Source organism: Hylobates moloch, unplaced genomic scaffold (genome assembly GCF_009828535.3).
Source record: "Hylobates moloch isolate HMO894 unplaced genomic scaffold, HMol_V3 SCAFFOLD_12, whole genome shotgun sequence".
Taxonomy (NCBI): Eukaryota; Metazoa; Chordata; class Mammalia; order Primates; family Hylobatidae; genus Hylobates; species Hylobates moloch.
Window position 1 is genome coordinate 37,456,123 of NW_026652287.1, and position 58,589 is coordinate 37,514,711.

The 58,589-nt window shown below is 45.2% G+C and overlaps 1 protein-coding gene and 1 pseudogene across 2 annotated transcripts; both read left to right on the forward strand.

Annotated features, from left to right (window-relative positions):
- The first annotated feature begins 16,423 nt into the window (after positions 1-16,423).
- Positions 16,424-32,323, forward strand: LOC131380726 (binder of sperm protein homolog 2-like). Of its 2 annotated transcripts, XM_058424814.1 has the most exons (4): positions 16,424-16,462; positions 23,013-23,045; positions 25,948-26,088; positions 32,230-32,320. In XM_058424814.1, the coding sequence occupies exons 1-4, from the start codon at positions 16,453-16,455 to the stop codon at positions 32,298-32,300; spliced, it is 255 nt and encodes an 84-aa protein (XP_058280797.1). In that variant the 5' UTR covers positions 16,424-16,452; the 3' UTR covers positions 32,301-32,320. The 2 variants fall into 2 exon arrangements, 1 of the variants encoding a protein (XP_058280797.1); XR_009208846.1 differs by lacking the exons at positions 16,424-16,462; positions 23,013-23,045; positions 25,948-26,088 and adding an exon at positions 28,652-28,716 and having other exon boundaries at positions 32,230-32,323.
- Positions 32,324-34,890: 2,567 nt separating this feature from the next.
- On the forward strand, positions 34,891-49,984 carry LOC116814521 (large ribosomal subunit protein uL23-like; annotated as a pseudogene).
- The last annotated feature ends 8,605 nt before the right edge of the window (positions 49,985-58,589 follow it).

A 58,589-nucleotide genomic window follows, 5' to 3' on the forward strand; every position in this document is an offset into this window, starting at 1 on the left:
TACCTTAAAGAACACAGTAAGAGGCCGGGCGCGGTGGCTCACGCCTGTAATCCTAGCACTTTGGGAGGCCAAGGCGGGCGGATCACGAGGTCAGGAGATCGAGACCATCCTGGCTAACACGGTGAAACCCCATCTCAACTAAAAATACAAAAAATTAGCCGGGCGAGGTGGCGGGCGCCTGTATTCCCAGCTACTCGGAAGGCTGAGGCAGGAGAATGGCTTGAACCCTGGGGGGCGGAGCCTGCAGTGAGCCGAAATCGCGCCACTGCACTCCAGCCTGGACGACAGCGAGACTCCGTCTCAATAAAAAAAAAAAAAAAAGAATACAGTAACGGTTCACGTAACTGTATCAAGGTTATAAGCAAACTAATGCAGGAACAGAATACCAAATACCGCATGCTCTCACTTACAAGTGGGAGCTGAGCATTGAGAACACATGGAGAAAAGAAAAGAACAGACACCAGGGCCCACTTGATGGTGGAGAGTGGGAGGAGGGAGATAATACAAAAATTACTCATAAAGCACTATGTTTATTATGCTGGTGATGAAATAATCTGTGCGCCAAAGCCCTGTGACACACAATTTACCTGTATAATAAACCTGCACATGTACCCTGAACCTAAAAGTTAAAAAAAAAAAAAAAAAGAATATCAAGGTTAGCATGGGACAACTGGAATCAAGTATTCAGTCTGTCAACCTAAATGAGATAAGACTTTTAACACCACTCCCTTGTTAAATTGTGAAATCTAGCAGATTTTAGATTCTACTCATCATTTATGCTTGTTGAACAAGATGGAAGTGCCAATTATCTTCTGATTTAATAGAGCAAACCCCAGGTATTTATCTTGTTTAGGAATGCAGAGACATCAATTACAACCAGTGAAGCAGATGAACAAGTATGAAAAACAGACAGAATGATAACTTTTTCTTCAGATATTAATGTTATTATAAATCTCCTTCTTGCACAATAAAACAAGACGTGTGTTCTTAGGAGTGCTCTCAACTAATAAGAAAGGAGCTATTTAGTATGAATGGATGCTATGCTAAAAATTAGGGTAATAAAATATTAAGTGACAAACAGTCTGTTTCAGATTGGTAGGCCAGCTATGTGAAGATCCAGTGAAAGGTTGTCTGCGGACAGTGAGAACATCAGTCAGAGTTCCTAATGCAGGAAAAGGTGTGGCATGTTGAGGACTAGAACAAGAGAAATATGGCTATACTAAAAAAAAGCGAGAGGGGCCGGGCGTGGTGGCTCACGCCTGTAATCCCAGCACTTTGGGAGGCCGAGGTGGGCGGATCACGAGGTCAGGAGATCTAGACCATCCTGGATAACACGGTGAAACCCCGTCTCTACTAAAAATACAAAAAAATAGCCAGGCGTGGTGGCAGGCGCCTGTAGTCCCAGCTACTTGGGAAGCTGAGGCAGGAGAATGGCGTGAACCCGGGAGGCGGAGCTTGCAGTGAGCCGAGATCGCGCCACTGCACTCCAGCCTGGGCGACAGAGCAAGACTCCGTCTCAAAAAAAAAAAAAAGTGAGAGGGATTCGGTCAAAGAAGACCTTTGATGAGTCAGTGCAGACAATAAAATCTCTTTATTTTAAAAGATAGAATACAGGCTGGGTGCGGTGCCTCACGCCTGTCATCCCAGCACTTTGGGAGGCCAAGGCGGGCAGATCACCTGAGGTCAGAAATTCGAGACCAGCCTGGCCAACATGGTGAAACCCCATCTCTACTAAAAGTATGAAAACTAGCTGGGCTTGGCCGGGCGCGGTGGCTCACGCCTGTAATCCCAGCACTTTGGGAGGCCGAGGCAGGCGGATCACGAGGTCAGGAGATCGAGACCATCCTGGCTAACACAGTGAAACCCCGTCTCTACTGAAAATACAAAAAATTAGCCGGGCGTGGTGGCGGGCGCCTGTAGTCCCAGCTACTCGGGAGGCTGAGGCAGGAGAATGGCGTGAACCCCGGGGGGCGGAGCCTGCAGTGAGCCGAGATCGCGCCACTGCACTCCAGCCTGGGCGACAGCGAGACTCTGTCTCAAAAAAAAAAAAAAAAGAAAACTAGCTGGGCTTGGCGGCATGTGCCTGTAATCCCAGCTACTCCGGAAGCTGAGGCAGGAGAATTGCTTGAACCCAAGAGGCGGAGGTTGCAGTGAGCCAAGATCATGCCACTGCACTCCAGCCTGGAAGACAGAGCAAGACCCCATCTCAAAAATTAATTAATTAATTAATTAAAAGATAAAATACAGAGAATTAGTGGCTCACAAAATCACTGGAAAGGTAGGAAGGGCCAAAGCAAGGACGCTCCCAGTGATAATGCTTTAGAGATCCCAACACTGTGGCTGTGGTTCAGAAGTCAGGAAGATGCCACTGCTGAATCCACTGGAGCCACCACCATATTTTTCTCCCTGTATCAGTTAGCTATTCACAATGCTGCTGCATAACAAACCACCCTCAAAATAATAAGCATTATTTTTGTAACCATACATTCATGGGTCAGCTAGGATTTGTCTGATTTAGCCTTAGTTTGGCTCCAAAATGCAGATTTTTTATCCTCCCGTAAGGAGCGACTACCTGAGCCATCCTCTTCTCATGACTAAAAGCAGAAGCACAAGGACTGAAGAAACACATTTAAAATGACTGCTTGTATCAATCCTGCTAACACCCCATTGACACATCACAGCACGTGAACAGGTCCTCTATTACTAGGACAGGGAAGTAAATTCTGCTCATGGTAGGAAGAGGAGAAGGGTATTTGGTAAACAATAACCAAAATGATCACAGCCCACCTGTTCATCACAATCATTCACGTTTCTTCCACATGCCAATCAATCTAGCCAACATCCCAAGAGTGCCCAAATCTCATCGGGTCGCAGCATTAGGATCTGGCGATCCGCATCAAGTCAACCTTTGTACTCTCCTTATTTGGAGGCTTGTGAACTAAAAATACACATTTTAGTCCTTTTCCCCAACATATAATGATACAATTTTGGGACAGAAATAGGATAACAACCAACCCACGTATCTGAAAAAGAGAAGAATAAGACATTGGTCTCATAAATTCTAAAGTTGACCAGGCGCAGTGGTTCATGCCTGTGATCCCAGCACTTTGGGAGGCCGAGGTAAGTGGATCACTTGAGGTCAGGAGTTCGAGACCAGCCTGGCCAACATGGTGAAACCCAGTCTCTACTAAAAATACAAAAATTACCTGGGCGTGTTAGTGCACACCTGTAATCTCAGCTACTCCAGACGCTGAGGTAGGAGAACTGCTTGAACCCCGGAGGCGGAGGTTGCAGTGAGCCAAGATCACGCCACTGCACTCCAGCCTAAGTGACAGAGTGAGACTCCATCTCAAAAATAAAACAAAAATAAAATAAAACAAAAATAAATTCTAAGGTCTCTCTCTCTCTCACACACAAACATAAATTCTAAAGTCTCTCTCTCTCTCACACAAACATAAATTCTAAAGTCTCAGAACACATCTAGAGGCTATTCTAAAACAGAGATTCTGGCTGGGCACGGTGGCTCACGCCTGTAATCCCAGCACTTTGGGATGCCAAGGCTGGCGGACCACCTGAGGTCAGGAGTTCGAGATCAGCCTGACCAACATGGCGAAACCCTGTGTCTGCTGAAAATACAAAGATTAGCCAGGCGTGGTGGCAGGCGCCTGTAATCCCAGCTACTCAGGAGGCTGAGGCAGGAGGATTTCTTGAATCCGGGAGGCTGAGGCTGCAGTGAGCCAAGATAGCAACACTGCACTCCAGCCTGGGCGAGAGAGCGAGACTCCATCAGAAAGAGAAAGGAAGGAAGGAAGGAAGGAAGGAAGGAAGGAAGGAGGAAAGAAAGAAAGAGAGAGAGGGAAGGAGGGAGGGAGGGAAAGAAAGACAAAGAGAAAGAGAAAGAAAGAAAGAGGAAGAAAGAAAGGAAGGAAGAAAGACACTTAGGCCAGCTCTTTTCGAATGGTGAGTCATATCTTCCATTTATCAAAGCACAACCAGCATTGTTTAAATTTAAAATACTACAAATGTGGATGGAAAAACACAGAGTGTTTCATGTGTATGGCATGAGTTATTTCTAAAAAGGTTTTAGAGATCGTATAGATAGATAGGGATGCCTAAATAGAAAGATATAGATGATAGATAGATGTCAGCTCATATTTTAAAGTCTATTCTTTCTATAGATTATGGTAAAAAAAAAAAAAAAAAAAAATGGAAACCTTGTCTTTGTGAACCCAGAAATCTCATCTTAATCTTTCACAAAGAATAGGAAATCTTTTGTAAAGAATAAGGCTGACTTGTTTTTCCAGTCTAGGAATGCTAGCAGAAAGCAACGCTTTTTGAAGAGGGCTTCAGGGTTCCAGTGGAGACAGGCAGAGCCTGATGTGATTGAGCCCAGGTGGTGGCAATTAATCCTTAAGAAGCAAAGTGATACCAGGCAACAGGGTATAATTACTAATCAGATCATAGGGAATGGCTGGTGCAAGAGCGACATCTGGTGGTGAAAAGTTAATCATAGGATTTTCAGAAATGAATTCAACTGGCAGCTCGCTTAAAGACATTCATTGTGGCCAGGTGCAGAGGTTCACGCCTGTAATCCCAGCACTTTGGGAGGCCGAGGCGGGCGGATCATGAGGTCAGGAGATGGAGACCATCCTGGCCAACATGGTGAAACCCCGTCTCTATCAAAATACAAAAAGTTAGCCGGGCGTGGTGGCACACACCAGTAGCCCCAGCAACTTGGGAGGCTGAGGCAGGGGAATTGCTTGAACCCGGGAGGGGGCGGTTTCAGTGAGCTGAGATTGCACCACTGCACTCCAGCCTGGCGACAGAGCAAGACTCTGTCTCAAAAAAAAAAAAAAAAAGACGTTCATTGCACAGAAGATCCACAGTATAACAGCCAGACTGGAACCATCACGCTAGAGTCATGGCTTCTCTCCCAGTTCCAGGCACAAGACAGTTCACCAACTCAGTGCCCCTTGAGTGAAGGCAAGGCTAGGTAACCAGGCACTGCTATAAGGCCATAGGTAGACACAGTAAGAAAATGCAAAGGGACCGGGTGTGGTGGCTCACGCCTGTAATCCCAGCACTTTGGGGGGCCAAGTGGGGGGGTTGATCACCTGAGGTCAGGAGTTCGAGACCAGCCTGGCCAACATGATGAAACCCCGTCTCTACTAAAAATACAAAAATTAGCTGAGCATGGTGGCGCGTTCCTGTAATCCCAGCTACTCGGGCGGCTGAGGCAGGAGAATCGTTTGAGCCTGGGAGGCAGAGGTTGCAGTGAGCTGAGATCGCACCATTGCACTCCAGCCTGAGAGACTAGAGCGAAACTCTAGTCTCTCAGAAAAAAAAGAAGAAAGAAAGAAAGAAAGAAAGAAAGAAAGAAAGAAAGAAAGAAAGAAGAAAGAAAGAAAGAAAGAAAGAAAGAAAGAAAGAAAGAAAGAAAGAAAGAAGAAAGAAAGAAGAAAGAAAGAAAGAAAGGAAGGAAGAAAGGGAAAGAGAGAGAAGGAAGAGAAAGAGAGAAAGAAAGAAAAGAGAAAGAAGAAAGAAAGAAAGAAAGAAAGAAAGAAAGAAAGAAAGAAAGAAAGAAAGAAAAAGAAAGAAATTACAAAGGTAAATACATAAACTTTCCAGAGCCTACTGAACACTGGTTTTGAGCAAAGACAAGTTTTCAAGGACTAGGAATACCACTGATATCCAGTGATTAGAGTGGAAGAGTATAGGAACATGAGATAGAGTCCTAAGTTAAGTTCACTTCTCTGTGTTAGCTCAGTGTGATACCAAATACTTTCTGCAATTATTTCCGCAGGCCCAGGAGTAATACAGTTTGAAAAAAATATTTTCAGAAAGGTGTATAGCTCACGTCGGTTCCCAGACCCTTGGGCCCAGCTATTAAGATAGGGGAAAGTCACATTGCACGTCATTGTAGTTAGCCTCCTACGAGAATGATGTGCATGAAGAAACATTATGTTCCTTGGGAATTTCAGAGCTTGGTGGCACCAACAAAGACATGAAAAATTATTGTCAAATTCTATTCATTTATCTAAAGGGACAGTACAAAAAAAAATGCTGAGGCTTAAACAATTACCATGATTTATTTTTATGTCAATCAAGTCAACCGACACCTGCTGTAGCTGCTCTTCTACTTTGATCTTATTCCTGGAGACTCTGGTCCTGGGTAAGCACCTACTTAGAGTGTGTAGTTACGTGGCCCCGTCTAAATGCAGGAGAAACTGAGAAATACAGTCTAGCCAGGCAGCCGTGTCATCAGCTTCCATTGTGTTACAATGATGATGAAGGGAAGAATGGACTTCTGTAAACTCTCCTTCATGGCTCCTAGAACATAATCCACTTCCTGGCACTGGAATAGCGTCTTGCAGTGGGGTCATTCTACAGAACTGACTTCCTCCATGAGACTTTTTTTTTTTTTTTTGACTCGGAGTCTTGCTCTGTCACTGCTGGAGTGCAGTGGTGCGATCTCGGCTCACTGCAACTTCTGCCTCCCAGATTCAAGTGATTCCCCTGTCTCAGACTCCCAAGTAGCTGGGATTACAGGCCCCCGCCACCACGTCCAGCTAATTTTTTTTTTTTTTTTTTTTTTTTGAGACAGAGTCTCGCTCTGTCGCCCAGGCTGGAGTGCAGTGGCGCAATCTTGGCTCACTGCAAGCTCCGCCTCCCGGGTTCACGCCATTCTCCTGCCTCAGCCTCTCCGAGTAGCTGCGACTACAGGCGCCCGCCACCACGCCCGGCTAAATTTTTTTTTGTATTTTTAGTAGAGACGAGGTTTCACCTGACCTCAAGTGATCCACCTGCCTTGACCTCCCATAGTACTGGGATTATAGGCATGAGTCACTGCGCCCGGCTGCGTGAGACATTTAATACTTACCCATCTTTAACACAGTCATGCAAAATTTGTGCAGGATATTGCTACATGCTCAAAAGCTCTCAATGATTCAAAGAACACAAACTTGCTTACGAATGTTAAACCACATAAAAGTTGGAAATTGAAAAAAATTGTCCTTTAGAAAATTTCAATGTATTCTGTTCCGTTGGTCTATGTGGCTGTCTTTATGCTGGCACTGCACTCTTTTAATTACTGTGGTTTTGTAGTAAGTTTTGAAATTAGGAAATGTGAGGCCTCCAACTTTGTTCTTATTTTTTAAGATTCTTTTGCCTATTCGTTTGTTGTTGTTGTTGTTTGTTTGTTTGTTTTTGATAAAGTCTTGCTCTGTCACCCAGGTTGGAGTGCAGTGGCACCATCTCCGCTCACTGCAACCTCCGCCTCCTGGATTCAAGCAATTATCCTGTCTCAGCCTCCCAAGTAGCTGGGACTACAGGCATGTGCCACCATGCCTGGCTAATTTTTGTATTTTGGTAGAGACAGGGTTTCACCGTGTTGGCTAGACTGATTTCGAACTCCTAATCTCAGGTGATCTGCCCGCCCCAGCCTCCCAAAGTGCTGGGATTACAGGTGTGAGCCACCATGCCCGGCCTGTTTTGGCTATTCTGAGTCTCTTGAGATACCATATGAAATTTAGGATGGATTTTTCTATTTCTGCTAAAACAAAACAAAGCAAAGAACCTTTATAACTTTTGTAGGAATTGCATTGAATTGGTAGATTGCTTTGGGTCCATACTGACATCTTAATAGTATTAAATCTTCCAGTCCATGAACACGGAATGTCTTTTCATTTATTTATATCTTATTTAACTTCAAGTCTTTTACCTCCTTAGTTAAATTTATTCCTAAGCTTTGGGAGATTTTGGTGTTATTATAAATGGAATTGTTTCTTTTTTGGATTCTTCGTTGTTAGTATATAAATGCAACTGATTTTTACGTGTTGATTTCATATCCTGCAACTTTGCTGAATTCATGTATTAGTTCTAACACATTTTTTGTGTGTAGAATCTTTAGAGTTTCCTATACACAAGATCATGTTTTCTGTGAACAGAGATAATTTACTTCTTCCTTTCCAGTTTGGTTGCCTCTTACTATTTTTTCTTGCCTAATTGCTCTGGCAAGGGCTTCCACTATTCTGTTAAACAGTAGTGGTTGGGAGGCCGAGGCAGGTGGATCACGAGGTCAGGAGATCGAGACCATGGTGAAACCCCGTCTCTACTAAAAATACAAAAAAATTAGCCAGGTGTGGTGGCGGGCGTCTGTAGTCCCAGCTACTCGGAGAGGCTGAGGCAGGAGAATGGCGTGAACCCGGGAGGCGGAGCTTGCAGTGAGCCAAGATTGCGCCACTGCACTCCAGCCTGGGCGACAGAGCGAGACTCCGTCTCAAAAAACAAACAAACAAAAACAAACAAACAAAAAAAAACAGTAGTGGCAAAAGTGGACATGCTTGTCTTCTTTCTGATCTTAGAGGAAAAGGTTTCACAATTAAGTGTGATGTTAGCTGTGCTGTTCTGGGACTACCTTTAAGTTAAATATTTTTCTGTTTAAACTTTAGGTTAAACTTTGATTGTTCAGAATGAATAATGATTCTGAAATTCTAGAACCAATATTCAACTGAGGAATCAAATTCTCTTCACAAGTTCTTCACACATGTAAGACACAAACCCAGTCTATATTACTACATTAATTATTGCTGTTTTTGTTATATATTTGTGAAAAGAAATTTTATTCTGACATTTTGTGATTTTTATATTCTATTTCTGTTTATTTAGAACAATTAGCAGAAACTAAAGCAATTCAACACTTGTTTAAATAATTTAAATAATTAACTTATTTAATTAAAATTAATTAATTATTAATTTAATTAATAAATTTTAATTAATTAAATAAGTTAATTATTTAAATAAGTGCTTAATTTAGTTAAATAAAGAAGACACTAGAGTTTGTTCTGTATCTTTTCCTTTCAAATTCTGTGCCATTTGAATTTTTTTCCTATTCCTTTTATATATTTTTAATTGACAAATTGTACATATTGTTTTGAAATATGTATATACCGTAGAATGGCTAAACCGAGATCATTAACATATGTATTACTTTACATATTTTTCTTTTTTCATTCTGTCTCTGCCAGGTTTTGGTATCAGAATGACTCTGGCCTCATAGAATGAGTTAGAGACTGTGAATCCGTCTAGTCTAAGGCTTTTTGTTTTGGTTGGTAGGTTTTGTATGATTAATTCAATTTTGGAACTCATCATTGATTCATTCAGGGTTTCCATCCCTTCCTGGTTCAATCTTGAGAGGTTGTACGTTTCCAGGAATTTATCTGTTTCTTCTAGTTTTCTAGTTTGTGTGCATAGAGGCATGTGGAATAGTCTCAGGGTTTCTTGTATGTCTGTGGGTCAGTGGTAATGTCACCTTTGTCATTTCTGATTGTGTTTATTTGGATCTTGTCTTTTTTCTTTATTAATCTAGCTAGTGGTCTTTCATTGTTATTTATTCTTTCAAAAATATCAACTTTTTATGAATTAACAGCATTTGCAGTGACCTGGATGAGATTGGAGACTATTATTCTAAGTGAAGTAACTCAGGAATGGGAAACAAAACATCATATGGTCTCACTGATATGTGGGAGCTAAGCTATGAGGACGCAAAGGCATAAGAATGATACAATGGGCTTTGGGGATTTAGGGGGACGAGTTGTGGGGGTGAAGGATAAAAGACAACAAATAGAGTATAGTGTATACTGCTCGGGTGATGGGTGCACCAAAATCTCACAAATCACCACTAAAGAACTTATGTAACCAAATACCACCTGTACTCCAGTAATTTATGGAATAAATAAATAAATAAATTTTTTTAAAAATCAACTTTGGGTTTCATTGATCTTTTGTATGGTTTTTTACATCTCAATTTCATTCAGCTCAGCTCTGATTTTGTTTTTTGTTTTTTTTCTTCTGCTAGCTTTGGGGTTGGTTTGCTGTTGTTTTTCTAGTTCCTCTAGGTGTGATGTTAGGCTGTTAATTTGAGCTCTTTCTAACTTCTTAATGTAGCCATTTAGCACTATAAACTTCCTTTGAGCACTGTTCTAGCTGTGTCCCAGAGATTCTGGGATGTTGTATCTTTGTTTTCATTAGTTTCAAATAGTTTTTTGATTTCTGCCTTAATTTCAGTCTTTACTCAAAAGTCATTCAGAAGCAGGTTGTTTAATTTCCATGGAATTGTGTGGCTTTGACAGATCTTCTTGTATTAGTTTCTATTTTTATTGCACTATGGTCCAAAAATGTGGTTGGTATGATTTCAGTTTTTTTGTTTGTTTGTTTGTTTTTGTTGTTGTTTGTTCTCTATTTGTTAAGATTTGCTTTATGGCTGAGCGGGTGACCAATCTTAGATTATATATCCCGTGCAGATGAGAAGAATGTATGTTCTGTTGTTGTCCGGTGGAGTATTCTGTAGATGTCTGTTGGTCTATTTGGTCAAGTGTCAAGTTTATGTCCTGACTATCTCTATTAGTTTTCTACCTCGATGATCTGTCTCACACTGTTAGTCAGGTGTTGAAATCTGTCTCCTATTATTGTGTGGTTATCTAAGTCTCTTCATCGGTCTCTAAGGACTTCTTTTATGAATCTGGATGCTCCTGTGTTTGTGCTTATATATTTAGAATAGTTAAATCTTCTTATTGAATTGAACCCTTTATCATTACATAATGCTCTTCTTCGTCCTTTTTATTTTTGCTTTGCAGTCTATTTTGTCTGAAATAATAATCACAACATCTGCTCTTTTTTGCTTTCCATTTGCTTGATAAAGCTTTCTCCATTCCTTTACTTTGAGACTATGGATGTCATTGCATGTGAGATATGTCTCTTGAAGACAGGAGACTGATGAGTCTTGCTTCTTTACGCAACTTGCCACTCTGTGCCTTTTAAGTGGGGTGTTGAGCCTATTTACAGTCAAGGTTAATGTTGCTACGTGAGGCTGTGGCAGTGGCTCATGCCTGTAATCCCAGCACTTTGGGAGGCCAAGGTGGGTGGATCACCTGAGGTCAGGAGTTCAAGATCAGCCTGGCCAACATGATGAAACCCCATCTCTACTTAAAAAAAAAAAAAAAAAAAATACAAAAGGCTGGGCACGGTGGCTCACGCCTGTAATCCCAGCACTTTGGGAGGCCGAGGCGGGCGGATCACGAGGTCAGGAGATCAAGACCATCCTGGCTAACACGGTGAAACCCCGTCTCTACTAAAAATATAAAATATTAGCCAGGCATGGTGGCGGGCGCCTGTAGTCTCAGCTACTCCGTAGGCTGAGGCAGGAGAATGGCATGAACCCGGAAGGCAGAGGTTGCAGTGAGCCGAGATCGCGCCACTGCACTCCAGCCTGGGCGACAGAGTGAGACTCTGTCTCAAAAAAAATAAAAATACAAATACAAAAATTAGCTGGGCATGGTGGCAGGCACCTATAATCTCAGCTAGTCCGAAAAGGTTTTTATTTCTCCTTCACTTATGAAGCTTAGTTTGGCTGAGAATGACACGCTCAGTTGCACTTTTTTTTCTTTAAGGATGCTGTATATGGGCCCCCAATCTCTTCTGGCAGGTGAAGTTTCTGCAGAAAGGTCTGCTGTTGGACTGATGGAGTCTTCTTTGTATAGGACCTGCCCTTTCTCTCTAGCTGCCTTTAAGATTTTTTCTTTTGTTTTGACCTTGGGGAATCTGATGACTGTGTGGCTTGGGGATGGTTATCTTGCACAGTGACTCCCTGGCCTTCTCTGAATTTCCTGAATTTGCATGTTGACCTCTCTGGCAAGGCTGGGGAAAGTTTTGTGGACAATATCCTCAAATATGTTTTCTAAATTACTTGTTCTCTCTCCGTCTCTTTCAGGAATGACAATGAGTCACGGGTTCAGTCTCTTTCCATAATTTCATATTTCTGAGAGGTTTTGCTCATTTTTAAAAATTATTTTCTCTTTATTTTTATTGGCCTGTGTTGATTCACAGGAGTGGTCCTTGAGCTCTGAGATTCCTTCCTCGGCCTGCTCTATCCTGCTGCTAATACTTCCAATTGTGCTACAAAATTCCTGTAGTGAGTTGTTCACTTCCAAAAGTTCACTTTGGTTCTTTCTTAAAACGGTCATGTCATCTTTCAACAACTTTCAACTCTTGGATCATTTTACTGCTTTCCGGATTGGGTTTCAACCTTCTCCTGTATCTCATTGAGCTTCTTTGCCATCCGGGTTCTGAATTCTATGTCTGTCATTTCAGCCATTTGGATCTGGTTAAGAACCATTGCTGGGGAGCTAGTGTAGTCATTAAAGGGAAGAAGACACACTGTCCCTTAGAGTTGCCAGAATTCATGCACTGATTCTCTCTTGTCTAATGGGCTGGCGTTTCTTTAATCTTTGAAGTTGCTGTCCTTTGGATGGGGCTTTTCGCTTTTATATCTTTGACGCCCTTCAGGGTTTGACTGTGATATGAGTTGGATATAGTCTATTGGCTTGACTTCTCGATGCTTTAAGGGGGTCAAGGTTTAGCTCCGTGCTCCTGGGCTGTGTGCTTTAACCCTGGGGGTCTGGGACCAGGCCCACAGCTTTGTCCTCTGGCACTCAAGGTCAAGCACCTGCCGCACTGGAGGGACTGAAGTGTTCCGAATCCATGGGCAAACAACACCCCAGTGGGGGCTGTGGGCAAAAACATTATGGAAGGACAGTGGAAGGGCCAGGGAGAGTGTGCTGTGCTGGGAGGGGCTGCAGGGAAGTGAACACCAACAGGGTAACGGGAATTCCCACATGCACACATGCTGACAAGGTGGCAGTGGGTCCCCATGCACACACACACTGTATTATTTCCTTTCTTTTGCTTTCTTTTTTTTTTTTATTTACCTTGTTATTCTCTCCCTGGCATTATGAAGGCATTTAATTCAGTGATTTTCATCCTTTCATCTTTATTGATAGAAACGTTTAAAACTCTATATTTTGACCACAGCTTTGCATTTACCCACATATTCTGATTTCTACTGCAAAATTTAGAAATTCTGTAATTTCAGTTTGTAATTCCCCTTTCAGCCAAGACTTGTCTAATAGAATATCTTTAAATTTCTGGGTGAAGACCCTTTTAATTTTTTTATTACTTTCTAGCTTCATTGAATTGTGATTAGAGTTACTTGCAATTTTTCAATAATTCTATTTTATAGATTTTTACTGAGGCTTTTTTTTAAACAAATAGATGATGTGTGTACATGTATGTATGTAAATGTCCCACATGCTCTTGAAAAGACAGTAACTACTCTGTTGATCAGAATATAGTGATTAATGTATATCCATAAATCTGTTTTCCCTTTTTTTTTTTTTTTTTTGAGACTGAGTCTCGATGTGTTGCACAGGCTGGAGTGCAATGGTGCCATCTCGACTCACTGCAACTTCCACTTCCTGGATTCAAGCGATTCTCTTGCCTCAGCCTCCCGAGTAGCTGGAATTACAGGTGCTCACCATCATGTCTGGCTAATTTTTGTATTTTTAGTAGAGACAGAGTTTCACCATGTTGGCCAGGCTGGTCTTGAACTTCTGGCCTCAGGTGATCCGCCCATCTCGGCCTCCCAAAGTGCTGGGATTACAGGTGTGAGCCACCGCGCCTGGCCTAGACCCATAAATCCTATCTTACACCCATTAGGTATCCTAATTCTTACCTATTTGGGGTCCAATTTGATATGTCTTGTACTGAGAGTGTTGCGTTAAAATCTCCTATTGTCGGAATGTTTCTGTGTCTCCTTACATCCTCTGTAGTTTTTGCTTTACAAAAATGATCACTCTGGGCTGGGCATGGTGGATCTCGCCTGTAATCCCAGCATTTTGGGAGGCCGAGGCGGGCGGATCACCTGAGGTCGGGTGTTCAAGACCAGCCTGATCAATATGGAGAAACCCTGTCTCTACTAAAAGTCCAAAATGAGCCGGGTGTGTTGGTGCATGCCTGTAATCCCAGCTACTCAGGAGGCCGAGGCAGGAGAATCGCTTGAATCCAGGAGGTGGAGGTTGCAGTGAGCCAAGATCATGCCATTGCACTCCAGCCTGGGCAACAAGAGCAGAACTCCATTTCAAAAAACAAAAATCACTCTGTAATTTGATAATTTGATGCAGAGATGCATATAGCTCATACCTTCATTGTGAACAGCAACTCCTGACATTGGAGAGTGACCATCTTTGTCGTGCTTAATGCTTTTTGGCTTGAATTCAACTTTGATGCCAAAATTGCAAGCCCTGCTTTCTTCGTTTTTATGTATCTCTATACTTTCTCCTAGCCTTTATTTTTTAATTGGCAACTTAAAATTGTATGTGTTTATGGAGTACAACCTGATTTCTGATGCACGTATACATTGCATAACGGCTCGATCAATATTTGTTTACAGTTTAGTTTCTTCAAACGGCTACATTATTGTTGCTTGCTTTTGAGGAGTTTGAGGCCAGCCTGATTTTCTTCTTCCTTTAAAGTATGCTTTATTTTTGTTTTGAGGCCCTGAAGACTTTTTTCTTTACTTTTGAAGTCTAATAATTACATTAGTTCTATGTCTAGAAGTTGTAATTACCAGGTAAAATTTTCAAAGCAATTGGTGGGTCCTTTTAAGATATAGATTCAGTCTTCTTTTATTTTTGGAAAGTTTTCTTTGATTACAATTTCAAATATTATGTTTCTTCCTTTGTTTGATCTTCTTTCTCAGGAACACGCATTACGTATGCAGTCTTCTACTGCGACCACAGTGTCTGTGACTCTGGTCTTTTTCTTATTGCCTTATCTTTGTTGTTTTGGTGCCTTTCTTAAATGCCCTTTCTTGGCCAGATGCAGTGGCTCACGCCTGTAATCCCAGCACTTTGAGAGGCCGAGGCAAGCGGATCACCCAAGGTCAGGAGTTTGAGACCAGCCTGGTCAACACGGTGAAAACCCGTCTCTACTAAAAATACAAAAATTAGCTGGGCGTGGTGGCACATGCCTGTAATCCCAGCCACTTGGGAGGCTGAGAAGGAAGGAAGGAAGGAAGGAAGGAAGGAAGGAAGGAAGGAAGGAAGGAAGGAAGGAAGGAAGGAAAGAAAGAAAGAAAGAAAAAGAAAGAAAGAAAGAAAGAGAGAGAAAGAGAGAAAGAAAGAGAGAAAGGAAAGAAAGGAAGGAAAGAAAGAAAGAAAGAGAGAGAGAGAAAAGAAAAGAAAAGAAGAGTAGCTGCCAATGCTCTGGGAGGGGAGGGAGGGAGGGAGGAAGGAAGGAAGGAAGGAAGGAAGGAAAAGGTTAAGTGAGATCACAAAGGCGAGGCCTTAATCCCGTAGGGATGGTGTCCTTATAAGAAGAGACAGAGATATTAGATCTGTCTCTCTCGCCCCTGTAATTACTCCTGTAATCCCAGCACTTTGGGAGGCCGAGGCAAGAGGATTGTTTGAGCCCAGTAGTTCGAGACCAGCCTGAGCAACATAGTCAGACCTTGTCTCTATTAAAAAATATATATATAAATTTAAAACTAATTTTTTTGAGATGGAGTCTCGCTCTGTTTCCCAGGCTGGAATGCAGTGGCACAATCTCGGCTCACTGCAGCCTCCATCTCCTGGGTTCAGTCGGTTCTCCTGTCTCAGCCTCCCGAGTGTCTGGGATTACAGATACTCTTTTTCTCTTGCCCCCCTCTCTCCATGCACACAGAGAAAATGTCTCATAAGAACACAGTGGAAAGGCAGCAGCCAGGGAGAGAGTCCTCACCCAAAACGGAGTTTGCCAGCACCTTGACCATGGACTTCCAGCCTTCAGAACTATGAGAAAACACCCGCAGCCTGTGGCATTTTACGGCAGCCCTTGCAGATGCACAGGGTTCAGGAAGATCTGTGTGTCTTTACTACAATTATTCAACTGTTTTCTTTTTTTCCTCAAGACAGAGTCTCGCTTTGTTGCCCAGGCTGGAGTGCAATGGCACAATCTTGGCTCACTGCAACCTCCACCTCCCGGTTCAAGCGATTCTTCCCCCTCACCCTCCCAAGTAGCTGGAATTACAGGCTCCCGCCACCACACCTAGCTAATTTTTGTATTTTTGTAGAGACGGGGTTTCACCTTGTTGGCCAGGCTGGTCTCGAACTCCTGACCTCAGGTGATCCGCCCACCTCGGCCTCCCAAAGTGCTGGGATTACAGGCGTGAGCCACCCGGCCTTATTCAACTCTTAAAAGCAACAAATACTCGTGAAGCTTGAATGCCTGCCACTGGTCTTGTGCCATGCGTCTGTGAAACACGACATTCAACAACCCCTGTCGCAGATAGAGGTCAAGACATTTAGTTAACATCCTCAACTAATAAGTGGAAAATCCGGGATTTGAACGTGAGTCCATCTGATGTGAATGCTCCTCTATTTTCCACTGGTCCTAAAGCCAGCATTGCAGGTAGACGTTCTGAATCCAAACCCAATGCCATCCCTCTTCATGTTTGAGGAAGATAACAATGGAGTCCCTGAATGATGTCCTGTCTCTTAGAATCCTCGGGAATTTCTGTGTGCCTGTGATGAGCCGCAATCCTAGGGAAGCTCTAGAATCCAGGTACCATCCTGACACTTCATGACCTCGGGTAAGATTTTTCTTCCGTCCCCGCACCTACCCACCCTATACCGTTGGCTAGATACCAACTTTGGTTCTGAAAAAATATTTTATCACAGTTGGTCCAATGCCTTGGGGTATAGTGACTCTTCCCTTGAGCAGGAAAAGAATAATGAGTTCTCTCTGGTGTTGACGTCAGCCCTTCCAGAGGGTAAGGTGTTCTGGCTCCGGCTCAGTGTCCTGAACATGCCTTTAATTTGTGGTGGGGGGTGAATCTCCAGAATGTTCCTCACCAGCTCTGTATGGATTTATCATAGCCTCTATAACCTCACGAATATTCAGGAATATCACTGCCCATTGTCTTTGAGAGAAATTACTACTAGAATTAAGAAAAAAAAAAAAAAAAAAGGGGGGAGAGGAGGAGGAGGGAGGAGGGAGGGAAGAGGAGGGAGGAAGGGGAGGGAGGGAAGGGAGGGGAGGGGAGGGAAGGGAAGGGAAGGGAAGGGAAGGGAAGGGAAGGGAAGGGAAGGGAAGAAGGAAATCAAAGTCAAAGATGCATTGTCAGCCAGATGCAGTGGCTCATGCCTGTAATCCCAGCATTTTGGGAGGGTGAGACGGGAGGATTGCTTAAGGCCAGGAGTTCAAGACCAGCCTGAGCAACATAGTGAGATCTTGTCTCTACTAAAAAAAAAAAAAATTAAATCAGCCAAAGTCTGGGCATGGTGGCTCAAGCCTGTAATCCCACCACTTTGGGAGGCCGAGTGGGCAGATCACTTGAGGTTAGGAGTTTGAGACCAGCCTGGCTAGCATGGCGAAACCCTCTCTCTACTAAAAATACAAAAATTAGCCAGGCATGGTGGTGGGTGCCTGTAGTCCCAGCTACTCAGGAGGCTGGGGCAGAAGAATCACTTGAACCCTGGAGATGGAGGTTGCAGTGAGCCAAGATCACGCCATGGCACTCAGCCTGGGTGACAGGGTGAGACTTTGGTCTCAAAAAAAACGACATTCCAAGGTGGATGCTCCTAGTTTTTCTGAGCACCTTGAGATTGAGAGCAGGGGAGAAATGCTGTCAAGTACATCGGTGAGAGCAGCTGGAGTAGGAGGGGCAGAAATGGGAGAGTATAAAATCAGGTGACGCTGGCTAAGGTGCATGACACCTGCAGCAGTTGGAGGTGATGCAGAACCTGGTGGGATGGGTGTTGCTGGCTGGCTGCATGTGTGGGCTGAACACAGGTGAGGCAGCAAGGTGGGTGAGCGATGGGAGGAGCAGGGGCCAGAGCAGGGGTTGAGACAGGCAGGAAACAGATTCTGTTCATTGTCCACGATCTGTTTTGAACACAGCACAGTGTTCTGTGCAGAAAAGAGGACTTGGGGATTTCCAGGTTCCACCCCTGGTTCTTGCTCTTGTTAGTTGGGAGATCATGGGTGATCGTGCCTCTCTAAGCCTCGGCCGTCTCATCTACGTAATAGTAATAATAATCTTTAAGAAAGACATAGCTGGGCCGGGCGTGGTGGCTCACTCCTGTAATCCCAGCACTTTGGGAGGCCGAGGCGGGTGGATCACCTGAGGTCAGGAGTTCGAGACCAGTCTGGCCAATATGGTGAAACCCTGTCTCTACTAAAAATACAAAAATTAGCTGAGAATGGTGGTGCGTGCCTGTAATCCCAGCTACACGGAAGGCTGAGGCACAACAATCGCTTGAACCCGGGAGGTAGAGCCTGCAGTGAGCCGAGATTGTACCACTGCACTTCAGCCTGGGCAACACAGTAAGACTCTCGAAAGAAAGAAAGAGAAGGAAGGGAAGGGGAGGGGAGGGGAGGGGAGGGGAGGGGAGGGAAGGGGAGGGAAGGGTGAAAGAAAGCTTTTGATATACTGTTTTGGGAAGTTCTTCAAGGTCTGTTGTTAAGAAAGTAAGTTACAAAATAAACAGTATATACACTAAGCTATCTTTTGTGCTTAAAAAAAAAAGGAGTAAATGCTTGTTTGGCCATTCAAAAAATCTATCAAGATTTCACAAGAATTACATCAGTAACCAGCAGGGAAGATGACAGTGCGACTGAGGTCAGACATGGCTCAGAGAACTTTGATGTTCTCCCTTGCATAATTCACTTGAAATTCCAACCGTTTGAATCACTTCTCCAGAAAACAAATCTACTAATAGCAAAAACATGTGACCTTTGTTTCTCATGGTCGTTGTAAGGATTAAAGTAGGAAAGAACTGCCAATGCTCTGTAGCCAGCCTCCACCAGGAGCACGCTGGAGTTGACACTGATCTATCACTCATTGCAGCCAGGGAGAACGTGCACCAGGAGGGGTTGTAAGTAACAGGGTGTGAGAAAGAACCTGTTCTATCGTGTGGGGTTTGGTTGGGTGATTTGGGATGGGAGGCTTAAGAAAGCAGAGATTCACTCAAGATCGGATGCTGGCCGGGGGTGGTGGATCACGCTTGTCATCCCAGCACTTTGGGAGGCCGAGGCAGGCAGATCACCTGAGGTCAGGAGTTCGAGACCAGCCTGGCCAACGTGGCAAAACCCCATTTCTACTAAAAATACAAAAATTAGCCAGGCACGGTGGTGCACGCCTATAATCCCAGCTGCTTGGGAGGCTGAGGCAGGAGAATCGCTTGAACCTGGGAGGCAGAAGTTGCAGTGAGCCAAGATCACACCATTGTACTCCAGCCTGGGTGACAGAGCGAGGCTCCATCCAAAAGAGAAAGATTGGATGCTGTCAGAAAGACGGTGAAGGAGGGACATTCTATGAATTGGTCTCTCAATAAATCTTGTCTATAGGGAAGACAGACTAGAACAAGAACATTTAATCAGTAAAGAAGTAGCAGTCACTTTAGCCATGACGGAGGAGGTGTTGGGTTTTGTGTAAGTTGCACAGGGACCTGGTTTTGGCCTGTGCTTACACAAACTTCGGAAGTGATCTTCCTTTATCTCATGATACGAAGATCTCAGAGCAAGGTAGAGATTATTATTCTGGGAGATGATGTCCGATAGGAGAATAAGCTGGCCAGCTCTGAGTGCCATGTCAGCTTTCGGATGTCAGGGACTGCCTTCTATTTTCTCCTTCCTAGAACACGGCAGGCACATGGCTACGTTCTCGCACACATGAAAGTAATTCTCAATGTTGTTGTTGTTGGCGGTGGCGGTGGTGGTGGTGGTGGTGGTGTCTCTCCAGCATTTGATCAGTTGGAAAAGAAGGAAGATTAAGTGGTAAAAATACTCACGCTGGCTGGGTGCGATGGCTCACACCTGTAATCCCAGCACTTTGGGAGGCCGAGGCGGGCGGATCACCTGAGGTCAGGAGTTTGAGACCAGCCTGGCCAACATGGTGAAACCCCGTCTCAACTAAAAATACAAAAATTAGCCGGGCGTGATGGTGGGCGCCTGTCATCCCAGCTACTCGGGAGGCTGAGGCAGGAAAATTGCTTGAACCCAGGAGACGGAAGTTGCAGTGAGCCGACATGACACCACTGCACTCCAGCCTGAGCAACAGAGCGAGGCTCCATCTCAAAAAAAAAAAAAAAAAATGCTCATGTTTGTCCAGAGACACGATGGAACATGAGGCTTAAATCACAACGACTCTAAGGACTCGTCATGTTCAACAATATTCGTAGATGGAATGGCAAAGACTACTTCCAGGGGCACCACAGTCTGAAAGAAGTAGCCCAGGCTCTGAAATCAGACAGGGCTGAACCTGAGTCCAGGCTGCACCTGCTTTTGGCTATGTGGACGAAACACACATAAAAGTATTTCTCTGCTCTTTCGTCTGTAAAACTAGAAGATTGTAGAGATTAAAGACAATAAGGGTGAAAGATTATAAAGATTAGCTGTCATGTCGGCAGAGCCCAGAGCTCCGTGGCTGGACAAAGTAGAAAAGTCACCCAGTACCACCTCGGATCCTGGTGTTTAATACAAAATATTAGCACCGGTGGTTTTAACCTAAAATGACAGTCACTCACCAGCTACACTCGGAGGAGGTTCAGGTTTGTGACAATGTCCCCATGAGGCAAGACTGTTGCAGAGACTCTGTTATACCTGAGCTACTTCTTAGTTCTGTGGCTTTGAACAAGCAATTTCCCTCTCCAAGCCTCCACTTCTGTGCACAATGGTAGGTCATGATCATACACGTATATTAAAAATACATATCATTATACACTTTGGGAGGCCAAGGAAGGAGGACTGCTTGAGGACGGGAATTCAAGACCAGCCTGGCCAACATAGCAAGACCCCTGTCTCTACAAAAAAAACATAAATAAAAATAAATTAAAGATGAAAATATGCATTATTGGCCAGGTGTTGTGGGGTGCATGCCTGTAATTCCAACATTTGGGGAGGCCAAGGTGGGAGGATCACTTGAGCCCAGGAGTTTAAGACCAGTCTGGGCAACATGATGAAACCCCATCTCTACAAAAAAATACAAAAATTAGCCGGGTGTGGTGGCCCACAACTGTAGTCCTAGCTACTCGGGAGGCTGAGGGGAGAGGATCACTTGAGCCCAGGAGGTCAAGGCTGCGATAAGCCATGGTTGCATCACTGCATTCTCCAGCCTGGGTGACAGAGAGAGACTCTGTCTAAAAAAATATATATATATATACACACGTACACACACATATATACCCACATATATATAATATAACAATACCAACTACCTATGAATTAGCATCTTTTTATCAAAGATAAAGAAAGTCAGCCAGGCACAGCACTTTGGGAGGCCGAGGTGGGCAGATCACTTGAGGCCAGGAGTTCGAGACCAGCCTGGCAACATGGCGAAACGCCATCTCTACTAAAAATGCAAAATTAGCCAGACGTGGTGTTGGGCGCCTGTAATCCCAGCTACTTGGGAGGCTGAGGAATGAGAATCGCTTGAACCCAGGAGACAGAGGTTGCAGTGAGCCAAGATCATGCCAATGCACTCCAGCCTGGGTGACAGCAAGACTCCCATCTCAAAAATAAAAACAAAGAAAGTAGGCTGACTCTGGGCACCCTGCCTATGAGTTAGCCCTACTCCATAAGGAGCAGTAAAAAAGGAAAGGAGAGGAGAGGAGAGGAGAGGAGAGGAGAGGAGAGGAGAGGAGAAGGGGAGACGGGGAGAGGGGGGGAGGGGGGAGGGGGGGGGGAGGGGGAAGGGAAGTTTATTCCCTTGCACAGAATACTGGCACTTCCGAGGTCAGATCAACATCTACTGAATGCCTGCAGTGTGCCCTGACAAAGCGCAACTGTGCTGAACAGTCTGTGAAGTCAGACTTCTTGAGATTACGCCTAATTCCTACAGGCCGACCATAGACTTTCCGGCAAGTTGTCCCTTTATAGCACGTCTTTGTATCTGTCAAACTTGGGAGGTGGGGCTGGGAGGGAAGGGAGTTATAAATTCACATCTCTCCCTCCTGAGGCTGCTGTGAAGACGAAATGAAGGCGGCAACTGGAACGTGGGATGGCCAAGTCAGCCTGAGTCACTGTTATTAGACAGAGGCTCTGTGGGAGGTGTTGGTACAACAGACACTTAAAACGCCCTAAAATAGGCTCAAGGATGATAAAAGAGCACAATTTTCTAGGAGAAAAAAAAAAAACCCCACTGAGGCTTCTGGGAAAATGCAGTGAACCGACACGTTGTTTTCCTGAAACGTGGACATAGGGCTGAAAGCTAGAGATTCTCTCTGACCTGGAGAATTGCAGAATTTCAACAAATAGGTGGACGTTGAGTAACATTGATAGAGTGAGTTTACTGTCACCTAACCCTAGAAAAGCCTTTGGAGCCGCCAGACGTGAGGGCATGTGCCTGTAGTTGGAGCTACTCAGGAGGCTGCAGAGGGCAGATCTCTTGAGCCCAAGAGATCAAGATCGGCCTGGGCAATGTAGCAAAACCCCGTATCTACCAAATAAAAATACAAAAATTAGCTGCGCATGGTGGTGCATGCCTGTCCGTCCCAGAGGGGACAATGGTTTGAGCCCAGGGGGTCGGAGCTGCAGTGAACCATCATTGTACCACTGCACTCCAGCATGGGCAACAGAGCGAGACTCTGTCCCTCTCAATAAATTAAATAAATAAGCAAATGTTTTAAAAATGTAAAGAAAGCCTTTGGAATGCTCAGAGTTCCTTGTCTGAATAAATTGGCTTTCAGGCCGGGTGCAGTGGCTCACGCCTGTAATCCCAGCACTTTGGGAGGCCAAGGCAGGAGGATCACTTGAGGTCAGGAGTTCGAGACCAGCCTGGCCAAGATGGTGAAACCCCATCTTTACTAAAAATACAAATATTGGCTGGGTTTGATGGTCAGCACCCATAATCCCAGCTACTCGGGAGGCTGAGGCACAAGAATCACTGGAACCCAGGAGGCGGAGGTTGCAGTGAGCCGAGATCCATCTCAAAAAAATAAAATAAAATAAAATAAATAAATGGGCTTTTGTGAGTAGACGCACAATCTCCAAATTAGAAGTGTTCATGGGTATGATATTGTAGGCGTTTTATAACAGAACAGTTGGCTGCGTGAATGTTGAGGTACTTTTCACAGCCATTACCCTGGGAATAGAGTAACTTAGGAGGTGATCTAAATGTTATCCTTTTTTTTCTCTTTCAGAACTGATTGCGCATTTGCAGCCTCCGACTCAAGGTAAGGAGACCATCTCTTAATTTGTTAGCGTCTCACATGCTAACCCCAGCCCTTAAGCAATATTATATTCCTAAAGTCCCTTGCACTTTTCTTGCCATCTCACCCTTTCCTCTGCTGTTCTTGTGGCATGAAAGGCTCTCCATTGCCAGGTATGGGGACTCATGCCTGTAATTCCAGTATTTTGAGAGACCAAGGCGGGAGAATCACTTGAGCCCAAGAGTTCAAGACCAGCCTGGGCAACATAGCAAGACCCTATTTCTACTAAAAACACAAAAATTGCCAAGGTGTTGTGGTGAGAAACTGTAATCCCAGCTACTCATGAGGCTGAGGTGGGAGGATCACTTGAGCCCAGGAGGTTGAGGCTGCAGTGAGCTGTGATCATGCCTCTGCACTCCAGCCAGGGCAACAGAGTGAGATCCTGACTCAAAAATTAAAAAAAAAAAAAAAAAAAAAAAAGGCTCTCCGTGGTCACAGCAGCCAAATCATGTTTCAAGATCCAGTTCACTTCGCTATCCAAGATTTCCTCCCTTGCCTCTCCAAAAACTGCTGTCTTCTCCATTGCAACTAACATCAGCATTTGTGCGGCAGCTTTTTGTTTGTTCATTATTTTATTTTATTTTTAATTAACAATAATCGTATATATTTGTGGGGTAAAATTGGATATTGTGATGTATTTTTACACTGAGGAATGGTTAAATCACGTTGAGTAACACATCCATCACCTCACATACTTATTTTTTTACGGTCAGAACACTTAAAATCTAATTTTTCAGCCGGGCGTGATGCTCACGCCTGTAATCCCAGCACTTTGGGAGGCCAAGGTGTGCAGATCACCTGAGGTCAGGAGTTCAAGAGCAGCCTGGCCAACATGGTGAAACTGTCTCTACTAAAAATACAAAAATTAGCCGAGCGTGGTGGATTGCACCTGTAATCCCAGCTACTCGGGAGACAGACAGGAGAATCGTTGGAACCTGGGAGGCGGAGGTTGCAGTAAGCAGAGATCATGCCATTGCACTCCAGCCTGGACAACAGAGCGAGACTCCAGCTAAAAATAAATAAATAATAAAACAAAATCTAATCTTTAGCAATTTTGAAATTTAACAGTCACCATGCTGTGGAATAGATCTCTAAAACTTATTCCTCCTATCTAACTGAAACTCTATCACCCTTAACATCTCCCTAGCCCCCAGCCATCCCGCCAGCCTCCAGTAACCACCATTCTACTCTCTACTTCTATGAATTAAACTTCTGAAAAAAGCATTGGTAGTTTTTATTGTTTGCTTGTTTGATAAATTGAATAGCCTTATCGAGGTACAATCTACATTCCATAAAATTCATCCATTTTAAAGTGTACCATTCAACAATTTTTAGTAAATTTATAAGCTGGGCGCAGTGGCTCGTGCCTGTAATCCCAGCACTTTGGGAGATTGAAGCAGGAGGAACACTTGAGCCCAGGAGTTCGACCAACCTGGGCAACATAGAAAGACCTTGCCTTTACAAAAAATAAAAAAATTAGCCGGGTGTGGTGGCACACACCTGTAATTCTGGCTACTGAGGAGGCTGAAACGGGAGGATCGCTTAATCCCAGGAGTCTGAGGCAGCAGTGAGCTGTGATCATGCCACTGCACTCCAGCCTGAGGGACAGAGTGAGATCCTGTCTCTTTAAATTAAAAAAAAAAAAAAAAAAAAGGCCGGGTGCGGTGGTTCACGCCTGTAATCCCAGCACTTTGGGAGTCTGAGGTGGGCAGATCACGAGGTCAGGAGATCGAGACCAACAGCGTCTCGCTGGGCAACAGCGAGACTGTCTCAAAAAAAAAAAAAAAAGATTAGAACAAAATGCTTCTCCACTTTCTCATCATGACTTCTCCATGTGCCCATGATTACCCGCATCTCCATTCCTCTCCTGTCTCTAAAAAGAAAAAGAAAAAAAAGACTCCAGAGTTTTGGCTTAGGGAAATCAGGTGCGTAGTTGCTAGAGGACTTCCGTGAAAAGGAAGCCAGCAACTCCAGCCTGCTTCCAGCCCTGGGTTGAATTAAGGCTTCCTTTGATCTTCACTTGTATCTTCCACCACACACAAGAAAGGCAGTTAGTGAGACCAGCTTGCTGTCATTACTTTCAGTGGCAAAAACTGCAATTACTTTTGTTGCAACCTAATACATGCAGATATGGGGGGATCTATGAGAAGCACGGTGCAGATCATCGAGATGGACATTTGAAAGTCAATTCCCTTTGTCCGGCCGGGCACAGTGGCTCATGCCTATCATCCCAGCACTTTGCCAAGATGGATGGATTCCCTGAGTCCAGGAGTTCGAGACCAGCCTGGGCAACATGGCAAAACCCCATCTCTACAAAACATATAAATATTAGCCAGGCGTGGTAGTACCCACTTGTAGTCCCAGCTACTTGGGAGCCTGAGGCAGGAGGATGACTTGAGCCTAGGAGTTTGAGGCTGCAGTGAGCCATGATTGCACCATTGCACTTCAGCCTGGGCAACAGAGCTAGATCCTGTCTCAAAAATAAAAATAAAATAAAATAAAAAAATCACTTTGTAAGCTGGCCCTACATTCAGCGTGTCTTTTTTTTTTTTCTTTTTTTTTTTTGAGACAGAGTCTTGCTCTATTGCCCAGGCTGGAGTGCAGCAGTACAATCTCGTCTCACTGCAACCTCTGCCTCCTGGGTTCAAGGAATTATCTGCCTCAGCCTCCTGAGTAGCTGGGATGACAGGTGCCTGCCACCACGTCCAGCTAATTTTTGTATTTTTAGTAGAGACGGGGTTTCACCATCTTGGCCAGGCTGGTCTTGAACTCCCGACCTCGTGATCCACCCGCCTCAGCCTCCCAAAGTGCTGGGATTACAGGCGTGAGCCGCCATGCCCAGCCCAGGGTGTCTTTTCTTTTCCAGTGATCTCCCGTGAACCCTGTGTCTTCCCATTTACCTATGGTGATGTCACCCACTACAGCTGCATCTCCACCCACAGTGACTTTGACTGGTGTTCTCTTGACAAGGAATTCCAAGGCAGGTGGCGCTACTGCACGGGGCTGGGTGAGTATCCTGGGTTGGACTGTCCTAGATGCCCAGGACCCAAGAAGTACTTAATAGCAGCTGGCTACATGGTTTTTGGTGTCAGACAGACTTGAGTTCAAATCCTTACTGTTTCATAAAATTTTAATTGCTTTGAAAATAGCTCAGTGTGGTCAAAAAAGCATGGTTTGGCCGAGTGTGGCTCACATCTGTAATCCCAGCACTTTGGGAGGCCGAGGTGGATGGATCACCTGAGGTCAGGAGTTCGAGACCAGCCTGGCCAACATGGTAAAACCCCAACTCTACTAAAAATACAAAAATTAGCCAGGTGTGGTGGTGCACACCTGTAATCCCAGCTACTCGGGAGGCTGAGGTAGGAGAATCTCTTGAACCCAAGAGGAGGAGGTTGCAGTGAGCCGAGATCACGCCACTGCACTCCAACCTGGGTGATAGAGTGAGACTCGGTCTCAAAAAACATAAAAAGTAGCATGGTGTGCTGTTAGTTCATCAATGATTACACTTAAAACTCTCAGGAAGGCCGGGCACAGTGGCTCATACCTGTAATCCCAGCATTTTGGGAGGCCGAGGCAAGTGGATCACAAGGTCAAGAGATCAAGACCAGCCTGGCCAACATAGTGAAACCCCGTCTCTACTAAAAATACAAAAATTATCTGGGCATGGTGGTGTGTGCCTGTAGTCACAGCTACTCGGGAGGCTGAGGCCGGAGAATGGCTTGAACCTGGGACTCGGAGGTTACAGTGAGCCAAGATCGTGCCACTGCACTCCAGCCTGGTGACAGAGCAAGATTCCATTTCAAAAACAAACAAACAAACAAACAAACAAACAAAGCCTCTCAGGAAATGTGAGTTAGTACAACCACTATGGAGAACAGTTTGGAGTTTCCTCAAAAAACTGAAAACAGAGCTGCCATACTGTTACCAGATGGAAGGTCTTGATGGTCAGTTGTCCAGGTTCTTGGCGTGTTGAACAAAGAATCGAACAAAACGCACAAAGCAACAAAAGAATGAAGAAACAAAAGACAAAGCAACAAAAGAACGGAGTAATGAAAGCACAGATTTATTGAAGCAAAAGTACACTCCACAGAGTGGGAGCTGGCTTGAGCAACAGGCTCAAGCACACCAATTACAATGTTCTCTAGGGTTTTCATTGGGCTAGAAGAATTAGGTAACACCCCTAGGTCCCCTTTAGATGCCTCCAATTGGTTACACCTTATAAGGGATTTGCCCATGACCAATCACAGGCTGAAGTGGAGACCTGGCCCACAGTCAATCAGAGGCTGGAGTGGAGACTTCTGTCTTGTTATCATAGGAGTGAGGATGTGGCCTGGATGCTGCCTAATCTTGCCTAGAACTGGCTGCACCTGCTGTTCTTTTACTTATACCTTAACCCTTGGTTACCCTAAATCCCTGTTCTACAGCCTCAGTATGATCCAGCAATCCCACTCCTGGGTATATTCCCAAAAGAAAGGAAACTCAAATGTTAAAGAGACATCTGCACTCCCATATTTATTGCAGCACTGTTCTCAATAGCCAAGATTTAGAAGCAACCCAAGTGCCTGTCAACACACAAAAGGATAAAGAAAATGTGGTACATATGCATAATGGAGTAGTATTCAGCCATAAAAAAGAATGAGATCCTGTCATTTGAGACAACATGAATGGAGCTGGAGGTCATTTTGTCAAGTTAAATAAGCCAGGCACAGAAAGAGAAACTTCTCATGTTCTCACTTATTTATGGGAGCTAAAAATTAAAACAATTGAATTCATGGAGACAGAGAGTAGAAGGACGGTCATGAGAGGCTGGGAAGACAGAATGGGGTGGGGAAGTGGAGAATGACTAATGGGTAAAATAAATAATTAGAAAGAATAAATAAGATATAGGCCGGGCTCGGTGGCTCACACCTGTAATCCCAGCACTTTGGGAGGCCCAGGCGGGTGGATCACCTGAGGTCAGGAGTTCAAGACTAGCCTAGCCAACATAGTGCAACTCCATCTCTACTAAAATACAAAAATTAGCCGGGCATGGTGGTGGCACCTGTAATCCCAGCTACTCAGGAGGCTGAGGCAGGAGAATCACTTGAACGTGGGAGGCAGAGGTTGCGGTGAGCCAAGATCATGCCACTGCACTCCAGCCTGGGCAACAAGAGGGAAACTCTATCTCCAAAAAATAAATAAATAAATAAATAAAAGAATAAATAAGATCTAGTATTTGGGTGACTGTAGTCAATAACAATTTATACATTTTGAAATAACTAAAAGAGTGTGACTGGATTGTCTGTAATACAAAGGATAAATGCTTGGGGTGATGGATACCCCATTCATTCTGATGTGATTACTATACATTGTATGTCTGTATCAAAGTATCCCACCTACTCCATAAATATATACGCCTACTAGGTACCCACATAAATTAAAAATTAAACAATTTCTTAGAAACTGTTTATGTTCCTAATTCTTCCTCTGCCCCCATTTTCCCTGCAGATCCTCCTCAGTGTGTCTTCCCCTTCTTCTTCAGACAAAAAGTCATTCACAATTGCACCAAGGAAGGCTATATTTTGAATCGGAGTTGGTGTTCATTGACAAAAAATTACAATAAAGATAAGAAATGGAAGCAATGTTCTCCTCAGAAGTAAGCTGGTTGGGGAACGGTGGAATGGGGGATCCTATAGATTTTTTTTTTTTTTTTGGAGACGGAGTTTCGCTCTTGTTGCCCAGGCTGGAGTGCAATGGCGCAATATTGGCTCACCACAACATCCACCTCCTGGGTTCAAGTGATTCTCATGCCTCAGCCTCCCGAGTAGCTGGGGTTACAGGCATGCACCACCACGCCCGGCTAATTTTGTATTTTTAGTACAGATGGGGTTTCTCCATGTTGGTCAGGCTGGTCTGGAACTCCTGACCTCAGGTGATCCACCCACCTCGGCCTCCCAAAGTGCTGGGATTACAGGCATGAGCCACCGTGCCCGGCCCCGTATAGATCTCTTAAAATGAGAATCCTCTGGAGTGAGGGAGTGGGGAGCTTGCAGCCTAGATTAACTGGTAATGGCTTAAACCAAGAGTTGCCAAACATTTCCTGTGAAGAGCCTAATAGTAAATACCTCAGGCTGAGCAGGTCATGTGGTCTCTGTCACAAATACTCAACTCTGCCATTGCAGCACAGAAGCAGCCAGAAGCAATACAAAAATAAATGAACAGGCCTGGTGTGGTGGCTCACGCCTGTAATCGCAGTGCTTTGGGAGGCCGAGGCAGTAGGATTGCCTGAGGTCAGGTGTTCAAGACCAGCCTGGCCAACATGGTGAAACCCCATCTCTACCAAAAATGCAAAAATTAGCCGGGTATGGTGGCATGCGCCTGTAGTCGCAGCTACTCAGGAGGCTGAGGCAGGGGAATCACTTGAACCCCGGAGGCAGAGGTTGCAGTGAGCCGAGATTGCGCCGCCGCACTCCAGCATGGGCAACAGAGCAAGACTCCATCTCAGAAAAAAAAAAAAGAAAAATAAGAAAAATAATAAATGTGGCTGTGTTCCAATATTTTTTTAAAAACAGGGACTCACTCAGTCACCCAGGCTGGAGGGTAGTGGTTCAATCACAGCTCACCGCAGCCTCAACCTCCCAGGCTCAAGCAATCCTCCCACCTCAGCCTCCCAAGTAGCTGGGACCACAGTTGCATGCCATACACAGCTTGTGTTCGTCAACAAAAATTTACAACAAAGAAGGAAACATCTTTGGCTAATTTTTTTTATTTTTAGAGACCGGGGTCTCACTGTGTTGCCCAGGCTGGTCTTGAATTTCTGGGTTCAAGTGATCCTCCCGCCTCAGCCTTCCAAATTGCTGAGATTACAGGTGTGAGCCACTGTACCTGGCCCAATAATATTTTATTTATGTATCCTGAGATTTGGATCTCATATAATTTTTAGGTATGGAAAAGTATTAATTGCCTGTTCTTTTTTTTTTTTTTTTTTTTTGGCCAACCGTTTAAAAATGAGAAAATCATTAGCTCATGGCATGGGCTGTACAAACACTGACAGTGGGTTGGGTTGCAGTTGGCCACTGGGCCCTGCTAAAAAGACCTCTGACCTCTGGCTTGGATGATTAGTCCTTGATCCCAGGCTGGTGAAGAAATAAGTTTAGTTTCCATTGAAAAGAGGCCAGGCACGGGGGGTTCACACCAGCAATCCCAGCACTTTGGGAGGCCAATGTGAGAGGATCACTTGAGCCCAGAAGTTGGAGACCAGCCTGGGCAATATAGTGAGAACCCCATGTCTACAAAAAATTTAAAAAAAAAAAGGGCTTGGTGCAGCGGCTCATGCCTGTAATCCCAGCACTTTGGGAGGCCAAGGCGGGCGGATCACGAGGTCAGGAGATTGAGACCATCCTGGCTAACACAGTGAAACCCCGTCTCTACTAAAAATACAAAAATTAGCCAGGCGTGGTGGTGGGCGCCTGTAATCCCAGCTACTCAGGAGGCTGAGGCAAGAGAATCGCTTGAACTCCGGAGGTGGAGGTTGCAGTGAGCCGAGATTGTGCCATTGCACTCCAGCCTGGACAAGAGAGCAAGACTCCGTCTCTAAATAAATAAATATTAGCTGAGTGGGCATGATGGTACTGCACTCCAGCCTGGGTGACAGAGTGAGACTCTGTCTCAAAAAAATCACCCAGTCTCTACTAAAAATACAAAAAAAATTAGCCGGGCATAGTGGCGGGCGCCTGTAGTCCCAGCTACTCAGGAGGCTGAGGCAGGAGAATGGCGTGAACCCCGGAGGCAGAGCTTGCAGTGAGCCAAGATTGCGCCACTGCACTCCAGCCTGGGCAACAGAGTGAGACTCCCTCTAAAAAAAAAAAGAAAAGAAAAGAAAAGAAAAGAAAAACACAAGAGAAGGAGAAAAGCAGAGTCAGGAGACATGGGAGAGTCCACGCACCCTCATGCTCTGTGTTATTTAGTGAGGATTTGATTGATCACAATAAGCTCTGGCCACCACGCTGAGTAATTCCTGCACAGCACCTCATTTAACCTGCGCCATGACCTCAAAAAGGGACTACAGGAATCATCACGCCCATATGCCAATGAGGAAACAGGCTTCAGAGTCTTGGGCTCTGTCCAAACCCAGGTGTCAAATCCCATCACCTTAACGAGATGTTATTCAAAGACCACTCACGAATAGGCACCATTCAATGAGCCCCTGCTATAAGCTCTATTATAAGTGTCTCACTCATGACCTCTCTCCCCATCAGAACTGCCATTTTATGTATATGGAAATGGACATGGCAAGCCTGGATGTCTTAGCCCATCAGCCTCTAAGGGATGAAGCCCCGCACAGAAGCCAGGGTCAGTGGTGGTTAAAGTCAGTATTCATTCCTTCCCAACAGCATGATGCACTTGTCAGAACTCAGAGCCATTTATTCAGAAACATCTTTGGAGTCATTATTCATAAGATCAGTGGCACAGAGACAAAGATTCCTGTGGGGCATTTCGGTTTTTTTTGTGTTTTTTTATTTTTATTTATTTTATTTTTTTGTTTTGAGATGAGTTTCACTCTTGTTGCCCCAGCTGCAGTTCAATGGCATGATCTCGGCTCACTGCAACCTTCCTCTTCCGGGTTCAAGCAATTCTCCTGCCTCAGCCTCCAAAGTAGCTGGGATTACAGGCGCGTGCCACCACGCGCAGCTAATTTTGTATTTTTAGTAGAGATGGGGTTTCACCATGTTGGCCAGGATGGTCTTGAACTCCTGACCTCAGATGATCCACCAGCCTCGGCCTCTCAAAGTGCTGGGATTACAGGCGTGAGCCACCACGCCCAGCTGAGACTGTCCATTTTTAACAACTTTCTTAATGCTGAAAATAATCAATTTGCTACATTTTTTTTCAAATACTAGCAATGTGGTCATAAAAATAATCCGTAATTGTATATTTAATTTGAAAGTCAAAGAGAAATACTTATACCCTTCTGAGGCCACTGATCTTTCATGCTCCTCCGCCCTTCTCCTGACCCATTTACCCATGCTATTTAGTTCTTGGGAATAGACCAGATCTCCCATCAGGCAGGAAAAGCAATTGTCTATCAGGGTGAGAGACAGACTGTGATACGGATCTTTGCAGGGTGAAAAACTATGACATCATTCTAACGCTTCTTTTTCCTCCACAGTACTTAGATACCTCTTGGTGTTCTGGAAGAGACAGAAGTCACATATTCATCAGCTTCCTCTCCAAATATAATTCTATCCTTTCCAATCCTGACCATTCTGATCAATAAAGATTTGATCTCTTTTCCATGTTGATTACTCCTTTTATTGAAAAAAGGCACAGCCATGGCCAGTCGCAGTGGCTCATGCCTGTAATCCCAACACTTTGGGAGGCTGAGGCAGGCAGATCACTTGAAGTCAGGAGTTCGAGACCAGCCTGGCCAACATGGTGAAACCCTGTCTCTACTAAAAATACAAAATTTAACTGGGCGTGGTGGTGGGCGCCTGTAATCCCAGCTACTCAGGAGGCTGAGGCAGGAGAACCGCTTGAACCCGGGAGGCGGAGGTTGCAATGAGCCGAGATCATGCCAGTGCACTCCAGCCTGGGCCACAGAGCATGACTCCATCTCAGAGAAAAAAAGAAGAAAAAAGGTGCAGCCAAAGCTCAAAGGTGATTAAGACAATACTGACAGTGATGGGGTGGGGAGCCAGTAGGGCATTTGTAGGGAAGAACTTGCATTCAAATCAAGATCCTGATGACAAATAGTAACTGCATCTATTTGTGGGGTATAACGTGATGTTTTGCTGTATGTTTACTATGTGGTATTATTAAGTCAGTGTAATTAACAAATTCATCACCTTTCCTGCCATTTAAAAACAAGATCCTGATAAATTGCTAACAGTATAATCTTCGGCAGGTTAACTAAATTCTCAGAAAACTTCAAGCTTCCCCTCAGACGATTTTAAACTTTTTAAAATGAAGTAGAATATGCATTTGAAATTTTTTTTTTATTTTAAGTTCACATAAGATGCAATTAACCTTTTTTTTTTTTTTTTTTGAGACGGAGTCTCGCTCTGTCGCCCAGGCTGGCGTCCAGTGGCACAATCTCAGCTCACTGCAAGCTCCGCCTCCTGGGTTTACAGGAGTAGCTAGGATTACAGGCCCCCACCACCATGCCCGTCTAATTTTTTGTATTTTTAGTAGAGACCGGGTTTCACCGTGTTAGCCAGGATGGTCTCGATCTCATGACCTCATGATCCGCCCACCTCGGCCTCCCAAAGTGCTGGGATTACAGGCGTGAGCCACCGCGCCCGGCCGTATTTAGCCATTTTTAAATGCACAATTCAGTAGCATTTAGTACACAGTGTTATGCAACCATCGCTTCTATCTAGTTCCCAAACCTCATCACCCTGTACCCATTAAGTAATCACTACCCATTCTTCCTCCCTCGCAGCCCCTGGCAAAAACTAATCTACTTTCTGTCTCCATAAATTTGCTGATTCTGAATATTTTATATAAATGGAATTATACGGCCGGGCACAGTGGCTCATGCCTGTAATCCCAGCACTTTGGGAGGTTGAGGCAGGCGGATCACCTGAGGTCGGGAGTTCGAGACCAGCCTGACCAACATGGAGAAACCCCGCCTCTACTGAAAATACAAAAATTAGCCAGGCATGGTGGTGGGCGCCTGTAATCCCAGCTACTCGGGAGGCTGAGGCAGGAGAATCACTTGAACCCAGGAGGCGGAGATTGCAGTGAGCTGAGATCATGCCATTGCACTCCAGCTTGGGCGACAGAGCGAGACTCTGTCTCTAAATAAATAAATGGATTTATACAACATATGGCCCTTGGCTCCTGACTTCTTTCACTCAGCATGTTTTTCAGATTCGTCCACATTGTAGCGTGTATCAGTGCTTCATTCCTTAGTTTGTCTGAGTAATATGCAATTATACAGATATACCACTGGTCTAACCACTAATATACATGCTTTTGAGACAGAGTCTCGCTGTGTCGCCCAGGCTGGAGCGAAATGGTGTGATCATGGTTCACTGCAAACTTGACCTCCCAGGCTCAAGCGATTCTCCCACCTCAGCCTCCCCAGTAGCTGGAATGACAGACATGCACCACGACTCCCAGCTAATGTTTTAAATTTTTGTGTGGAGATGAGGTCGCTATGTTTCCCAGGCTGGTCTCAAATTCATGGGCTCAAGAGATTCTCCTGCTTCAGCCTCCCGAAGTGCTGGGATTATAGGCGTGAGCCACTGCGCCCAGCTACATTTTTTAAGTGTGTATGTCATTTATGAGAGCTAGATTCATTTTCAGAACTAAATGTAACCACACCAGACTGGCTTGACTTTTATGTAACCAAGTTGTGAGTTGTTTTCCCGTTGCCATGGGCCCCCAGGTTGAAAGTCCCATAACCTGGGCATCCCCAGATGAACCAACTATGTAACCTCAGGGGGAGCCTAAGTGCTAAGACCGAGGAGCAGACTGAGGAGTGGGGACTGAATTAAACATTCAGCCTACAAGGCAAGATCCAGGATCCAATCAGATCAAGCCCTGTTATCACCCCATCACAGGATCCAATCAGATCATGCCTCCTGGCATCACCTCCTCGCAAGATCCAATCAAATCATGCCTCCTGGCATCACCTCACTGCAAGATCCAATCAGATCACACTTCATTACCCTATGCTTATAAAACCCGCCCCAGCCCCCCAGCTCAAGCATGTTCAACTTCAGCAGTGACTTACAGACCCTCAGACCACAGAACTGGAAGTTGACTCAGGACATAGCATATGAACCTGTCCCCCTGGGTATGGACTCATGACCCAGCTACAGTCATGACTCTTCTAACTGATGATGGAGGTAAGGGAAGACTTTTCTGTTACCTCAAGTTTCAGGAGATCAAAGGAAGACGTTTAAGCCTTGTTCTCTGCTATGAGCCAAAAGCCCACATGCAGTAGGAGAGAATGAAGCAGATGCTTCTGAATCCGGTTATCTGGAATTCTACCTCCACCTTTCCCTTGGTTTGGTTATTTGAGACAACAAAGTTCCCTCATTGCTGATGTTAATTCTATGAGTCACATCCATGAAGTCCCAGCCTTCTCCGAATCTTCCATACAAATAACACTTCATACGAGGAGTAAGGGAGTGGGGATACCCATAGATACCCATGTTTGAAGAAGAGTGTGAAAACTTCAAGAAGAATTAAAGTTTAGACCAGAATTATGGATAAAGCATAATGGCTTATTAAGCAACTTTAGAGCTTTTTGGAGAAGCATGCTTTCTCTGAATGCTTGCTGTTCTGCTATGCCAAGAAGTGATCTTGTTGGCCCAGCACAGTGGCTCACACCAAAAATCCCAGCACTTTGGGAGGCCAAGGCAGGAGGATCACTTGAGCCCAGGATTTCTAGAGCAGCCTGGCCAACATGGTGAAACCCCATCTCTACTAAAAATACAAAAATTAGCCGGGCGTGGTGGTGGGCACCTATAATCCCAGCTACTTGGGAGGCTGAGGCAGGAGAATCGCTTGAACCCGGGAGGCGGAGGTTGCACTGAGCCAAGATTGTGCCACTGTACTCCAGCCTGGGCAACAGAGCAAGACTCTGCTCTATCCCTCCACCAAAAAAAAAAAAGAGAGAGAGAGAGGACAAAAGGACTCTCTTTCCTACCAGAGAAGGCTCCCACAAGTCAGGGTCAGGGGGTTCAGAGCAAAGCTTTTGGACTCCCACCTCCACTTTCTGGCTGTGAGACTTCCTTTCCCTGAATCTCAGTTTCTTCATCTACAAAATGGGCATAAGCATGCCTGTCTCAGACAGAAATGGGCCCAGAGCTTCTAAAGAGATAAGCTTGGGCCACGGTTTTCTGAAAGTCACATAACGAAAAATATAATGCTGCTAAGAGCTGGTACTTATATAACACTTAGTATGTAGTAGTCACTACACAATGTTTGTGTTTCTTTAAGATGGAGTCTCTGTCGCCCAGGCTGGAGTGCAGTGGCACAATCTCAGCTTACTGCAACCTCTGCCTCCCAGGTTCAAGTGATTCTTGTGCCTCAGCCTCCCAAGTAGCTGGGATTACAGGCGCCCCCAATCACCCTCAGCTAATTTTGGTATTTTTAGTAGAGATAGGGTTTCTCTATGTTGGCCAGGCTGGACACGAACTCCTGATCTCAAGTAATCTGCCTACCTCAGCTTCCCAAAGTGCTAGGATCACAGGCACGAGCCACCGTGCCTGGCCTACACGTCTATGTTTATCAACTGGTGCAGTCGTCCTGTGAGGGAGGTACTGTCATTATGACCATCATACAGAAAGGGAAGCTGAGGCCCAGAGATGTTATGTGACCTGCCCATGGACACACAGCCAGTAACTGGCAGTACCAGGGTTCATTCTGTCTCTTGACTGTATGCTCTTAGCTGGTCAAATGCCTGTCAGTCATAACAGCCAATTTTATTAAGTGCTCAGTGTGTAACAGGTACTATGCTAATCACTCCTGGCATTAACTCATTCAGTTTTTTTATTTAATTTAATTTTTTATATAAAAATTTTTTTTTAAATGAGATGGGGTCTCACTATGTTGCCCAGTCTCATCTCCAACTCCTGGGCTAAAGCAATCCTCCCACCTTGGCCTCCCAAAGTTCTGGGATTACAGGTGTGTAATCCACTGTGCCCAGTCAACTCATTCAGTTTTCACAGTACCCCTTGATGGTTGATCTGGCTTTTCAGACTCATAATAATTTTTCTAGCCCTAACTGATGATAATCATAGCTAATGTAGAGCACACAGTGTGAGCCAGGCACTGTGCTGGGTACTTCTCCAAGTGTCCTTCTCGTGAATATTCTTTTTTTTTTTCTTTTTTGAGAGAGAGTCTCACTCCATTGCCGTCAGCTCACTGCAGCCTCTGCCTCCTGGGTTCAAGCGATTCTCCTGCCTCAGCCTCCCGAGTAGCTGAGACTACAGGCATGCACCACCGTGCCCAGCTAATTTCTATATTTTTAGTAGAGATGGGGTTTCACCATGTTGGCCAGGCTGGTCTCGAACTCCTGACCTCAAGTGATCCACCTGCCTCGGCCTCCCAAAGTGCTAGGATTATAGGCATGAGCCTCCATGCCTGGCCAGGAATATTCTTTACCCATCACAGTAAACTCAGGCACCAAGCAGTTAAGTCATAAAAGTGTCAGACGTTTTGGAAAACAGGTTAGCAATTCCTGAGAAAGTTAAACATAGCATCACCCTATAACCCAGCTATCCCATTCCTAAGTATATACCCAAGAGAAATGATACATCCACACAAAAATCTGTACATGAGTGTTCATAGCAGTATTATTCATAACAGCCCCAAAGCAGAAACAACCTAGATGTCCAAACAAAGTGCGGCCTTATCCATCCAACAGAGGATAACTCAGCCATGGAAAGGAATGCAGCTCTGCCGTTTGCCACCCCACGGATGAGCCTGGAAAACGTCATGCTGAGTGAAGGAAGCCAGACACGAAAGCCACAGAGTGCACGATTCCACTCATATGCAATGTCCAGAACAGACACATCCACAGAGACAGAAAGGAGACTCGTGGCTGCCAGGCCCTGGGGGGATGGAGGGTAACTGCTAATGGGTGGGGAGTTTTTCAGGGGAGATGATGAAAATGTTCTGGAATTAATTAGATAGTGGTGATATTAGGCCAGGCGCGGTGGCTCACACCTGTAATCCCAGCACGTTGGGAGGCCGAGGCAGGTGGATCACTTGAGTCCAGGAGTTAGAGACCAGCCTGGACAACATGGTGAAACCCCGTCTCTACTAAAAATACAAAGATTAGCCGGGCATGGTGATGGGCGCCTGTAGTCCCAGCTACTCGGGAGGCTGAGGTGGGAGAATCACTTGAACCTGGGAGGCAGAGGTTGCAGTGAACCAAGATCGTGCCACTGCACTCCAGCCTGGGTGAGACTCTGTCTCAAAAAAAAAGCCAGGCGCGGTGGCTCATGCCTGTAATCCCAGCACTTTGTGAGGCCAAGGTGGGCAGATCACAAGGTCAGGAGTTGGAGACCAGCCTGGCCAATATGGTGAAACCCCGTCTCTACTAAAAATACAAAAATTAGACAGGTGTGGTGGCATGTGCCTATTAGTCCCAGCTACTCAAGAGGCTGAGGCAGAAGAATCACTTGTACCAAGGAGGTGGAGGTTGCAGTGAGCTGAGATCGCACCACTGCACTCCAGCCTGGGTGAGACTGTCTCAAAAAAAAAAAAGTGCATTAAATGTTGCCTAGAAGGTGCAGGGATTGGGGGGAGAGGGACATGCTGTGTTTGTGGCATCCAGGAAGGGATTGTGGGAGAATCCCTGTGGACCTTTACCCCTGGAAGATTCACATAGCTGCTACCTAATGCTGAAGACAAGACTCCTATAAATTTGGTAAGACAATAGTAAAATAACCTTTTGGATCTCAAAAATCTGTAGGACTCTGTGTATGGATGGGAATTACCTGAAGGTCATTAAGGTTAATGATGTGAAGAACAGAGTTCAGCACTTTGTTCTATCTCTTGGGTGCCTGAACATTCTGTTTGAAGCAGAAACAGAACTTGATCTGCAAGTGCCACTTAATGGAGCATCACCGGTCCCCTGGGTCGAAGAATGTCCCCAGGACTGCTTTTCCTTCCTCCCATCCCCGGCTAAAATGTTCACACTCACTGTGGCTTCTCTAGCAAGAATATCTGCAGATTCTGCAGATTTTCTGGCAAGATTGATGAACCTGAGAGAAATATCAATGAAAATGACACAAAAGTCTGCAGATTTCTTTCAGATGCAAATGTTTGTTTGTTGTTTTGTTTTTTGTTTTTTTTTGTGTGTGACAGTCTCACTCTGTCACCCAGGCTGGATTACAGTGGCGCAATCTCGGCTCACTTCAACCTCCGCCCTCCGAGTTCAAGCAATTCTCCTGCCTCAGCCTCTGGAGTAGCTGGGATTACAGGAGCTTGCCACTGCGCCTGGCTAATTTTTTGTATTTTTAGTAGCGACGGGGTTTCACCATCTTGGCCAGGCTGGTCTTGAACTCCTGACCTCGTGATCCACCTGCCTCGGCCTCCCAAAGTGCTGGGATTACAGGCGTGAGTTACCGCGCCCCACCACAAACGTTTTGCATATTAATTTTTGTTTATATGGTTAGAGGAGAGTACAGAATGGGAGAGAAGTTCTGGGTTCTGTATTAATAATTCATTGTTGGCCGGGCACAGTGGCTCATGCCTGTAATCCCAGCACTTTGGGAGGCCAAGGCCGGCAGATCACCTGAGGTCAGGAGTTGGAGACCATCCTGGCCAACATGGTGAAACCCCATCTCTACTAAAAATTCAAAATTAGCCTGGAGTGGTGACACATGCCTGTAATCCCAGCTACTCGGGAGGCTGAGGCAAGAGAATCGCTTGAACCCAGGAGGCGGAGGTTGCAGTGAGCTGAGATCATACCATTGCCCTCCAGCCAGGCAATAGGAGTGAAACTCCCTCTCAAAAAAAAAAAAAGAAAAAGAAAAAAACGAACTCACTGTTTCTGGATTCTGTCCTCCCTAACTGGCACCTTACCTTAGAGAGCCTAGAACCCTCAAGGTCCCCTGAGGATGTGTGGGATTTGAGTGCTGTTGTTGGACAACTTCAGCTTTGTGCAATAGAACTGATGAACATCAACTAATAGGGAAGGCCCACATAGCTCTGGAGGAAGTGGGGCCATGTAGAACTAACGAGCACGGTATTAGCTTCCTGTGTCTGCCAGCACAAACCACCACACACTCGTGGGTTATTCTCTCACAGTGCTGGAGGCCAGAAGTCCAAAATCAAGGTATCGGTCGGGGCACATTCCCTCTGGAGGCTCTGGGGAAGGATCCTTGCTGGTCTCTTCCAGCGCCTGGTGGCTGCAGGCCTTCGGTGGCTTGTGGCTGCAACACTCCAATCTCTGCCTCCATCTTCACATGGCCTTCTACTCTGTGTATCTGTGTCTTCTCCTCTTTTTTATCTCATAAGGATACTTATTATTGGATTTAAGGCCCACCAGGTAATTAATGATACTCTCATCTTGAGATTCTTCACTTGATGACATATGCAAAGACCCTTTTTCCAAATAAGGTCACACTGGTAGGTTCCAGAGGTTGGGACGTGAACGTATCTTTTGGGGACCGTAAGTCACCGATTACAAACATAGACTTGGGATGAAAGTGCCTGGGGTCAAATCCCAGCTCTGCCACTTACGAGCTACATGACTTCATAAAATGATTAACCACTCTGAACACCCACTTTTTTACTCCAAAATAGAGATAATAATAGTTCCCTGGTATGTATGAAAGCATTTATGAAACATCAAGGATCAGCATTTTGTCCAATATAAAGGAACTTGACTTTATATATTTGATTTCAACTCATCTTCAGATTCATTTCTCAGATGTGATCCACTGAAATTTCAGGTGGTTCTACGTTAGTGAAGACATTTCCCTCCTGACACATCAAGCGTTCCGGTCTTTCTGCCCTCACCTCACTGCAGCATTGAGAAAACCATTTGCTTAAATCAAGTGAAATTTGGCCTAAAGCTGCCTCCTTATGTGGCAAACTGTAACCTAACAATATATAAACAAACTTCAACCAAACTTAAGAGTATATGGCTGGGCGCGGTGGCTCACGCCTGTAACCTCAGCACTTTGGGGGGCCGAGGCAGGCAGATCATTTGAGGTCAGGAGTTCAAGACCAGCCTGGCCAACATGGTGAAACCCCCCTCTCTACTAAATATAAAAAAAAAAAAAAAAATTAGCCGGGCATGGTGGCGTATGCCCGTAGTCCCAGCTACTCGGGAGGTTGAGGCAGGAGAATCGCTTGAACCCGGGAGGCAGAGGTTGCAGTGAGCCGAGATCCTGCCACTGCACTCCAGCCTGGGTGGGGGGAAGGGGGGGCGGGGAGCCCGAAACCCGCCCCGCCACCCCAGCCGGGGGGGGAAAAAAAACCACTTCCTAAAAAAAAAAAAAAAAAAAAAAAGAAAAATCATTGAGGGAGTGAGGCTACAGATAATGATATATGAAGCAACCCCACTGGCTGAGCACTTAATCTCCAAAAGTGTTCATATTTTGTCACAAAAAGTGTTTGTATATGTGGTCAGAAGATCAATCATATAGAATAAGAGAGAAATTCTGAATTCTGTGTTGAGAACTTACTGTGTTTGGTTTCTGTCCTCCCTTCCTAACATCTTCAATAGCCTGAAACCCTAGCTCCACTAAGGACATCTGGGCACTGATGCATGTTTTAGGGATCTTAAATTGAGTCTGGGCTTATATGCAGAGGGGAAATTATTGGACAAGATGGGGCCCAGCCCATAGTTAGTGTTCATATAATTCACCGAGTATCAAATAAATGAAAAGCTCACAAGAGTAAATCTGTGGCATAGGATACGGGGACAGTTAGCACTCTCCAGGGAAACAGAATGAATAGGAAACTGATGGATTTCAAGAAATCGGGCTGGGCACGGTGGCTCACACCTGTCATCCCAACACTTTAGGAGGCAGCGGCGGGTGGATTACATGAGGTCAGGAGTTCAAGACCAGCCTGGCCAGTATGGGGAAACCCCATCTCTACTAAAAACACAAAAATTAGCTGGGCATGGTGGCGCACGCCTGTAATCCCAGCTACTTGGGAGGCTGAGGCACAAGAATCGCTTGAACCCGGAAGGCGGAGGTTGCAGTGAGCCGAGATTGTGCCACTGCACTCTAGCCTGGGCAACAGAGCGAGACTCTGTTTCAAAAAGAAAAAAAAAAATGGGGGAGGAGTAAAGAAATTGACTCATGCAATTGCAGAGGCTGGCAAGTCCAAAATCTGTAGGGTAGGCTGGAAGTCTGGAAGCTTAGAGAGGATTTGATGCTGCAGTCTTAAGGCAGAATTTCTTCTACAAGAAACCTGTTTATGTTCTTAAGGCCTTCAACTGATTAGCTCGGGCCCACCCAGGTTATCGCCATTCATCTCCTTTATCTAAAGTCAACTGATTATAGATGTTAACTATGTCTACGAAATACTGTCACAGCAACACCTAGGCTAGCATTTGATTAAACAACTGGGTACTGGGCCAGGCCCAGTGGCTCACGCCTGGGAGGCTGAGGCAGGCGGATCACCTGAGGTCAGGAGTTCAAGACCAGCCTGGCCAACATGGCGAAATCCCGTCTCTACTGAAAATACAAAAATTAGCAGGGTGTGGTGGCATGCACCTGTAATCCCAGCTACTCGGGAGGCTGAGGCAGGAGAATTGCTTGAACCCGGGAGGCAGAGGTTGCAGTGAGCTGAGATTGTGCCACTACACTCCAGCCTGGACGACAGGGCAAGATTCTGTTAAAAAACAAAAACAAACAAACAAAAAACAACTGCATACTGCAGGCTAGCCAAGCTGACACAAAAGTCTAAACATCACAGACATCATCAGGGTCAACCAGTAGAAATTAAAGGATTTAAATTAGTGTTTCAGTAGGAATGCTTGAACCCAAATAAACAGTGTGGGAGGAGGGGCGTGCAGAGTTCTGTGCATCAACTGCTGACTGCTCAGAGTCAGGAAACAAACCATACATATTCTGTTTGCCCCATCTGGGCTATGCCACTATGGTATCTTGCAATACATCCTAACAATTAGGAACCCTATTAAGGTTGGTGCAAAAGTAATTGCAGATTTTGCCATTAAAAGCAATGGCCAAAACCACAGTTACTTTCGCACCAATCTATAGATTGAAACGGGACTGATGGTTCCCTCCCTGGAGTTTTATAAACAGGATGGGAGCCGTCCAGGCAGTTAGAGGGATTATGCTTCCCGGGGGTGGGGGACTAAAATAGAAGTCCACAATAAAACCATTTCCTGGCTGGGCGAGGTGGCTCACGCCTGTAATCCCAGCGCTTTGGGAGGCCCGAGGCAGGTGGATCACCTGAGGTCGGGAGCTCGAGACCAGCCCCACCAACGTGGAGAAACCCTGTCTCTACTAAAAATACCAAATTAGCCACACATGGTCGCACATGCCTGTAATCCCAGCTACTCAGGAGGCTGAGACAGGAGAATCGCTTGAACCCAGGAGGCAGAGGTTGCAGTGAGTCCAGATCACGCCATTGCACTCCAGCCTGGGCAGCAAGAGCAAAACTCTGTCTCAAAAAAATAACAAAAACAAAAACAAAACAAACAAAAAAAAACCCATTTCCTATCATCCAGCAGATACCAAATACAGAGTGTATTCAACCTCAGGCATTTGCTTCCTAACTCCTACAATTTGATCTCTTTCCTTCTACAAAAAAATTACGTGCACAGGGTCAGAAGGGCAGTGAGAAATGAAGAATGTTCCACTTCTATTGTTGCCGGGGCGTTCCTTAATATCCTGCAAAAGCAGGAGTCCTCTGCCAGCTGGTGCCAGCGCTCAAGGCTTTGGCCTGGAATCAATGTGTTATCTCTTCCTGCAAATCCAGACGGAGCCCCTGGATCATAAAATAAAAACGGGACCAATGTCCAGGAGTGGCTCCTATTAGGTTGGTGCAAAAGTAATTGCAGTTCCTTGGCTGGGTGCAGTGCCTCACGTCTGTAATCCCACCACTTTGGGAGGCTGAGTTGGGTGGATCATCTGAGGTCAGGAGTTCCAGACCAGCCTGGCCAAAATGGTGAAACCCCGTCTCTACTAAAAATATAAAAATTAGCTGGGCATGGCAGCGGGTGCCTGTAATCCCAGGTACTCGGGAGGCTGAGGCAGAGAATTGCTTGAACCTGGGAGGCAGAGGTTACAGTGAGCTGGGGTTGCATGGTGAAACTCTATCTCTACTAAAAATAGAAAAATTAGCCGGGCATGGTGGCACATGTCTGTAATCCCAGCTACTTGGGAGGCTGAGGCAGGAGAATCACTTGAACCTGGGAAGCGGAGGTTGCAGTGAGCTAAGATCGTGCCACTGCACTCCAGCCTGGATGACAGATTGAGACTCCACCTAAAAAAAAAAAAAAAAAAATCAATAAAAATAAAAAGGCCAGGCATGGTGGCTCATGCCTGTAATCCCAACACCTTGGGAGGCCGAGGCGGGTGAATCACGAGGTCAGGAGTTCAAGACGAGCCTGGGCAACATGGTGAAAGGCCATCTCTACTAAAAATAGAAACATTAGCTGGGCATGGTGGCGGGAGCCTGTAATCTCAGCTACTCGGGAGGCTGAGGCAGAGAATTGCTTGAACCTGGGAGGCAGAGGTTGTAGTGAGCCGAGATCGTGCCACTGCACTCCAGCCTGGGCAACAGAGTGAGACTCCGTCTCAAAAAAAAAAAAAAAAAAGTAATTGCAATGTCATAAATGTAATGGCAAAAATGGTAATTACTTTTCCACCAACCTAATGGAAGTAGATCCTGGTGCCTTGCCCAGGCATGCCATTTATATGTAAACAGAAAGGGCAAAGGTACACAGGGAGATAACTAGATAGCATGAAGCCCTGATCTCAGGTCTTTGTCAGCTTGTGGCAGGTGGAATTAAGCCTATTTAGCAGAAACTCAGAGGCATACTTCCCCTGCTGTACAGCAAACACACGCATTTGTAGAGCTTGGACCACAGATATCAGGGACCGCTGACTTGACATAGCATACAGATGGAAAGTGGGGTGAAAGTCCTTCTTCCAGAGTCTGAAGTTGACCCATGAGCTGTCCGAAGCCAGCAGGCCTGGCCAGGGCTTAACACAGCCTCCCATAATGCACACACATTATCCAGACTAAATGTTTATTTCTCAACCTACATATCAACTTTCCACTCTGTGTGGTTTTCAACAGTGAGCATCCAAAGAATCTATCAAATAACCACTCTTCTTACTGTCAAAGTGAATTTTTATCAATAGCAATCTTTTCAGATTTCTCCAGTAAATTGTCTACCAAAGGGAGGGTATAAAACCTTCTGCTATGAACAGTTATCACATAAAGGTATGTATTTCTATCCTGGCCATGTTGTTTGGGTTTGTGTGATCTTTATTGGGCCACAAGAATATTAGCATCTGAAAGTCAGCAAGTTCTCTGAAAAATCAAACTGGAGACTTGTTGCCAAAGATGGTACCCAAACAGCAATCTAGCCAGTATTTATTCCGTGTGTCATTCCTTCCCCTTCAATCAGGACTGGACCTATGACTAGGTTTTAACCAATAGAATAAAGCAGAAGTGATGCCTGTGACTCCTAAAGTCAGATCCTAAGAAACATTTAAAGTATCACCTTAAGTCTCTTGGAGCATCCTCACTGGGAGACAGCCATGCTGTAAGGAAGCCCAAGCTAGTCACATGGAGAGGCATCTTTTAATTTTTTTCTTTTATTTTTAGAAATCGGAATGGGGGGAATAAAAGAAATTGGAATATGAATATGACAGGCATCTTTAAGATACAAATGTCCAACCAGCCCCAAGCTGTTCCAACCTTCAGAGCCAGTGCAAGCCGTGTGAGTGAAGAAGTCTTCAAACAATCCCAGCCCTAGATGTTATCTGGCTGCAGTGTCATGACAGACTCCAAATTAGAACCACTCAGCTGAGCCCAGTAAAGCCCTAGAACCACAGAATTGTGTTTTAAGCCAGGAGTCAGTAAACTACCATATACAAACCAAATCGGGCCCACTACCTTGTTTGGTAAGCAAAGTTTTATTGGCACACGGCCACACTCATTCATCGATTTATTGTCTATAATGTTTTCATGCTGTAATGGCAGGGTAGTAGAAACATGGCCTTCAAAGCTGAAAATATTCATTCTCCAGCCCTTCTCAAAAAAAAAAAAAAAAAAAAAAGTCTGCCGTATGGAGTCACAGAACAGAAAACAGTTCTGTGCCCTCCCTTTGCAGGTGGGATGGCAGTGAGGGAGGCTGGACCACGGAAGACCTTGGGACAGGGAGCCGCCTCACTCCCTACCTCCACCAAAAACAAACAAACATAAAAAAGTTTGCCAAATCTCTATTTTGAGCTATTAAGTTTGGGGGTGGTTTGTTAGGCACCAGTAAAGAAAACAGAACATTGATAATTTCACAACCTGTATTTTGCAACTGAAGGATACTGAAAAATTGATTTCTAAACCAAGTACTATAAAATGTTGCCAGGACCACTTGTTCCTTTGCTAACATTCTTTCCTGGAACAAATGTTCTAAGTTTTCCATTTCCATTAGCAGAATGATGACTCAGCACAAATTCAAAGGACTAAACCTGAGTTTGAATCACAACTAGGTCACTTTCTTTTTTTTTTTTTTTAAGACAGAATCTCACTTTGTGCCCAGGCTGGAGTGCAGTGGCACAATCCCGGCTAACTGCAACCTCCGCCTCCCAGGTTCAAGCGATTCTCCTGCCTCAGCCTCCCGAATAGCTGAGACTACAGGTGTGCACCACCACACCCAGCTAATTTTTGTATTTTGAGTAGAGACAGGGTTTCACCATGTTGACTAGGCTGGTCTTGAACTCAGGTGATCCGCCCACCTCGGCCTCCCAAAGTGCTGGGATTACAAGCGTGAGCCAACACGCCCAGCCACAGCTGGGTCACTTTCTAACTCTGTAACTAAGGATGAGTTAATTAACCGTTTTTTTCCTGCTGGAGAAAAGGGAGCCTAACAGTGTTGTGATTAAGAGCACATGTTCTGGGTTTCAATCTGAGGTAGGAACTTGTTTGCTGTGTGTTCTTGAGTCCACAACCTAACCTCTTTGTGGCTCAGATCCTGCATCTGTAAAATGAGGAAAATAATATTAACTGCTGCCGGGCGCGGTGGCTCACACCTGTAATCCCAGCACTTTGGGAGGCCGAGGCGGGAGGATCACGAGGTCAGGAGTTCGAGACCATCCTGGCTAACATGGTGAAACCCCATCTCTACTAAAAAAAAAAAAAAAAAAAAAAAATTAGCCAGGCATAGGTAGTGCACGCCTGTAGTCTCAGCTACTTGGGAGGCTGAGGCAGGAGAATGCCGTAAAACCCAGGAGGTGAAGCTTGCAGTGAGCCGAGATTGCGCCACTGCACTCCAGCCTGGGAGACAGAGCGAGACTCTGTCTCAAAAAAAAAAAAAATTAACTGCTTCATAGAGTTCTTAGAAACATTCAAATCATTTAATATTTTGTAAAGTACTTAGAGTTCCTGGCACAAAATAATCTTCATCTAAATGTTTATGGATGAAAAAATACTGACTTTATGGCCAGGCGCGGTGGCTCAAGCCTGTAATCCCAGCACTTTGGGAGGCCGAGGCAGGTGGATCATGAGGTCAGGAGTTCGAGACCATCCTGGCCAACATGGTGAAACCCCGTCTCTACTAAAAATACAAAAAAATTAGGCAGGCGTGGTGGCAGGCGCCTGTAGTCCCAGCTACTCAGGAGGCTGAGGCAGGAGAATGGCGTGAACCCGGCAGGCAGAGCTTGCAGTGAGCTGAGATCACGCCACTGCACTCCAGTCTGGGTGACAGAGTGAGAATCCGTCTCAAAAAAAAAAGAAAGAAAAAATATTGACTTTAGACCGGGTATGGTGGCTCACACTTGTAGTCCCAGCACTTGGGAGGCCAAGGCGGGCAGATCACCTGAGGTAAGGAGTTCGAGACCAGCCTGGCCAACATGGTTGAAACCCCATGTCTACTAAAAATACAAAAATTAGCCAGGCATGATGGTGGGGGGCTGTAATCCCAGCTGCTTGGGAGGCTGAAGCACGAGAATGGTTTGAACCAGGAAGTAGAGGTTGCAGTGAGCTGAGATCGCATCGCTGTACCCCAGCCTTGGCGACAGAGCAAAACTCTGTCTCAAAAAAAAAAAAAAAAGAAAAGAAAAGAAAAGAAATACTGACTTTAAAAGTTCAAAAGGATCCTTTAAGATCTGTATGTCTCCGTTTCATCGTCTGTAAAATAAAGTAAAATAATTTCTGACCCTTCCCGTGGTCACTGTGAAAACTAAATAACATAATTTGTTGGCAGTATTATTATAATTGTCTTTAAAATACATGATTGCTTATGATATATGATTGCTTTTAGAATTTTATAACCTAGTTTTTGTTTTTTTTGTTTGTTTGTTTGTTTCGAGACAGACTCTTGCTCTGTCCCCCAGGCTGGAGTGCAGTGGCGCGATCTTGGCTCACTGCAGGCCCTGCCTCCCAGGTTCATGCCATTCTCCTGCCTCAGCCTCCCGAGTAGCTGGGACCACAGGCGCTAGCCACCACGCCCGGCTAATTTTTTGTATTTTTAGTAGAGACGGGGTTTCACCGTGTTAGCCAGGATGGTCTCAATCTCCTGACCTCATGATCTGCCTGCCTCGGCCTCCCAAAGTTCTGGGATTACAGGCGTGAGCCACCGTGCCCAGCCTATAATCTCGTTCTTTTAGAAAGAATGAATGTGAAATGGAAATATGTGCCCATGTGAAAGATGGCATCTATTCTAAATGTGCCCCCAGGAGATGAACTGTACCCTTCTCTCTGCTGATGACACCAGCATTCACCCGTCCTCTTTGTCTGAATAACAGCTTTTACATCTAAGACAGTGGTTCTCAACTAGGGGCAATTTTTTTTTTTTTTTTTTTTTTAGACAGGGTCTCACTCTGTCACCCAGGCTGGAGTGCAGTGGCATGATCTCGGCTCACCGCAACCTCTGCCTCCCGGGTTCAGGTGTTTCTCCTGCCTCAGCCTCCCGAGTAGCTGAGATTACAGGCACCTGCCACCATGCCTGGCTAATTTTTTGTATTTTTAGTAGAGACGGGGTTTCACCATGTTGGCCAGACTGGTCTCAAACTCCTGACCCACCTTGGCCTCCCAAAGTGCTGGGATTACAGGCATGAGCCATCGCACCAAAATGGCCAACCAGGGGCAATTTTGAACTTTTTTGGTTGTCACAGCTGGAGAAAGTGCTGCTAGTGGCATCTGGTGGGTAGAGGCCAGGGATGCTGCTAACCATCCTACAGTGCCCAGGATAGCCCCCGACAAGAAAGAATCATCCAGCCCCAAGTGTCCCAGTGCTGAGGCTGAGGTAGAAGATTTAGTCTAGGATAGGCACCCTCTCCTAGGCTTGGGTAGAGCTTCCTCCTTTAGCTTCTTCCAGTCCTTCTGTGTCCTCATCCACTACTTTGAAATAGCCTGGGTTCTCATCTGTCTCCCCAAGAAGTCTGGGGGTTTGGGGGGGTTCTCAGGGACTGGGTCTGTTTTTATAGCTCTGTCTCAGCAGCACACTAGGTTTAACCAACAGAAAAAAGCAGAATGCTTTAGCAAAGTAACACAAGAACAGGAAACCAAACACCGCATATTCTCACTTATAAGTGGGAGCTGAACTATGAGAACACAAGGACAAGGGGAGGGGAACAACAACACACACACGGGCCTGTTGGGGGCTTGGGGGAGGGAGAGCACCAGGATAAATAGCTAATGCATGTGGGGCTTAATACCTAGGCAATGGGTTGATAGGTCCAGCAAACCACCATGGCGCACATTTACCCATGTAACAAACCTGCATGTCCTGCACATGTACCCCAGAACTTAAAATACAATAAGAATAAAGCTGAATGGACACTTTTCACAAGATGGTGTGAAAGTGAAGGAAGCTGGTGTCCCTCCTAAAGCCCAAGCCAAAGCGAAGGCTTTGAAGGACAAGAAGGCAGTGCTGAAAGGCATCCACAGGCAGAAAAAAAAAAAAAAAAAAGATCCGCAGGTCACCCACCTTCCGGAGGCCCAAGACGACGCGACCCTGGAGGCAGCCCAAGTATCCTCGGAAGAGCGCCCCCTGGAGAAACAAGCTTGGCCACTCTGCGATCATCACGTTTCCGCCGACCACTGAGTCCGCCATGAAGAAGACAGAAGACAGCAACACGCTTGCCTTCATTACAGATGTTAAAGCCAGCGAGCACCAGATCAAACAGGCTGTGAAGAAGCTCTGATTCGGCCTGACGGAGAGAAGAAGGCACATACATGTTCGACTGGCTCCTGGTTACGATGCTTTGGATGTTGCCAACAAAATTGGGATCATTTAAACTGAGTCCAGCTGGCTAATTCTAAATATACGTATATCTTTTCACCATTAAAAAAAAGAAGAAGAAGAAGAAGAAGAAGAGGCCAGGCGCAGTGGCTCATGCCTGTAATCCCAGCACTTTGGGAGGCCGAGGTGGGCAGATCACCAGGTCAGGAGATCAAGACCATCCTGGCTAATACAGTGAAACCCCGTCTCTACTAAAAATACAAAAAAATTAGCCGGGCGCAGCGGCGGGCATCTGTAACCCCAGCTACTCGAGAGGCTGAGGCAGAAGAATCACCTGAACCTGGGGAGGTGGAGGTGCCGTCAGCCAAGATCACGTCACTGCACTCCAGCCTGGGCAACAGAGCAAGACTCCATCTCAAAAAAAAAAAAAAAGAAAGAAAAAGAAAAGAAATGCTGATGCTAAGAGCAGCTTCACACAGAAATGCTTGGGTATCTGGCGTGTGTTTCCCTGGCACAGGATTCCACATTGGTTCCTGTTCACTATCCCGTTAATGGGGTCAAACATGTCCACTTCCCATTCACTATCCCTACATATTATCTGACCTTTAAACTCCATGAGGCTTTCTATATCTATACCTGTATTTATTTCCATGTGTTATTCCTATGCTATTTCAAGGCTGTTATTGAGGTAGAGGTTAACACTATTGCTCTGTGAATGTTATATTTCAATTGAGCAACTATTATAAGTTGAATTGTGTCCCCAGAAGTATATATCTAAAGGCTGAGTAAACTCAGGTATTTGTGAAAATGGCCTTATTTGCAGAAAGGGAATTAGCAGAAGTGATCAAGATGAGGTCATTAGTGTGGGCCCTGATCCAATATGGCTGGTGTCCTTATATGAAGAAAAGAAGCTCAGAGACAGACACACAGAAAGGCCACATAATGACAGAGACAGAGATTGGAATGACCCATCTACAAGCCAAGGAGCACAACGATTGTCAGCAACACCAGAAGCCAGGAGAGAGGCATGAAACAGATCCTCCCCTCCAGTCTTTTTTTTTTTTTTTTTTTGAGACAGATCTCAATCTGTCCCCAATCTCTGCTCACTGCAAGCTCCGCCTCCCGGGTTCACGCTATTCTCCTGCCTCAGCCTCTCCGAGTAGCTGGGACCACAGGCGCCCGCCACCACGCCCGGCTAATTTTTTTGTATTTTTAGTAGAGACGGGGTTTCACCGTGGTCTTGATCTCCTGACCTCGTGATCCGCCGGCCTCGGCCTCCCAAAGTGCTGGGATTACAAGCGTGAGCCACTGTGCCCGGCCATCCCCTCCAGTCTTCAGAGAGAGCACAACCATGGTGACACCTTGATGTCAGACATCTGGCCTCCAGAACTGTAAGAGAACAAATTTCCATTGTTTTGCGTCACCTTGTTGGTGGGTCTTTGTGACAGCCTCGCTGGGAAATGAATACAGCAACCCTCTAAGCTGCAGAGCATCTTTCAGATGGTCGGAGAACCATGGAGTAGTAAACCCTGCTTTCTAATTCTTAAAACGGGTGGATTATCACTAAGAAAATGTAAGAACCTTTTCTCTATTCCAAAATTACCCTTGCCAGTGCTGGAGACAGTGACTGGTTTTCAGCACCTCCTATTGTTGCAGCCTTTTTTTTTTTTTTTTTGACAGAGTCTCACCCTGTCACCAGGCTGGAGTGCAGTGGCATGATCTTGGCTCACTGAAACCTCTGCCTCCCAGATTCAAGTGATTCTCCTACCTCAGACTCCCGAGCAGCTGGGACTACAGGTGTGTGCCACCACGCCCAGCTAATTTTTGTATTTTCAGTAGAGACTGGGTTTCACCATGTTGGCCAGGGTGGTCTCGATCTCTTGACCTTGTGATCCACCCACCTCAGCCTCCCAAAGTGCTGGGATTACAGGCGTGAGCCACTACACCCATCCCTGTTGCAGCTTTTTCATGACTGATGTTCAGTGAGTGGGAGGGAGTATTGTAGCTCTTCTACTCCCACCACCAGCAAGCTCCAGGTTCTTGTCCCACAACCAAGAAGAATAAGAAACGTCGACACTGGAGACTGAGTAGGGCAGAGTGGGATTTATCATGCGAAAATCACAGAAAAGCTCTCAACAAGGAGAGGGGACCCGACAAAGAGTTGCTGGCTGCAGGGCTAAGTTCAGTGGTTTTATGGACTGGGAAGTGGGAGGAGTGTGCTAACTGGTCTGTGGGCCACTCAGAAAGACACACAACAGTGAAAAGAGCCAATTAGAGGCTGAGGTGAAGGCTTGGCCTGCAACCAATTAGGGGCTGGAGGGATGTTACACTTTATGCAAATAAGGATTTTGCCCACGGCCAATCGCAGAAAGATAAGTGTATGTAAAATAGGTGAAAGGTAAGGATCAATCCGGAGGAAGCATGTGAAATGAGACAAACATGCATCAAAGGAGGAAAATGTGTCCAAAAAAGGAATGGAATTTGTTCATCTAGGTTCACAGAGTAGGTATTTCCATTCAAGGACGCGGGCTGTTTCTTATCTAGGGCCTGTAGCTTGATATTCAGGCTGTTCTTGATTTGAAGAAATTTTGCTGATGTGAGCTCTTTCTTATCTGGGGCCTGCAGCTGGATTTTCAGGCTGTTCTTGGTTTGAAGGGGTTTTACCAAGGACTCACCCTAACTGCCTGTCTGAGCACTTTCTTCCTACCTCCTCTCTCACTATCCACAACCCTGATCCCAGCCCTGGGGGGACATTGACATCTTCTCCCAGGTCAGCTCCTCAGAGGCCTCACTCTGGGCCACAGTTGAAGTGATTCTTCCAGCTCCAGAGATTACTGCCAGACATGGAAAGAACCCAAACCAGATGCTGGAGATAAGATCTCAGGAGCTCATCCCAGCCAATCTGCCAGTGCCCATGTGGAGCCATGTTTGGGTTTTATCTATTCATTTTATTATGAAATGTCTCACACATATAGAAAAGCATGTAAACAGGCTGGGCACGGTGGCTCAGGCCTGTAATCCCAGCACTTTGAGAGGCCAAGGCGAGCAGATCACTTGAGGTCAGAGATTTGAGACCAGCTTGGCCAATATGGCAAAACCCCATCTCTACTAAAGATACAAAAATTAGGTGCCTACCTGTAATCCCAGCTACTCAGCAGGCTGAGGCAGGAGAATCACTTGAATCCGGAAGGCGGAGGTTGCAGTAAGCTGAGATCACGCCATTGCACTCCAGCCTGAACAACAGAGTGAGACTCTGTCTCAAAAAAAAAAAGAAAAGAAAAGTGTGTCAACAAAACTCTTTAAGGCTATCATTTTGCCCTATGTCTTCAGATAAAGACTCCAGTGAGAAAGTCAAAACACAATTGAGGCTTCTTCTAAAGTCTTTCCTGAGTCTGTTGCTCTGCCCCCCTTTCCAGAGGTGAAATTGTTCTGCAGCTTCCTGCCCGTGGTGTTTACGATCATGGCACCTCTCCCCACTGCTCTGTGGCTGTGAACATGGCCTGAGCACCATCTCTTCATAATTAGGAATCTGCCTGTTCCTCTAACATTCTGTGCTGAGTGTGTGCAGGCTGACAGATGTAAGTCCCATTCGTTCATTCATTGATTCATTCATTCAACTATAGTGTCATATTCCACATATTCTATAACTTATCCTGTGTTTTAATCATTCATTCCCAAATTCAACTGGTTTCCCATTTTTCACAGTTGCAATGTTGAAATACACATTTTTTTTCGAGTTTCCTTGTGCATGTATGAAAATATCTCCAAGGACATATATCTCTGCAAGTTTCAACTCCAGTTACTTTCTGAAACTCTCCTCCAATACCACCATGCAAATGAACAGATCCACCAAATTCGAACAGCCTGACCAACAGGTAGTATCGTCCCATTTTTTTCTTCCAGCATATAAGAAGTGATAACTTACATGCGTTACTGTGATTTTGATTTGTATTTCCCTGATTACAAGTATGATTAATAATCAATTGTATGGTTTAATGGCCCTTTTATTTCCCTTTTCTGTCAAATAATAATATCCTTTGTCCTTTTTAAAAAGATATAAGTATGGCTAGGCTTGGTGGCTCATGCCTGCAATTCTTTCAGAGGTCAAGGCAGGTGGATCACCTGAGATCCGGAGTTCAAGATCTGCCTGGCCAATATGGTGAAACTCCATCTCTACCAAAAGTACAAAAATTAGTTGGGCATGGCGGCGCACCTTTGTAATCCCAGCTGCTTAGGAGGCTGAGGCAAGAGGTTCACTTGAACCAGAGAGGCGGAAGTTTCAGTGAGCTGAGATTGCACCACTGGCACTCCAGCCTGGGCAAGAGAGTGAGACTCCATCTCAAAATAAAATAAAATAAATAATAGGCCGGGCGCGGTGGCGCACGCCTGTAATCCCAGCACTTCAGGAGGCCGAGGCGGGCGGATCACGAGATCAGGAGATCGAGACCATCCTGGCTAACATAGTGAAACCCCGTCTCTACTAAAAACACAAAAAATTAGCCAGGTGTGGTGGTGGGTGCCTGTAGTCCCAGCTACTCGGGAGGCTGAGGCAGAATGGCGTGAACCCAGGAGGCGGAGCTTGCAGTGAGCCAAGACGGTGCCACTGCGCTCCAGCCTGGGCTACAGAGCGAGACTCCGTCTCAAAAATAAATAAATAAATAAATAAATAAATAAATATAAAAGTTAAAAAAACAGATGTGGCCAGGCACGGTGGCTCACGCTTGTAATCCCAGCACTTTGGGAGGCCAAGGAGATCGAGACCACGGTGAAACCATCTCTGTTAAAAAACAAAAAATTACCGGGCTGGTGGCGGGCACCTGTATCCCACTACGGAGGCTGACCCACAACCCCAACAGGCGGAAAAAAAAAAAAACCCCGACAAAAAAAAAAAAAAAAAAAAAAAAAAAAAAAACAGATGTAAGTATTTAAAGCTAAAGTATTATCTCTAAGATTTGTCTGTGTTTCACAAATGTTGATATGTTTTGTTTTCATTTTTATTCAGTTAAAAACCCTTCTTAATTTCTAATTACTTCTTTGACCCATGGGTTATTAAGATATATGTTGTTTAATTTAAAAGTATTTGGGGTCGGGCACAGTGGCTCACACCTGTAATCCCAGCACTTTGGGCAGCCAAGGCAGGTGGATCACTTGAGGCCAGGAGTTTGAGACCGGCCTGGCCAACATGGTGAAACCCTGTCAGTGCTAAAAATACAAAAATTAGCCAGGCATGGTGGCAAGTGCCCAGCTCCTCGGGAGGCTGAGGCAGGAGAATCACTTGAACCCAAGAGGTGGAGATGGCAGTGAGTTGAGATTGTGCCACTGCACTCTAGCCTGGGCGACAGAGCAAGACTCTATCTCAAAAAAAAAAAAAAAAGCTACATTATAGGATAAAAATCACAACTTAGTAAAATACTAACTGTACAACTTTATACAGGTACTAAATTAGCTTTCCTAGTGGAGAACAAGTATATCTATAATCCAGGACAGAGCATGAACTTGAACATCAATACTAAGGATTGTATTCCAGCAGCGAGCACAGCCCCTGGTGCATCTGTAAATGCTTCGCAAGCACACCCCCTGGTGTATCTGTAAATGCTATAGTCCCATACAGAGCATGAACTCGGTGTCACCTGGGTTAACTGTCATCAAGTACAGAGGGTTCAGAATGTTACTGACACAGGGTAGCTCTCGATAATTATTGTTCATTCACTGTGTCATAATTATTATCACTGTCTAGAGTTATTTGGTAATATCAAGGAATGAACCAAAGGTAGTGAAACCCTTAACCATTTGATAAAGTTTAACCATTTGATCTTGTTGTAGAGATCATTCTATCTGCTTAGATAGAGCACATGTGCAACCTCAGGTCTTTGCTGGCGAAATTCCGCTCATCTCTGAGAGATAACATTAGATGTAGCCTATTTCATCTTTCTCCCCTAAACGTACAAAAAGGTCAACAAATGATTGAGACTCAGATTTATGGATTATCAGCGCAAGGTGTGACACAGAAGTCCTCAGTCTATTCACCTAGCCCGGAACTGACGGGAAAAAGGGATGGTAAATGTTTTCTTGATCATCAAATATTCTTTTATTTATTTATTTATTTATTTTTGAGCTAGAGTCATGCTCTGTTGCCCAGGCTGGAGTGCAGTGACATGATCTTGGCCCACTGCAACTTCTGCTTCCGGGGTTCAAGCGATTCTCCTGTCTCAGCCTCCCCAGTAGCTGGGATTACAGGCGCCTGCCACCACACCCAGCTAATTTTTTTGTATTTTTAATAGAGATAGGGTTTCGCCATGTTGGCCAGGCTGGTCTCGAACTCCTGACATCAAGTGATCCACCTCAGCCTTCCAAAGTGCTGGGATTACAGGCGTGAGCCACCGCGCCACGCTGACCATCGAATATTCTAATTTAAACATTGCTACCTTCAAATTTGGGGGTTAGAGCATTCATTAGATGATATTCATTTTAGCTTAGGGAAGCCCATGGGGAAATGGTGGAAACTAGATGGTTCTATAAGTCCTCCTAGCATCTGGAGGCCATGCATTCAGTGGACACCCTCCCTCTGGCTTGCTGTTTGAACAAGTGAAGCCATGGGTCCTCTGAGCCCTCCACTGGGAAATAAAAGAGCTGGACCAAGGAAATAATCGTGCTTGTTGGGATATTCAGTGTGGTCAATATGAGAATTTTCTTAACTCAGTCCCTAACACTGAAAGTACATAATGGATGCCCGGTATGTTAATGGCCATATAGAAAACAAGACTGGGTCCTGTAGTCCAGTTATAGTTGAGTATAAATCCACCCTCCAACTGTGTAGCAAAAACAAGTTCTTGACCTTCTTACTCAAAGAGGTTACAGTCTACAGCTTCTCAGTTTCCTTCCAGCTTGTTATGATTACAGGATACCTGTTATTTACTTTTACATTAAAATATCTTCAAACTTAAAGACGTCTTACTAAAAACAAACAAACAAAAAAACAAAAAAATAGCAAAAGATTCTTGTATGCAAGTCACACCCTGACCAATTGTAATTTTTTTTCTTTTTTTTTTTTTTTTGAGATGGAGTCTCGCTCTGTCACCCGGGCTGGAGTGCAGTGGTGCAATCTCGGCTCATTGCAACCTCCGCCTCCCGGGTTCAAGCAATTCTCCTGCCTCAGCCTCCCAAGTAGCTGGGATTACAGGCGCCCGCCACCACACCCAGCTAATTTTTGTATTTTTAGTAGAGACAGGGTTTCACCTTGTTGGCCAGGCTGGTTTTGAACTCCTGACCTCAGATGATCCACCCACCTCAGCCTCCCAAAGTGTTGGGGTTACAGGCATGAGCCACTGCACCCAGCCCAATTGCAATATTTTGCAAACATTTGCTAGATCATCTCTCTTTCTCTCTCATATATAAGATTAATTTTTTCCCTAACCATTTGAGAGTAAGTTGCAGATATTCATTTTCTTTTATTTCTCAAAACTTCAGTGTATATTGTCTAAGGACGAGGATATATCCTGTATAACATCAGTAAAAGTATAAAAATCAGGGAATCCAACAGTGACACAGTCTTGTTAACTAAATCTATGTTGCATATTCAAATTTGGCCAAATTTCCCAATAATAAAGTTATAACATGCTTGTGTGTGTGTGGTCTAGGGTTCACATTATATTTGGTTTACATGTTCCTTTAATCTGGAACATGTATGTACTCAACTTGTATTTTTCCTCATAAGAATTTCACAATTTAGGCTGGATACGGTGGCTCACACCTGTAATCCCAGCACTTTGGGGGGCCAAGGTGGGCGGATCATGAGGTCAGGAGATCGAGACCATCCTGGCTAACACGGTGAAACCCCGTCTCTACTAAAAAAATACACAAAATTAGCCAGGCGTGGTGGCAGGCACCTGTAGTCCCAGCTACTCGGGAGGCTGAGGCAGGAGAATGGCGTGAACCCAGGAGGTAGAGCTTGCAGTCAGCTGAGATCGTGCCACTGCACTCCAGCCTGGGCAACTGAGCACGAGACTCCGTTTCAAAAAAAAAATTTCACAATTTAAAAAGTAAAGGCCCGTCATTTTGCAGACTGTCCCTCATTTGGGGTTCATATAATGTTATCTCACTAATATATTCAGGCCTAGAGTTTATGTTTAAAATATGGCCACATAGAAAGGGAAGAGGGAGAAAAGTCAAGTGACCTCTGGTGACCAAGGTCAACATCATTAGTGCCAGGTCATGTTGCTAATAAGTCCCCTTGATATGGTGTGATGATCACGGTATTTTACCTCTGTGACCTTCCTCTCCAAAACCCACGAACCCATTTGTTGGATGAGAAAACGTGCAATAAATCCCAAAGGAGGAACATTGTACAAAATGCATTACCAGTGCTCTTCAAAACCATCAAGCTCATCAAAAATGAGGAAGGTCGGCCAGGCGCGGTGGCTCACGCCTGTAATCCCAGCACTTCCAGAGGCTGAGGCGGGTGGATCACGAGGTCAGGAGTTTGAGACCAGCCTGGCCAACATGGCGAAACCCCGTGTCTACTAAAAGTACAAAGTTTAGCCAGGCGTGGTGGCGGGTGCCTGTAATCCCAGCTACTCAGGAGGCTGAGGCAAGAGAATCGCTTGGACCCAGCAGGCGGAGGTTGCAGTGAGCCAAGATCATGCCATTGCACTCTAACCTGG

Excerpts from the sequence above, each read along its gene's own strand:
- LOC131380726 (XM_058424814.1), top strand. Across the intron at positions 23,046-25,947 it reads TTTGCAGCCTCCGACTCAAG|TGATCTCCCGTGAACCCTGT; the intron begins GTAAGGAGACCA and ends TTTCTTTTCCAG. Across the intron at positions 26,089-32,229 it reads GCGCTACTGCACGGGGCTGG|TACTTAGATACCTCTTGGTG; the intron begins GTGAGTATCCTG and ends TTTCCTCCACAG.